Source organism: Lineus longissimus, chromosome 14, assembly GCF_910592395.1.
Source record: "Lineus longissimus chromosome 14, tnLinLong1.2, whole genome shotgun sequence".
NCBI classification, from domain to species: Eukaryota; Metazoa; Nemertea; class Pilidiophora; order Heteronemertea; family Lineidae; genus Lineus; species Lineus longissimus.
This window is the reverse complement of record NC_088321.1, coordinates 5,744,763-5,806,033: the sequence shown is the minus strand read 5'-3', so window position 1 is coordinate 5,806,033 and position 61,271 is coordinate 5,744,763. Positions and strand designations below refer to the sequence as shown.

At 42.6% G+C, this 61,271-nt stretch overlaps 4 protein-coding genes across 8 annotated transcripts; 3 read left to right on the top strand and 1 right to left on the bottom strand.

The window, feature by feature from the left end:
* Nucleotides 1-7,158: 7,158 nt before the first annotated feature.
* LOC135498839 (transcription initiation factor IIE subunit beta-like) lies at nucleotides 7,159-25,758 on the bottom strand. 5 transcript variants are annotated; one of them, XM_064789317.1, is made up of 8 exons: nucleotides 25,739-25,758; nucleotides 21,913-22,054; nucleotides 20,503-20,582; nucleotides 19,031-19,138; nucleotides 15,252-15,437; nucleotides 10,587-10,683; nucleotides 9,113-9,228; nucleotides 7,159-8,336 (listed from the first exon to the last, which is right to left on the bottom strand). In XM_064789317.1, exons 2-8 carry the CDS (start codon nucleotides 22,052-22,054, stop codon nucleotides 8,226-8,228), a joined length of 840 nt encoding a protein of 279 aa, XP_064645387.1. In that variant the 5' UTR covers nucleotides 25,739-25,758; the 3' UTR covers nucleotides 7,159-8,225. The 5 variants fall into 5 exon arrangements, with proteins under 5 accessions (XP_064645387.1, XP_064645384.1, XP_064645385.1 ...); XM_064789314.1 differs by lacking the exon at nucleotides 25,739-25,758 and adding an exon at nucleotides 24,489-24,633; XM_064789315.1 differs by lacking the exon at nucleotides 25,739-25,758 and adding an exon at nucleotides 24,531-24,633.
* LOC135499172 (uncharacterized) lies at nucleotides 24,705-43,722 on the top strand. Its single transcript, XM_064789839.1, has 10 exons — nucleotides 24,705-24,736; nucleotides 26,872-27,854; nucleotides 29,123-29,223; nucleotides 31,889-32,068; nucleotides 33,581-33,645; nucleotides 33,952-34,055; nucleotides 36,572-36,687; nucleotides 37,763-37,866; nucleotides 42,016-42,135; nucleotides 43,575-43,722. The coding sequence occupies exons 2-10, from the start codon at nucleotides 26,981-26,983 to the stop codon at nucleotides 43,720-43,722; spliced, it is 1,812 nt and encodes a 603-aa protein (XP_064645909.1). The 5' UTR covers nucleotides 24,705-24,736; nucleotides 26,872-26,980.
* Nucleotides 43,723-43,768: 46 nt separating this feature from the next.
* LOC135499171 (uncharacterized) lies at nucleotides 43,769-47,987 on the top strand. The gene is made up of 9 exons (XM_064789838.1): nucleotides 43,769-43,774; nucleotides 44,012-44,292; nucleotides 44,609-44,665; nucleotides 45,241-45,351; nucleotides 45,874-45,952; nucleotides 46,145-46,306; nucleotides 47,018-47,086; nucleotides 47,522-47,779; nucleotides 47,979-47,987. Exons 1-9 carry the CDS (start codon nucleotides 43,769-43,771, stop codon nucleotides 47,985-47,987), a joined length of 1,032 nt encoding a protein of 343 aa, XP_064645908.1.
* A 20-nt stretch (nucleotides 47,988-48,007) lies between these two features.
* LOC135498993 (uncharacterized) lies at nucleotides 48,008-54,351 on the top strand. Its single transcript, XM_064789584.1, has 5 exons — nucleotides 48,008-48,057; nucleotides 50,481-50,611; nucleotides 50,985-51,146; nucleotides 51,681-51,768; nucleotides 52,023-54,351. Exons 2-5 carry the CDS (start codon nucleotides 50,579-50,581, stop codon nucleotides 52,577-52,579), a joined length of 840 nt encoding a protein of 279 aa, XP_064645654.1. The 5' UTR covers nucleotides 48,008-48,057; nucleotides 50,481-50,578; the 3' UTR covers nucleotides 52,580-54,351.
* Nucleotides 54,352-61,271: the final 6,920 nt, after the last annotated feature.

Below are 61,271 nucleotides of genomic sequence, written 5' to 3'. Positions count from 1 at the left end.
AAAGTATATAATTTTTACGAAGTTTTCTCACCCAGGCAAAAAAGGTTCCTTCACTTTTTTCATTTTTATAATTACTTCGCCGGATGGTCGGTGTTCTAGCCAACATCTTCCGGTATTAGCCCACAGCTGGCAGAAAGCATGATTGATTGATCAAAACTCACCCCGTACCCAATGCAGCCAGCGGCAAGTTTTTTGGGCGCAGCTATAATTGACCTCCCATACAATAAGGCGATGTGAGGACTGTATCTATAAAGTACTAAAATGTCACAAACTTACCACAGCCTGGTTTCTTTAATTCTCTATGAGTCCATTTACTGTCGATCCTGGCTTGGCGAGCTCCACATTTACAATACGATTGAATATATCCTTCCAGAATCCATTCACATTCACGTGGTTTAGAATAATACGAATATACACGATTCCGAATACGACAACATATGTACACGAACAAAGTTCACAAAGATCTCATCGGCCTATCCGAATCCAAATAAATCATTGAATAAAATGTTACTCACGTTCTCCGTATACTACAATCAAGATGTACAGACCGGGGGAGCTGGCTGTACGTACCCATAAGTCTTTGCGGTAGTCTCGCGCGTACCGGATATAACCCATCAAGCTTTTCTCCTTCAGAGAAATACTGCGTTGCGCTCAAGTGCCTTATAAGGCTGTGAACAAAATTAACGTTCGATCAATGAGAAAGCCACATTACCCTGCATACGAGGTTGGACGCGTGATCACTAAATGACAAGTAAAAATAGAATCAGACCACATGTTTCTATATGTCAGAATGCTGCCGTTTGCGCTGTAGTACACGTGTGTTGTCCAAATTTTCGATTTCAAGCAAGTTTAAGGCCAACCTCGTGTCCACCAGACTAATGCATAATTGGCAGTTGAGCGCAACGCAGTATTTCTCTGAAGGAGAAAAGCTTGATAAGCCCCCCTTTAGGAGGGGCTCTTAAGATACACGTGTGTGCGGGAGTAGATAATGTAAATGAATGATGAGAAATAAAGAGTAACTATTGATTGTATATCCTACAAACAATTTTTTTTGGTATTTTTCTGAATTAACTCCGTTGAGTTTACCGATTTCTCCGCGATCTTCCGGTGGTGGTTGCTATCCCATTGGTTGAAATTAATTTAAATTAATTTAAATCTTCATGGGAATTCGCTACATCATATGCCTAAGAAATTGGCCAATTATATTAACATTTTTATCAGAGAAATATCCGTCCTAAATAATGACAGAAAAGGGTGGTTTATTTCAATTTTGTGTAGACATGATCGAGGTCACGTGACATAATGAAATGGCCAGGGCCATTGTGCTCACCTCATGTGGAGGAAAGATGGATAAAGAGCATGGTATTGTGTCATGTAGTGTTAGGTTTGATGTAGGTCCAAGCAATTACAATTTCCCCAAAATGGCCAATTTACAGTACATTCGACCTCTGTGACCTTGAAAAGTAGGTCAAATCAAAGAAGACCCGGGTGACACATTGAATGGTTGTTAGAATTAGATGTACCTATGATATAAAATTGGTGCCAATCGGGCAAGTCATTACTAGGAATAATGGCATTTTGAAGAATTTAGGATTTGGCCCCCTCCCTGGAGGCCAAACGGCAAATCAGATCGCACCAAACTTCGGTACCTGAGATCACCTGACCAAGGGGTACATGTGTACTTAATTTGTGATCAATAGTCATTGCAGTTAAGAAACGTGCCATAGTTACGGCCTGACAGCGAATTTACGCCATTTGACCGCTGTGACCTTGACAAGAAGGTCAAATTAAAAACCTGTGTGACATATACTGTATGGTGGTTAGATGTACCCATGATATCAAATTGGTGGCAATCGGGCAAGAAGTTAAGGAATAATCACATTTTTAAGGTTTTTGGATTTTGCCCCCTGGTGGTCAAGTGGTGAATCATATTGGACCAAACTTTGGTCCCTGAGATCACCTGACTAAGGGGTAAATGTGTACCAAATTTGGTATCAATAGTCATTGCAGTTTAGAAACGTGCCATCGTTACATCCTAACGGCCAATTTACACCATTTGACCTCTGTGACCTTGAAAAGGAGGTCAAATCAAAAACCCGGAGGATATATGATGCACCTTTGCTAGAAGTACCTACCATATTTTTTTCAAAATTTCCCGACTACTATTAAGGGAGATATTACATATTTTCACTTTTAACATTTGGCCCCCTGGTGGCCAAACCATGAAACGAATCGGACCGAAACTTGGTCTCCAAGGTGTCATTACATAAGGGTACATGTCTACCAAGTTTCAACTCAATAGCTCTAACAGTTACGAAACGTGCCCTGCTAACGGACGACGGACGACGGACGACGACGACGACGACGACGACGACGACGACGACGACGACGACGACGACGACGACGACGACGACGGACGACGGACGCCACGGTATGGGATAAGCTCACCTCTGCTAAGAGGTGAGCTAAAAACAAAACAATCGCACACACCCGTCCAAAAAAGGCACTTTAAGAAAAACAAGTACGTTTTTCCAGCTTAAAACCACACTGACGACTAAGTTATATTGGTCTACTGCCCAAATCTGAAGTATCAAATTGAATCACAAACTAGAACTAGCTCTATTTAGCTATAGTTGCGTGAAAAATTCGGGTGAGCGATGTACATTCTGTACCCTAGCGGCCAATAATTAAACTGCTTTCAGCCGTCTGCTCCGGTCTCGTTAGGGAGTTTTTCCCAAATGTACGCGATGATGACGTGTCCCATTAACAATAACATGACGTAACATCTATTTTAAAATGCGTTTCGAAAGGGAATGCATGAGGACAACCCATTTGTGTCGTATATCACTGGAAACGCCCGATTCCCGTGAATAAGGTCAATCACAATGTATTACATTACCAAAACAAAAATGTGTCGGAAGGAACTATATCATGAGTGGTCCCATCCATCGCACCCCCCCTCCAGCAGTATGACACAGAAGGGCTAGTTGACTGTCCACCGGGGGGGGGGGGTTTGGGGGGAGCTTCCCCCCAACGCACAGGTAAAAACCTATGTCGACGGAGGGGGGTTTGGGGGGTGTCCCCCCATTGTAACAGCTGTAGTTGTTAGAGCTTGCACTTAACATATGCTCGTAGGGGGGTTCGGGGGAGCTCCCCCGACCTAAAGGGGGGCTCACTAAGTTCTTGACTTTACATATTAAGCCCCCCTTTAGGAGGGGCTCTTAAGATACACGTGTGTGCGGGAGTAGATAATGTAAATGAATGATGAGAAATAAAGAGAGATTGTATATCCTACAAACAATTTTTTTTGGTATTTTTCTGAATTAACTCCGTTGAGTTTACCGATTTCTCCGCGATCTTCCGGTGGTGGTTGCTATCCCATTGCTTGAAATTAATTTAAATTAATTTAAATCTTCATGGGAATTCGCTACATCATATGCCTAAGAAATTGGCCAATTATATTAATATTTTTATCAGAGAAATATCCGTCCTAAATAATGACAGAAAAGGGTGGTTTATTTCAATTTTGTGTCGACATGATCGAGGTCACGTGACATAAAAACAAAACAATCGCACACACCCGTCCAAAAAAGGCACTTTAAGAAAAACAAATACGTTTTTCCAGCTTAAAACCAAACTGACGACTAAGTTATATTGGTCTACTGCCCAAATCTGAAGTATCAAATTGAATCACAAACTAGAACTAGCTCTATTTAGCTATAGTTGCGTGAAAAATTCGGGTGAGCGACGTACATTCTGTACCCTAGCGGCCAATAATTAAACTACTTTCAGCCGTCTGCTCCGGTCTCGTTAGGGAGTTTTTCCCAAATGTACGCGATGATGACGTGCCCCATTAACAGGACGTAACATCTATTTTAAAATGCGTTTCGAAAGTGAATGCATGAGGACAACCCATTTGTGTCGTATATCACTGGAAACACCCGATTCCCGTGAATAAGGTCAATCACAATGTATTACATTACCAAAACAAAAATGTGTCGGAAGGAACTATATGGATGGTCCCATCGCACCCCCCCCTCCAGCAGTATGACACAGAAGGGCTAGTTGACTGTCCACCGGGGGGGTTTGGGGGGAGCTTCCCCCCAACGCACTGGTAAAAACCTATGTCGACGGAGGGGGGTTTGGGGGGTGTCCCCCCCCCCCATCGTAACAGCTGTAGTTGTTAGAGCTTGCACTTAACATATGCTCGTAGGGGGGTTCGGGGGAGCTCCCCCGACCTAAAGGGGGGCTCACTAAGTTCTTGACTTTACATATTAGGTTATATCCGGTACGCGCGAGACTACCGCAAAGACTTATGGGTACGTACAGCCAGCTCCCCCGGTCTGTACATCTTGATTGTCGTATTGGAATAGAACGATCTGAATAATCGCGGGCGGGAGGCCTCCCTTCATGAGCCACGGCGGGAGAAAATAGTGACGGCAAACACTGCACAAAAACGTCCGTTTATGCTCCCTACAAAACGATGTCTCTACCCGACGTCAATATCTCCAGAATATACGATATCCACTCTTTCCGCTCATCCAATACTAGCCTCCTCCCTATCCACAACGATCTGCCAAAATGCCAGATTTAAAAGTCCGAAAAAAAGTAGAAATTAGAGAAATCCATCCTCGTCGTTATCGTCTCTCCTCCTAAATTATGTGACCTTTTCCCCGTCAGCCGCAACCGGCTGATCGGTCTTCGCGGCGGGGTCCTGCGCCCCAACAGCCAGAGCCGAGAGGTCCGACTTCAATCTGCATTGGTGGGCATGTACTAGGCCTATAATATGTAAAGAGCAAGCTCTAGTCAACTCCCACAACTGTTTGACATGGGGGAGCCCCCCAAACCCCCGTCCTTCTGACATATTTAGCCAGTACATTGGGGGATGAGACCCCCAAAGCCCCAACCCCGTTCTCTGAAAGTGACAGGTTTTAGTCAGTACATTGGGGGGAAGGCCCCCCCAACCCCCCCCCCCATTGGACTCTAAAAATAGAATTCCTTGGAGACGCTGAACAAGGCCCCATAAGAAATAGTCCCCGCCCCGGTAGCTGTCTCATATCTGCGGACAGAAGCAGCTCTTTGTGGTGAAATAATAATTGAATTTTCCACCTGCTAGCCTAGATATTTGTGTATGTTTCTTCAGCAGTTAGTTAATAACGAATTTTTGTAGCTGATATTATTCTTAATTGTTTTAACGCGTTTTTTTTATTCGTTTGGCGCCAAAATCAAGAATGGCAAATTCATTATCTTGACACTGGAGGCGCTGATGTCGTTCCGGAACGGTAGATGCTAAATCGGATAGCCAGGCGGTACGGGAACTCCTGCACTCTGACCACGTGACCTACATCATTACTTCACAGTTCTGGCACTGGGTCGAGTTTGGCAGTTACTAGAAATCACGTGACTGGATCTGGATTTAGTAGTGATAAAACTGACTTTTTTGAAGTTACGTAAATCGAGAAGAAGAGGACGTTTTCTTTGTCTGCAATGAAATGTCACAACTGTCTCCGCCGACGTTGTCCTGTATGTCCTAGCAGACGATTTTGAAATACATGATGTCCCACACCCGCACTTCAGTGGCGCCGGTGTGAATAAATCTACTTGCGTGAATGGTCAATGGCTCGTCATGACGTCATGAAATAATTGCGTCACGAGGAAGGAAACAATGGGAATCATGGTAACTGGGGTTGCGGTGCGTCGTGAAAGCAGGATCGGCAAGCGCGGCCCGTATGGAATGCGACAAACTGTACCGGAACCAGAATTGTCATGGGTCTGCACAAATTTTTTCAGATTCGATGGACATGATGGATATATGAAATTTGTTTACACTTTATACATACGTAACCATTACACTCACTACGTTGTGCGAGTTACTATAGAAATGCACCCAAAAACACTTCTCGTTACAAGCGTCAGGCGACCAAACACATTGATATAAAGACTACTAGGTCTACAGGGAATCTCATACGCCCTAGTGAGTCGATCGGGAACCAATCTATCAATGGTCTGCCCGTGGCTTCTAATGCGCATGCGTGAACCGAGTAAGCCGAGTTATCCGAGTTAACTGTTTTATATGAGAATGCCAACACTTGGATTGAACTCGGGATCAAGTGATGTCATCGAATCGAACTCGTGTTACGTGACGTCACCAGATTCGCTAAGGAGATTTTCAAACAAATCAGAAAATCGGAGCATAAAAACGCTTCAAAGTCATCGAAATGATCCGAAAAGTCTTTTGCGACGTACACTAGATGGGATTGTGTTTGGTGGTATAGGGGTGATAGATTTGGTTTATTTAGCTGTTTTGGAGAACACTCGCAATACTGTTTGTAAAATGTGAACAGAAAGAAAGAAACCAGAACATGAGTGATATCAATATGGTCACCAGACTGTGAGTCTGGTGACCATAATTAGAGGGGATACTGGGGATGGCGCGGTAGGGGACAGCTTAAAGTTGGGAGTGGAAAAAAGCATTGATCATCTCAAGAGTTGAACCCATAAGCTCCTGAATACGATCCCAATGCTCGAACCTCTGATCTCCCCTCCGGTGTCCCCAACCCTCCCCTACTGCACTCACATGACAAACCACTAAAGTCAATATTCTCTTTGATATCAGAAGATCAGTGGCAAAGTGGTTAATCCAAATGGCTCACAATCAGGAAACCATGGGTTTGACTCTCTAACGGATCACCGCAGTTATGTCTTTGTGTCCTTGAGCGAGACACTCAACCCTCGTCGTTCAAATGGAACCAAGGCTCTGTCTACCTTTTACCTTTGCCAGAGCCAGCATAAGACTCCACCAAGTGAGAAACATTCATTTCAATAAACCAAACTGGCACCAAACCGTAGTGGCATGTAAAAATACTTATCCTGGGTTGGAGGAGAATACTCCCTGGAGAAGAAGGCCTTAAAGTCCCCTGCTAAAGGAGAGTTGTATTCCGAGCTGTCCCTGGAGGACCACACCTCCAAATGCAAACACCTGACAAAGTAGAATTTTCTCGAAGAAAGATGCTCACCCTGCCTTTGAGGAAAATACTCCCTGGAGGAGAATACTAGGCAGCCGGCAGTGAAAGGGTTACCAATAAAGCAATGATGAACGCCAACAAGACTTTCAACAAAATAGAAACCAGACAGAAAACCAACCAACAGAAAACAGACTTCGAACAAAAAAACGTTTTATTTGATTCATTTCTAAAAACATCCCCATCCACATCTTTTTAACTAAGTATCTTTCAAACTTTTACTGAGGCAGGTTTGCGCAACACTCAGTCTAATTCAACACGTTTTATTTTCGTTCCCTCCGGGTGCACTGGTTTCCTCCTACAAAACAAATTGCCCAAATACCGTTTCAGTGTGGGTTTAAATAAACAAATGCAACGATTCCAGTCTATTCAGACATTTCGTACAATTGGTACTTTTTCAATGAATGACTTTACAAATTTGGTCAACCAGGTTAAATACTATTGCGAACAGAGAATGTAGTTTACGCTACGTCTTAACAAAAGTCAGCCGCGATACCCCAACGTGTTCAGGTTTGTTGTTGTTTTTATGCGATTTCATTGGTTGAGGTTTGTGGGGGGCGTGGCTTCCTAGAAATTTAGTGCCAAATACCGTTTCAGAGCAAATGAAAATTAGGAACCAATTAAGAGCGGCCGTGCCCCGAGCTCAATCTTATTAAAGGGACAACCTGGAAATTACCTGGCCAGTAGGAAAATGTGCCAGCTTGACACCATGCGTCACCACTGGTAGTATTACACTGATGCCGTTCTCTGATAACGATTTTCACCTGTGTTGGAAGGCAGTTCTGGGCATGGCTTGCGAATTTCAGGCAGGCCTAAATTTACACCCCGTTCTTGTGCATTTGTTATTGCAGTTCAATGACTTTTCAATTATCCTGTTTGGAGAAATCACGCTCCTGCTGGAAGCCATTTTTGTAATGAAAAAACCAACATATCTCATGCCCAAGTTGTCCCATTAACATGTTTAAGGACATGGTTTGTCAGCGACCGTGTTCTCCATTTAACTTTGAACATCGATGGCAATTAAGTGATGCATGCAACCGGACAGTCATAACGATTTCCACCTTTTTGGCAACGCATATAGTCACGCCAGACACTTTTCTCCATAAAACTCTTCAGCAGAATTCCAACCAATCAGACCCGACCTAACTCATTTCTGAATAACTTCAGCCAATCACACAAGTCGTTACAAAATTGATAACTGTCTCACTTGTCCACGTTTGAATAGTCTTCTAACAAGTTTCCTAAATGGTCGTTGTGTGATTTGAATGTCTTTTTTCGATTGCCACCTTTTCGTTTTCGTTTCTGTACTGGAGCCTGAAACAGAGGAAGACATTATCAGTAATGGAAGGGGTGTGTTAAAGAGACGACTTGGGCCTGGTAATCACCTGGCCAGGAGGATAATACCTCTGTCAGCCACCATGTGCCGCCACTGGTAGTATCGTACTGAAGCTGATCTCTTATAATGATTTTTGCGGACGGACACCACCTGGTTAGACTGTGCTCTCCAACTAAGTGATGGTAGCGAGCACGAGAGAAGGACACTCAAATCATAACACCAGCTTTGGCGGTGGATCTATAGGAGGCAGCCCCTCCCACTGGCCGGCTGTGGAAAGGCTTACTACCTCCCACAGCGCATAGAAACCAGTGACATCACCTACAAAATAGAACAGTGAGCAGTGACGGACACTCTGACCATAACACCAGCTTTGGCTGTGGATCAATAGGAGGCAGCCCCTCCCACTGGCCGGCTGTGGAAAGGCTAACTACCTCCCACAGCGCATAGAAACCAGTGAGATCAACTACAAAATAGAACTGTCAAGTTGCGAGAGTGAGCAGTGAGTGTGGGTGTACATTTTCATCAATGACTGTGGGTGACACAAATTTCTCGGAACAGCCTTGCGGCATACACATCATTACATAACAATACATTAGGGCTGTTCCATCAGTTATACACCACCCATTGAAGCTACCGCAACCTTTGCCACAGGATGCAGTTCATACCTTGGAACAGCCTTGCGGCATACACATACCATTACATAACAATACATCAGGGCTGTTCCATCAGTTATGCACCACCCATTGGAACTTACTGCAGTTTTTGCTCCGACGTCTTGCATGGTAGTGATTCCCCGCTGGTCCAGGTACTCATCTATCTTATTTTCATCTACCCCATCTACGGACACGCCTCGCCATAATTTTATAAATTCTGAATAAAAAGCAGAACATTTTGAAAGGGCATTGTAGTCTTGTAGTGAAAGGCCTACACTGTTGTCTTCATTGTATTTTATAGTGCCACAAGTAAAACTTCTCAAATGAAACGGCCAGGGGCCATTGTGCTCACCGTAAGTATTTTTAGTAGACAGTTACAGAAAGTGCTACAGTATGACAATGGTGAATATATTTTTAACTTTGACCTCAGTGACCCCGACAGGTAGGTCATATGCAAACCAGGGTGATATGTGATGTAGACACATCCACCTGACCATAACAATTTCATCACTCGTTACACTACAGCAATCGGCAAAAAACGATTTCCAAGATGGCCGCCTGATTAAATCTATGGCACCAAATAAATCAAAAAATGAAGAAAATGTAAGATAGAACTCAGAAAAGAAAAAAGGAAAAGATGAAAAATAAAAATATTTTTGGCTGTCCTTGACCGGGGTTTGAACTCACGACCTTTGGATTGCCACAATACGAGGAAAAACCCACAAAACATGCAATTTCGGCCATATTTGAGTTCCGATCTGGCTGAAACTTGGCATACAAATAGTGGCTTCTTAGATGCATCATTACACAAAATTAAAACTCTTTACATTGAACAACGACAAAACGTACCAAGAACGGTAAAGTTTTCAACTTTGACCTCTGTGAACTTGAAAGGTGGGTCAAATCAAAAACCCGTAAGATATGTGATGTATCCTTGCTCGGAGTACCTACCATGAAACTTTTATCAAAAACAAATCAGTAATAAGCGAGAAATCACACTTTTTGAGTTTTGAGTTTGGGCCCCCTGGTGGCCAAGTCAATAATCAGACCGAACCAAAATTCAGTGTAAAAGGTCAACTGACCTAGGGGGTCATTTGTTCAAAGTTTCAAGTTCATTACTGTTGCGGTTGAGAAACGTGCCATAGTTACACTCAAACGACAAATTTACGCCATTTGACCTCTGCGACCTTAAAAAGTAGGTCAAATCCAAAAAATTGTGCAACATCTGAGGTAACCTTGCTAGGGGTCCCTGCCATAAAAATTTCATCAAAAACAATTTGCTAATAAGCAGGCTATTGCACTTCTTACTTTTTCTGTTTTGGCCCCCTGGTGGCAAAGTCAAGAATCAGATCAGGCTGAAATTCAGCACCAGAGGTTATATGATATAGGGGGTTATATGTACCAAGTTTCAAGCTCATAGCTTTGGTGGTTGAGAAACGAAACTAGATGACAACCTCTACTGTAGTTGGAAAAAACAAGCAAACAAACTGTACTTGATATCAGACTCATAGTACTTTGAAAACCCAAAGCTTTCCTATGCAAATGAGAACCACTGAGCAATTAGAGTGTCCTTACCCTCGTCAACTGTGAAGTCAAAGCTCTTATCGTTGTAGAAGAGGATTTCTTTTTTATCGGCGGGTCGCATGATTTTGGTGATTTGGCTGCCCAATTGCTGTAGAAAGTAAGATTGAACAGGCTTTCAATTCATGAGAAATTGTGATAGAAAGTAAGACTGAACAGGCTTTCAATTCATTAGAAATTGTGATAGAAAGTAAGACTGAACAGGCTTTCAATTCATGACAAATTGTGGTAGAAAGTAAGATTGAACAGGCTTTCAATTCATGAGTAATTGTGGAAAAAAGTAAGATTGAACAGGCTTTCAATTCATGAGCAATTGGGGTAGAAAGTAAGATTGAACAGGCTTTCAATTCATGAGAAATTGTGGTAGAAAGTAATATTATGACAAATTGTGGTAGAAAGTAAGATTGAACAGGCTTTCAATTCATGAGTAATTGTGGTAGAAAGTAAGATTGAACAGGCTTTCAATTCATGAGAAATTGTGGTAGAAAGTAAGACTGAACAGAATTCAGACAGATTTATCGAAGCGCAAGATCAAGTGAAGTTTAGACAATCCAAAGTAGAACCTCTCTATTAAGGACACCCTCAGGACTGACAAGTAGAGAAGTGTCAAGATTAGAGAGGTCAAATTGAATGGAAACTCCCAATTTGGCACCAAAGCTAGTGTCCTTGATAGAGAGGTGTCCTGATTAGAGAGGTCAAATTGAATGGAAACAACCAATTTGGGACCAAAGCTAGTGTCCTTAATAGAGAGTTCTTCAGATTAGAGAGGTCAAATGGAATGGAAACAACCAATTTGGGACCAAAGCTAGTGTCCTTAATAGAGAGTTCTTCAGATTAGAGGTCAAATTGAATGGAAACAACCAATTTAGGACCAAAGTGTGCTGAGCCAGGAATGTTAGTTCTGTTGGAGAATCTTCTAGTATCCCTCTAAATTATTTGCATTGTAGTTGTGCTGCATAAAGTTAGATGGCAGCACAATCTAGTTCTTCTCATTCTCTCCTTTATTCCAACTTACGTAATTCAAGGCCTTCTCAGGGCTTGACCCCTATCGCTCAATGCCAGTCCATTTATACCTTATGCCAAGAGCTGCTATCATACATTTCAAACCACTATATTTGCAGTTCTTCCTTCCTTTACCCCACCACGGCCACACATGACCAGTCCCATCGGTCACAGTTCCTTGAGAAGGGGATGAAACCCAGGCCTTATTGCGGGGTAGGAAGCAGTGTTGACCACACCGTTCCTTGAGAAGGGGATCAAACCCGGGCCTTATTGCAGGGTAGGAAGCAGTGTTGACCACACAGTTCCTTGAGAAGGGGATCAAACCCGGGCCTTATTGCAGGGTAGAAAGCAGTGTTGACCACACAGTTTCTTGAGAAGGGGATCAAACCCGGGCCTTATTGCAGGGTAGGAAGCAGTGTTGACCACACAGTTCCTTGAGAAGGGGATCAAACCCGGGCCTTATTGCAGGGTAGGAAGCAGTGTTGACCACAAAGTTCCTTGAGAAGGGGATCAAACCCGGGCCTTATTGCAGAGTAGGAAGCAGTGTTGACAACACAGTTCCTTGAGAAGGGGATCAAACCCGGGCCTTATTGCAGGGTAGGAAGCAGTGTTGACCACACAGTTCCTTGAGAAGGGGATCAAACCCGGACCTTATTGCAGGGTAGGAAGCAGTGTTGACCACACAGTTCCTTGAGAAGGGGATCAAACCCGGGCCTTATTGCAGGGTAGGAAGCAGTGTTGACCACACAGTTCCTTGAGAAGGGGATCAAACCCGGGCCTTATTGCGGGGTAGGAAGCAGTGTTGACCACACAGTTCCTTGAGAAGGGGATCAAACCCGGGCCTTATTGCGGGGTAGGAAGCAGTGTTGACCACACAGTTCCTTGAGAAGGGGATCAAACCCAGGCCTTATTGCGGGGTAGGAAGCAGTGTTGACCACACAGTTCCTTGAGAAGGGGATCAAACCCAGGCCTTATTGCGGGGTAGGAAGCAGTGTTGACCACACAGTTCCTTGAGAAGGGGATCAAACCCAGGCCTTATTGCAGGGTAGGAAGCAGTGTTGACCACAAAGTTCCTTGAGAAGGGGATCAAACCCGGGCCTTATTGCAGAGTAGGAAGCAGTGTTGACCACACAGTTCCTTGAGAAGGGGATCAAACCCAGGCCTTATTGGAGGGTAGGAAGCAGTGTTGACCACACAGTTTCTTGAGATGGGGATCAAACCCGGGCCTTATAGCAGGGTAGGAAGCAGTGTTGACCACACAGTTCCTTCAGAAGGGGATCAAACCCGGGCCTTATTGCAGGGTAGGAAGCAGTGTTGACCACACAGTTTCTTGAGATGGGGATCAAACCCGGGCCTTATTGCAGGGTAGGAAGCAGTGTTGACCACACAGTTCCTTGAGAAGGGGATCAAACCCGGGCCTTATTGCAGGGTAGGAAGCAGTGTTGACCACACAGTTTCTTGAGATGGGGATCAAACCCGGGCCTTATAGCAGGGTACGAAGCAGTGTTGACCACACAGTTCCTTAAGAAGGGGATCAAACCCGGATCTATTGCAGGGTAGTAAGCAGTGTTGACCACACAGTTCCTTGAGAAGGGGATCAAACCCGGGCCTTATTGCAGGGTAGGAAGCAGTGTTGACCACACAGTTCCTTGAGAAGGGGATCAAACCCGGGCCTTATTGCGGGGTAGGAAGCAGTGTTGACCACACAGTTCCTTGAGAAGGGGATCAAACCCGGGCCTTATTGCGGGGTAGGAAGCAGTGTTGACCACACAGTTCCTTGAGAAGGGGATTAAACCCAGGCCTTATTGCGGGGTAGGAAGCAGTGTTGACCACACAGTTCCTTGAGAAGGGGATCAAACCCGGGCCTTATTGCGGGGTAGGAAGCAGTGTTGACCACACAGTTCCTTGAGAAGGGGATCAAACCCGGGCCTTATTGCAGGGTAGGAAGCAGTGTTGACCACACAGTTTCTTGAGATGGGGATCAAACCCGGGCCTTATAGCAGGGTAGGAAGCAGTGTTGACCACAAAGTTCCTTCAGAAGGGGATCAAACCCGGATCTATTGCAGGGTAGTAAGCAGTGTTGACCACACAGTTCCTTGAGAAGGGGATCAAACCCGGGCCTTATTGCAGGGTAGGAAGCAGTGTTGACCACACAGTTCCTTGAGAAGGGGATCAAACCCGGATCTATTGCAGGGTAGGAAGCAGTGTTGACCACACAGTTCCTTGAGAAGGGGATCAAACCCGGGCCTTATTCCAGGGTAGGAAGCAGTGTTGACCACACAGTTCCTTGAGAAGGGGATCAAACCAGGGCCTTATTGCGGAGTAGGAAGCAGTGTTGACCACACAGTTCCTTGAGAAGGGGATCAAACCTGGGCCTTATTGCAGGGTAGGAAGCAGTGTTGACCACACAGTTCCTTGAGAAGGGGATCAAACCAGGGCCTTATTGCGGAGTAGGAAGCAGTGTTGACCACACTGTTCCTTGAGAAGGGGATCAAACCCGGGCCTTATTGCAGGGTAGGAAGCAGTGTTGACCACACAGTTCCTTGATAAGGGGATCAAACCCGGGCCTTATTGCAGGGTAGGAAGCCGTGTTGACCACACAGTTCCTTGAGAAGGGGATCAAACCCGGGCCTTATTGCAGGGTAGGAAACAGTGTTGACCACACAGTTCCTTGAGAAGGGGATCAAACCCGGGCCTTATTGCAGGGTAGGAAGCCGTGTTGACCACACTGTTCCTTGAGAAGGGGATCAAACCCGGGCCTTATTGCAGGGTAGGAAGCAGTGTTGACCACACAGTTCCTTGAGAAGGGGATCAAACCCGGGCCTTATTGCAGGGTAGGAAGCAGTGTTGACCACACAGTTCCTTGAGAAGGGGATCAAACCCGGGCCTTATTGCAGGGTAGGAAGCCGTGTTGACCACACTTTTCCTTGAGAAGGGGATCAAACCCGGGCCTTATTGCAGGGTAGGAAGCAGTGTTGACCACACAGTTCCTTGAGAAGAGGATCAAACCCGGGCCTTATTGCAGGGTAGGAAGCAGTGTTGACCACACAGTTCCTTGAGAAGGGGATCAAACCCGGGCCTTATTGCAGGGTAGGAAGCAGTGTTGACCACACTGTTCCTTGAGAAGGGGATCAAACCTGGGCCTTATTTCAGGGGCTCCACCAATTATTGCCTCCTTCATATTCAGGATGAACAAACATACATTTTAACTTGTTGGTGTATAGCGATACAAAAACATACCCGAGTGTTATGAAGTACTCTGAATAACTGAGAACATGATCAATGGAATCTTCACTTGGGTGTATAGCACGGTATGCTTGAACTCCGTGATTTAATAGAGCATTCGAATTAAGGTTGGTGGCATTCGGGTGCAGCATGAGCCTGTAGAGAAGTTTGCAAAAAAAAACTGAATTTGTAATATTGCAATGGACATCAATGGAAGATGCTAGGTTGGTGTCTATTGCAGCATAAACTTGTTAGAGAGTTTCTTAACCCTATAACACCTGGAGGCGCCCGGTGACAACCGCCGTCGATCTCACTGGAGAAAAAAACATGATTTCCAGGTAAAATAAAGTCGGGGCCAAGGGGAATAAGCCCTTGCGCTGGCTCTAGGTGTTATAGCGTTAAAGAGGACACTCGTGTCAGCTCGGCGCCTACCTGAATAACTCGCCCACATTTCGGCACAGCCTCTTCGACGTCGTCCATCAAAACACCGCCCAATCCTTTCAGGTCATTTCGCTCCAGCAATCGCATTAACCCCCTCCGGTCTCGGATGTTATACTTCGGGCGGAAGACAAACTTATTGTCATCCACGACGTTGATCTTGGGATTGTTGACGAGGGCCTACAAGGGTTATGAGACATTAGAGAGGTTCAGATTTTGATCAGCAAACAAGGTGGCACTTTATATTCCAGGTCCCTGTCTGACTTTATCAAGACTTCGAAGTACAGTAGAACCTCTCTATTAAGGACACTAACGGAACTGACAAGTGATGTCCTTAATAGAGAGGTATCCTGATTGTTGACGAGGGCCTACAAGGGTTACGAGACATTAGAGAGGTTCAGATTTTGATAAGCAAACAAGGTGGCACTTTCTATTCCAGGTCCCTGTCTGACTTTTTCAAGACTACGAAGTACAGTAGAACCTCTCTATTAAGGACACCAACGGGACTGACAAGTGATGTCCTAAATAGAGAGGTGTCCTGATTGTTGACGAGGGCCTACAAGGGTTACGAGACATTCGAGAGGTTCATATTTTGATCAGCAAACGAGGTGGCACTTTACATTCCAGGTCCCTATCTGACCTTTTCACGACACCGATGTACAGTAGAACCTCTCTATTAAGGACACCAACGGGACTGACAAGTGATGTCCTTAATAGAGAGGTGTCCTGATTAGAGAGGTCAATTTGAATGGAAACAACCAATTTGGGACCAAAACTAGTGTCCTTAATACTAATAGAGAGGTTGTCCTTAATAGAGAGGTTATCCTTAATAGAGAGGTTATCTTTAATAGAGAGGTGTCCGCTAAGGGAGGTTCCACTGTAATAGCTTCAGTTTTTTCCTGGTGAAAAGAGATTCACCATGCGCATGCACAGTGGTAAGTGGAGCCAAAACTCTTCCATTATGTTGCTGAAAATTTTGGAACGTAATGATGATAGATACATAATCTGATTGATGCTAAGTGAGATATCGATATCAACGCTAATTAACCATTTATTCTTCCAAATATTGCAAAATGACAACTTGGACATGTTCTCAAAATATCAACATTTTTTGAAAATTTTCTTGATGACATGGAAGACAATGTCAGTCTGAGTACTGAACCAAGATTTGGGGTGAAAACATCAAAGTCTAGTTGATTGAGAGGAAATATCGTTTTCGTGGTGTTTTGAAGAATTACTGCCAAACCAGTATTGATATAAACATTTCGCTTTAACATCTATCAGATCATGTATCTATCATCAATATCCCGCATTTTCAGCGTTATATCACGCACAGTTTGCGGATGCAGACCACTTTAAAAATACCTTGTACCCAGGTCTTACAGGCTTTTCAGTCCTATACTACATTCATGCTCATGGATGGTCATCTGGCCCAGAATCATATTTTGGGTGCTGGATTCGAAAGGCTCTTGATACCAGTATGGGGCCATCCATTAAGTACAGTAGAACCTCTCTATTAAGGACACCTTCGGGACTGGCAAGTGCTGGCCTTAATAGAGAGGTGTCCTGATCAGAGAGGTCAAATTGAATAGAAACTACCAAATTGGGACCAAAACTAGTGTCCTTAATAGAGAGGTGTCCGCTAAGGGAGGTTCCACTGTATGTACGCATCAAACTTGGGATTTTGAGACCCCTCCCCTTGTACACACAATTTGGACAAAATTTACAGCTGTACGCATTTTCCCCAAAATTCCTAAACCGTCTCCCCGCTCAGTACGTACATACTCAATGGATGGCCCGTATCCTCATGAGATGCAGAAGATGACCCAAGGGAGGGGTGGTGTGCAGGGTGAGGGTGACCTTACATTGGTTGGTCTCAACAAGAATTTCATCAAATATCAGTATATTGGTCTTGCCCTGATGGTACCAGGGATAAAGTGAGTTTGGAGGAGGGTGAACAGTGGGAGGAAACAACCTACCTCGGTCAATAGCCATATTTCATCAAATATCAGTATATTGGTCTTGTCCTGATGGTACCGGAGATAAAGTGAGTTTTGAGGAGGGTGAACAGTGGGAGGAAATAACCTACCTCGGTTGATAGCCATATTTCATCAAATATCAGTATATTGGTCTTACCCTGATGGTACCAGGGATAAAGTGAGTTTGGAGGAGGGTGAAGAGTGGGAGGAAACCTACCTCGGTCGATAGCCATATTTCATCAAATATCAGTATAATGGTCTTGCCCTGATGGTACCAGGGATAAAGTGAGTTTTGAGGAGGGTGAACAGTGGGAGGAAATAACCTACCTCGGTTGATAGCCATATTTCATCAAATATCAGTATATTGGTCTTACCCTGATGGTACCAGGGATAAAGTGAGTTTGGAGGAGGGTGAAGAGTGGGAGGAAACCTACCTCGGTCGATAGCCATATTTCATCAAATATCAGTATAATGGTCTTACCCTGATGGTACCAGGGATAAAGTGAGTTTGGAGGAGGGTGAACAGTGGGAGGAAACAACCTACCTCGGTCCATAGCCATATTTCATCAAATATCAGTATAATGGTCTTGCCCTGATGGTACCAGGGATAAAGTGAGTTTGGAGGAGGTTGAACAGTGGGAGGAAACAACCTACCTCGGTCCATAGCCATATTTCATCAAATATCAGTATAATGGTCTTGCCCTGATGGTACCAGGGATAAAGTGAGTTTGGAGGAGGGTGAACAGTGGGAGGAAACAACCTACCTCGGTCCATAGCCATATTTCATCAAATATCAGTATATTGGTCTTGTCCTGATGGTACCAGGGATAAAGTGAGTTTGGAGGAGGGTGAACAGTGGGAGGAAACTTACCTCGGTCGATAGCCATATTTCATCAAATATCAGTATATTGGTCTTGTCCTGATGGTACCAGGGATAAAGTGAGTTTGGAGGAGGGTGAACAGTGGGAGGAAACTTACCTCGGTCGATAGCCATATTTCATCAAATATCAGTATATTGGTCTTGCCCTGATGGTACCAGGGATAAAGTGAGTTTGGAGGAGGGTGAACAGTGGGAGGAAACTTACCTCGGTCGATAGCCATATTTCATCAAATATCAGTATATTGGTCTTGTCCTGATGGTACCAGGGATAAATCAATCAACAATCAACAATGTCTTATAGAGCGCCAAACTCCAGGTAAACCTGCTCAAGGCGCTACCTCCCCACCAAGAAATGCTTCCTCGAACAGCCAGGATTTTAGGAGTCGTTTAAAAGCAAGCAGCGCGTCCGCCCCCCTGATGTGCTCCGATAAAGTGAGTTTGGAGGAGGGTGAACAGTGGGAGGAAACAACCTACCTCGGTCGATAGCCATATTTTATCAAATATCAGTATATTGGTCTTGCCCTGATGGTACCAGGGATAAAGTGAGTTTGGAGGAGGGTGAACAGTGGGAGGAAACAACCTACCTCGGTCGATAGCCATATTTCATCAAATATCAGTATATTGGTCTTGCCCTGATGGTACCGGGGATAAAGTGAGTTTGGAGGAGGGTGAACAGTGGGAGGAAACGACCTACCTCGGTCCATAGCCATATTTCATCAAATATCAGTATATTGGTCTTGCCCTGATGGTACCGGGGATAAAGTGAGTTTGGAGGAGGGTGAACAGTGGGAGGAAACAACCTACCTCGGTCAATAGCCATATTTCATCAAATATCAGTATATTGGTCTTGCCCTGATGGTACCAGGGATAAAGTGAGTTTGGAGGAGGGTGAACAGTGGGAGGAAACAACCTACCTCGGTCGATAGCCATTGTTTATGCCGTGCTCCGACATCAAGTTGATTTGTTTCGTCAAGAATGTCATCAATTGATAATGGATAAGTGTCTCCCTGTTGATGCCGTTGCTGAAATATTAAAAGCGGACGATACACGAGTTTGACAATGCAATCTCTAGGAACGTTTCAATAAGTTAGGAATGAATCACTGAGAAAAACAACTCATATCGGGTAGGCCTATGTTTCATCAGTGTCGACGCTGGCGTCATCAGGGCAAACTCTGCTGATTCAAAATCCTGAATTCCCGGCATTGAGTGCCAAGTCAGGTTCCAAGTCGTCTGGTATTCCTGAATTCCGATAATTCTGGTAATGTTTGACACAGCACTATAACATTCCTCGCACAAGCGTGAATAGTTTTGATGTACGATGAGATTGGAGGGACACCTATTAAGGACTTTGTGTAGCTTTTTCTAACCTACCTAGCTGCTGCTGATTGATTTCTTTAAAGGACAACTTCTATTTTCCGATGGAGAGGAAAATGAGATATTCTTCAAAAATCGAGTTAATTTTATGATTGAAGAAGTCACCTGAAGTTCTATTGGCCTATATGAGCCTATCAGATGGGGATTTCTTTTTCATTGTGAGCAAATTCGAACATGAGAGGGGCAGAAACAGGGTGAGTGCAGCCCAAAATCGCATCACAATATCCAATTTGATGGAATCCAATATCCCTTCTTCTATCCTTCCCCTTCCAGGGCGTTTGCTCTGCACTTGGAGGTGATTTTCTCCACGGAGTATTCCTCCTCCAAGGCAGGATAAGCGTTTATGCGTGCCAGTATGGTTAGGTGCCAGTTGGGTTTATTGGTCTAGTGACTACGACTTCGGCAAGGCCTAGTGACTCCAGACTTCGGCCGGAGGGAGTGTCACAACTGCCTTCGTCCAGCAATGTGTAAAACTAAAACCCTCGGTGAAAAAGTGTAAATCAGCAAGGGAAATGTCATTGTTGGGTCTTCTGATGATTTCGGCACAATTTTAAAGACATTTTCTGGAGTCAAAGTGTAAAATGGCCCTAACTAAGTGTAAACAGGCCTGTGTGTGAGATTTCCCCCAAATGTGTAAGGTTAGGCAGCCCTGTAGAGTCCACGCAAGCTACTCATGTTTCTCACTTGGTGGAGTCTGTAACCTGCCCTGGCATAGACACCAGATTCAAGGAACCTCGGTTTTACATCTCATTCAAAGGACTGTGGAGAGCCGGTAATTTTCGTTCCTTGAAAGCCACACCGGTTCATCCAGAAATACACTCCTGGGTTCTCGCCGGGATCGACCGGGGCCTTTTGAGTGGTAGTCGGAGTTCACCACTCAGCTATAAGGCTCCTTTATTCAAATTTGCACATACTTGATTATTTTACTTAAGCGGCAAAACACTTTTCGGTACTTTTGTCCTGGTGGAAAAAACAGTCAACGAAACCAAGTGATTAGTATTCTTATCTTACCTTCATATATTTAACTATTTTTGCCAATATTCCAAACTTAAACTGTGAACTTCCTTGCATTGCCTTGTAGTTAAAATCGGCTGAAATGAATAAAACAGTAAACTCACTGAAAGGCTCAACTCATAAACATTTTTAGCTGCAATTAGACCAAAACTAAAACAGCCACTCAAAAACTTTTCTGTTTTCGGCCAACGAGCAAAGCTATGAAAATCATTAGGCTTAAACTTTCATGCAAACTTGGCCTTCAAAATTCTTTCACAGCCTTCGAGTCTGTTTGAATCTTGATGTTCTGGTTGAACTGGTTAACACTTGGACGCGGCCATCATACTGACCATTATGCCCTCGGTCTTTTGGCCAAAGGAGGGAAGTCCACGCCAGCTACTCATGTTTCTCACTTGGTGGGGACTTTTACTTGCCCTGGCGTAAATACCAGATACTAGGAGCTTTGGCTTCAAGGAATTGATACTGAACTGGAGGTATTGGTTGTCTCACCGAAACCGCGAGGGTGGAGCTAAAATGTAGACCAAAACCATAGCCAATATTTAAGCTCCATCCGAGCGGTTTTTGTGAAACAATCAATACCGACAGTGAGGTATCAATTTCTATTCTAAAACATATCAAATGAAATATCAAATGATAAAGGCTACATTATCCATTATGATAACGAAATATTCTCACTCGGGTGTTTTGTCAAGTCTTATTCGAATGACTGTGAAGAGTCAGGAATATTAGTTCCTTAAATCTACAACGGTTCATCGAGAACACAAATCCTGGGTTCCGAATCTGGGCCGAATTTCGTGGTAACCCGCAGTACTTTTATCAACCACTAGGCTATGAGGCTTTCAAACAGGTGTCTGCGATGGATCTGCCAAGTGTTCTGGCCAAGGATAATCTCTAATGAAGCTCTCCGATCCGTCAGCTGACGCAGATCTAGAGTTCTAACGTTGCCGACGTAATCGGATGCTGCAGACTTTGATGGCTTAGACATGTCCTCTGGATGAATCCAAGCAGCATACCAAAGACTGCCCTGCATTTGAGCCCCCCAGGGAAAGAACAAACGAGGCTGGCCCAAAGTCAAATGGAGTAGGACTATGTCAGTGGAGCTGAAACTGATGGGGCTGACCTGGGACGAGGCACAACGGGCAGCAAGAGACTGAAAAGGCTGGAGGTTGTCTTGTGGCCTTATGTGCCACGAGGGACGAAGAGCCTCAAGTAAGTATGAGGCTGTCAAGGGTAGGTGCTTACCAGGAGGACTATGTCAAAGGAGCTGAAACTGATGGGGCTGACATGGGACGAGGCACAACGGGCAGCAAGAGACTGAAAAGGCTGGAGGTTGTGTTGTGGCCTTATGTGCCAATAGGGACGAAGAGCCCTAAGTAAGTATGAGGCTGTCAAGGGTAGGGTGCTTACCTTTAGGTTTTGGCGCTGGCCGTGCCTTCTTCGTGCTGCGATCATTTTCAGTTCTTTTCTGGGCCTTTCTCTTTTCGACTGATGGTTGTGCTAGCGCCCTCTTTTTGAAAGCTTCTCTCTCCTTCAGCAATGCTGGATCCATCTAGAAAAAGAATGTGGTGAAATCAAAAGATAAGACGAACATTGGGTTGACAGTTGTGGCCAGGAACCCCAACTTGCCCAAAATTATTATCGAGATCTGAATACGCTTCAGATCGGATGACATATCAAAAACAACAGATTACAACTGAGATGTTTCAATACCAGTTCCCATGCCAAAGACTCAATAAACGGTTTGCGCAAATAAATTTCTGTGAAAAGTGCTTTTCAAAATGGCAGAAATTTATTATTTATTATTTTTCAAACTTACACTGTCTGTGAATCACAGGCAGTGTAAGTTTACCATGTGTTTTACAGTTTATCTAGTACTGACGTACCGGTGCAAGAAATAGCCGCCGGCTTCATTTGACATTTCATTGTTTTAATGCAGCTATCAAGTTTATGCCCGGACCCCCCTCCTCAGGCACTCGACGTTAACTCGCCAGTCCAGCAAATCCCTGAGGTTGGGAACCAGTCATAGATTCACCTGTCTCATGGAAATCACCAGGAGCGGATTCACCTCCTGTCATAACAATTCACCTTTGGGACTCACTTTTCTCTGAAAAGCGAGTGGAGACTCACCCCAAACTAGTCAAGCCTATACTTTTCCTAAGACAATGTAAACAGGGTCGAAAACGTCAATATAATGGCCGAATATTGTAATTTGATGCAAATTAAAAAGTGCTGAAACAATATAAGATTAAGAATGCAAAGCTTAATATCATCAAGTTTAAGGCCAAAATAGTTTGACCTCTCAGTCTCAGGTGAAAATAGGTGGATTTTGTTGACAATTAATATTGATCATCAAGTTTTAGGCCAAAAAAGTTTGACCTCTCTCAGGTGAAAATAGTTGGATTTTGTTGACAATTAATATTGATCATCAAGTTTTAGGCCAAAATAGTTTGACCTCTCTCAGGTGAAAATAGTTGGATTTTGTTGACAGTTAATATCATCAAGTTTTAGGCCAAAATAGTTGAACCTCTCTCACGTGAAAATAGTTGGATTTTGTTGACAATTAGGCCTTATATCATCAAGTTTTAGGCCAAAATTGTTTGACATCTCTCGGGTGAAAATAGTTGGATTTTGTTGACAATTAATATTGATCATCAACCAGATGGTCATTATCGTGATGATGTTGCAGATGATTTGTTGCTTGGTGAAAACGAATTGTCAGACTCCGATAATGATGATGATAACTTAAATTTTGACGACAACTTGGAATTGTAAAACAGTTGTAGTGCAAAGTAGTGAATAAGTAAATGTTGTTAATGGCATCGGTTATGTAAGTGTTAGTTACTTTACCCCCCAAGTTAAACTTTTGGGCAAAAATCTCACATCCCCTCCCTGATTCAAATGCCACTTTTTTTAGGGTTTACCCTGTAAAAAGCTTGTAACGACATTCATTTTCCATGAAAAGCACGGGTCCACCTAATGTGCGTCCAGAACTCTGTTTGCGCGTCCGGAGCGCGTCCGGAAGAGAAAGTGCGCGTCCGGAACAATTTCCTATGTAAATATGAACCTATTGTTGCATTCGATGGCTTAAATAGCATTTTAATTCCATGTAGAGAAAATAAAATTGAAAAAAATCTTTTTGGTGACTTGTATTTTACAATTTTCAGCGAGGTGGTTAATTACTAATGCCATACTCATATCCTAACTTCCTTACGCGCCTTCTCCTGTTGTGGTCGTCTAAGTCGGTATGAGTTTGTCTTTGCGTGCCGTGGGATAAGGGGCAATAGCAATTATTGTGAAGCCAATTTGCGCTTTTAGGGGGGAGGGGAGGGGATCGAGGGGGCGGGGGAAGGGGGTCAACAAAATTCATTCCATGTGCTGAGACACCAGATACCAGTCTAATCCATTACAACACGGCTACTATCGAAATTCTGCAACTGCAACAACAATTTGTTGAGGAGAAACGTCAGTAAACTGGGATTTGATGGCTGTGTAACACCCAAATCACCCCGCTGAAAATTGTAAAATACAAAGTCACCAAGGAGATTTTTTCCAATTTTATTTTCTCTACATGGAATTAAAATGCTATTTAAGCCATCTAATGCAACATTAGGTTCATATTTACATAGGAAATTGTTCCGGACGCGCACTTTCTCTTCCGGACGCGCTCCGGACGCACAAATTGTTCCGGACGCGCATTAGGTAGACCGAAAAGCACTGGCCAGTGATGGTGTGTCTTGGATGGACTTTCTGCATGTCGGATTTCAAGCTATTAAAACTTTCTGAGTACTTGATGAAAGTGATCATAGTCAATAGGTATCAATGCCGACATGTGCAGTAGGCTCAAGTTGTCATTATTAGCCCATTCATGCTTCTCAAAAGGAATGTAGGCCCTGCACAACCCATCTGGGCCTAAAATGCATATTATAATGACCTATTATGGACTTAGAAAATTTTAGACCAGCACCAGTTAACTAAGTACTCACTGTATATTCGGCATAAGTCATTAGTAGTGTATACCTTTATACCTTTATGAATACAATTAAACAATTTTCAGTAGAATCTGACCAATAATAACGACAAAACTAGCGGAAGTGCGGAGGAAATTTTATAAACAAATCCAAACTCCGAAAAAACCGGATGCACTTGTGCACCATCTGTCGGCTTTCACTGCGAGCGCCTCCCAGAATTTTTTTATGAACTAAAAAACAAGATGGAAGCCAAACTTTGACAGGTACAAATTTTTCGGTTTCTTTTGTAATATTTTACCTTCTAGAGAACGAAATTTTGGAGAATAACCATATGAAGAGAAAGAGTATATGTTTTTTCATCAAAAGATTTCGCCAGAAATTAAATGTTTTGGGCGTATCTAAGGAAAATACTTGACTTGCCAAACTCAGAAATGCAGCGCCACTCGCGGACAAAGATAGAACAACTCGACATTTTTTTCACCGGTTTTCGCTGCGCATGCGTACCAGCCATCCGGAAACTAATAATGGCGGCAATCTGAACTTGTTTTGTGTAAGTTTTTGAGAGTTCAAAAAGTTCTTTAAGGCTCATGATTTAAGATAATTTAGCAATCTGATAACTATTACGTGTTAAGAAACAGACGTACCACAGTTATAACCAGTTTACCTGTGTGAATTTGCTTTCACTGCGTGTAGAACAGTTGTTTTTCTCGTCCGTCGCCGCGAAAGATGACGGCTGGTAAGCATGCGCAGCGAAAACCGGTGAAAAAAATGTCGAGTTGTTCTATCTTTGTCCGCGAGTGGCGCTGCATTTCTGAGTTTGGCAAGTCAAGTATTGAGATGGCATTCAAAGAAAAACAAAAAAAGTTACAAAAAAGTCATTTCGCATTCATTTACAGTTAAATCACACACCAGTCATCATGTCAAACTCCCAATCACACAGAGTTATTGATTAAGTTTGAAAAAATGTCGAAGCCTAGATGTCTCAATTAGTCAATAAGTGAATGTAGGCCTATCGGGGCCTATGGCCTAACTACAGAATAGCGATAGCCGGGACAGTAGCTCTGACAGTACATTATGACGATGTAGGCCTACACTCTGATCCTCTGTACATTATGTACACCATTCCTATCATTTAGCACAGAGTGTCCCGGCTATTCTGCAGTTGCTCCGGGCCTATCCCTGTTTTATTTTTTAATCGACTGAAATTAAGGCCTAGCTAGGCTACGCCGGTTGTTAAAAATTCTGAATTTGTAATTAAATTTAACCTGTTAACTGCGTAATTAAGACACCATATGACGTCTTGGCCTAAAGAAGGTGCATTGCGTAAGACGTTATATGGCGTCCTATGTTTTTGATTCACCTAAGCCCAAGCAACACTCAGAAATTCGATGGGGAATCCCCTTAGAACGTCAGCGCAGTGTAGTTTGGTTTCAGAACACTACTGGCACCAGTTTTTGAGCTGAATCATGGTTTTTGAGCTTTTGAGCTGAATCATGGTTTTTGAGCTTTTGAGCTGAATCATGGGTTTTGAGCTGAATCATGGCTACAGCATGCAAGAGGAAGCGGCTGTTAGATGAGGATGTGTAATCTAATCAATTACACGATATGACGCGGTTAACAAATAAAAAACTACGCTGCTTACAGGTTAAAATTTTAAAATGTCTAATTCCGGAAATACGTACTAAATATAAATTTCGACATTGCCGTTGTGAAGACTGATATACAGATATTATGAATACCAAGTTTAAACAAATTTGTACTCATAATACTAGGGCAGAGACGTGTATTCATCCACAAACGGAAGTGTGCACAGTTACATAGAGCTTATTAAAATGTCAAGTTGTGGTAAACACATGGCTGGGATGGACCAAAGTGGAATTAATTCTCAATCTGTGGTTGATTCTTAATCTACAGCGTCAGGCCATCACAGAAATATGCTTTTTGATAATATATTTAAGAAAATGTGGTCTCACTGGTCAGGTTAAAACTTGTATTTTGACAGCGCCATATCAATGCGTCAGTGACGTTTTGATGGATATGGTGTACGGAAATCATTTTTTCGCAGGCAATCGGTATTGGATTGTTTTGAAACTTTATTATACTATAGCAAAGGGTTCTTCTTGACACATATAAAATTTTGTGCAGATTGATTGGTCCAAGGTGTACTTTTTTTACCAAAACTTATGAACAAACAATGTACACGTAATGTACACAGTTTTTAATAGAGGGCTCTGGCAATAACTGCACCACAGCATTGTGTGATTAGTGAATTTCTATTTAACTGGACCACGAGTAATTACGAGTGGCGTAACCTTTTAAAATTATAGTTGATGGCGATGTGATTAACATGATTGATTGTACATAATTGTAGGCTAATTGAATATGATTGTTCCTTCAGAATCTCTAGGACACTGCTGACGTGAGCATGCAACTGTGATGACCTGACACTTGTGCCGTCCTTAACAAACAAAGCAAAAGCCAAGTCCTGGAACGCCGTTGTCATCAACATGGCAGACTCCAGGGATGTTACAGGTGGGCCTGGACCACCAGAGCAATCCCAGAATAGATCAAAAGAGAAGAAGCGAAGACATGGGCATTCCAGTGGTTCCAGAGTTAACGTCAAAGATGGTGAAAGTGGGTATTCGGAAAATCGAGGGAAAACGGAGCGGGTGAAATCAAAGGAGGCGGGGAGTGAGCCGATTTCAAAGTGCGAGAAAGCGGTGGATTCAGTCGGTAGTGGTGAGAAGAAAGGTCGGACTCGGAGGAATCCTGAGGAGGAGGTGCCAAGGAATGGGGCGGGTGACTGCACGAGTGGTGATCAGGATGTGGACAATGCTCGCGACGAAACGACTCAGGAACGCGAGAGACTCGGTCGGGAAGCGGAGGCGGACCGACGCACGAATATATCCGCGCAGGGAGAGATTGAACAGCAGAACAGCGCGGATCGTAAGGGTGGCAATAATCAGACGAATACGGAACACAGGAAAAATAAGTCTGAGCCGGACTCGGAAAATATTGGCAAAGAGCGTCCTGTAAGCGGACAGACTGCGGCGAGAAATCAGAAAGAAAAGTTAGTCAAGGAACACACGAGGAGTTATTCTGATGGCGGGGCGGTGTTTGTGAGCCCGCGTCGTCAGCGCAGCGATTCCAACGGACAGCATAGCGATCAGGGCATTTATGATAATGAGCATGCCGAGGTTGTGTTATCGCGATCGCGGTCGCTGAAGTACGATCGTCAGGGAAGCCGCGCCGATTTTCCACCGCGGTTACTGGTGGTTTCGAGTAAGATAAAGAACATTATGTCCCTACAGAATGCCCTACTGCCTCAAGTGACGTTTTTGCAATATAAGTTCGAGACATCGACTTTTGATGGTTTGATAGGTAGGTTAGGCACCAAAAACTCATGACAGTAGAACCTCACTACTAAGGACACCCTCGGGACTGACAAGTGCTGTCCTTAATAGAAGTGTCCTGATTAGAGAGGTCAAATTGAATGGAAACAACCAATTTGGGACCAAAACTAGTGTCCTTAATAGAGAGGTTGTCCTTAATAGGGAGGTGTCCGCTAAGGGAGGTTCTACTGTAATTTGAAGTAAAATCAAGAACATTATGTCTCTACAGAATGCCCTACTGCCTCAAGTGACGTTTTTGCAATATAAGTTCGAGACATCGTCATGGTTAGAGATAGCTCTAGCATGTATGACTATGAGAGGGAAGTGTCATGGTTGGAATTAGCAATAGCATGAAAAGGAAGGGTAATGATGGTTGAGAATAGCGCACCACTATAAGGTGTCAGAAGGACTCGAGATGGTTCCACTCCATCGCCTCGAGATAACAGTCTCAGAAGGACTTATTGAGAGTCAGAAGGACGAGGATTTGGGGGGGAGGGGGCTAAATTGGTCTATCTTCACCAATTCACCTGACTCGAAATACCCACTTCCTGGGGACGAGATTGAACTGAATCCTTCCGAGAACACTTCCGAAGACATGGCGGGAGGTTTAAATCAACATAGAATCAATAGTTTGGTTTACTTTTTGATGAGTAGATGGAAACACTGAGATAACGTTCTGAAACGTTATTGGCAATTTAGTGACATATTTTCAGTAACGTTTTAAAACGTTATTGGCAGTGAAAGAGTAAACATTCTTGATTTATTATGATAAAAACACGTTCTGCAAAAACAAATATACAGACATGAGGCAATGAAATAAATATGGTATTGCAGATGAACATTACCAACAAATCAAAGAGAAATTGAAAGGAAAGTACAGTGGACACCTCTCTATTAAGGACACTAGTTTTGGTCCCAAATTGGTTGTTTCCATTCAATTTGACCTCTCTAATCAGGACACCTCTTTATTAAGGACAGTACTTTGCAGTCCCAAGGGTGTTCTTAATAGAGAGGTTCTACTGTAATCATACCTAAGAGTGCGATTTTCATGTTATAAAGGAAAACAGGACTGACGTCTGCGAATGATTCTAAAAATGGCGTTAACCCAACCAAAATACGTAACGGAGATAACCACAAAGACGGCGACATGATGATGTATCAAAGGAAATGACGTCATACAAAACAGCAGGAAAAAGAATCCCCAAAATGTACAAAGTATTCAAAACACATGTTAACCTCAGCTCTCTTCTCTTTCAGGTTTAATAGGCCAATTCCTGCTCAATAAGAAGTTTCACAGTGTTGCCTTAGTTCTCCATGGCCCGGTGGGCGTGATACAGTTGTGTGGGAAAGAGGAAAAGGTAGGTCATTCGGGACTTTCCTGCTACTTACTATGAGCAGGTCATGAGGCACCAGGCTGAACCAGGGGTCAGACAACCGCGCTGGGGTTAGCGGCCTGTGGCAAAAACCCATAAAATTTCTCTTTTTGTTTTTTAACCCTTTAGCTCCTGCGTCTCCCTGAAGTCTCGAGGGTGTCCTTAATAGAGAGGTTCTACTGTAAGTCCATTTCAGCCGCTGATTCCTCCTTTAGGGCTAACTAATGCATATTGTCAATTCCAAAAGGTAGCGCGTTTCTTTTGGGCAATATTTTGACATCAGAAACCTTCAGCAAAGACCCTGCCAGTGATAACCAGTCCACTGGGTAGCCAGCTTGGTCTGACAACATTGAAAATGATGCAGCTAAAAAAGGTTCAGCAATGACCCTGCACTGACCTGACCTTAACAATGAACTGGCTCAGTGGCTACCACCGCCAGTGATAACCAGTCCACTGGGTAGCCAGCTTGGTCTGACAACATTGAAAATGATGTGGCTAAAAAAGGTTCAGCAACGACCCTGCACTGACCTGACCTTACCAGTGAACTGGTTCAGAGGCTACCACTGCCAGTGATAACCAGTCCACTGGGTAGCCAGCTTGGTCTGACAACATTGAAAATGATGTGGCTAAAAAAGGTTCAGCGACGACTCTGCACTGACCTGACCTTAACAATGAACTGGTTCAGAGGCTACCACCGCCAGTGATAACCAGTCCACTGGGTAGCCAGCTTGGTCTGACAACATTGAAAATGATGTGGCTAAAAAAGGTTCAGCAACAACCCTGCACTGACCTGACCTTAACATTGAACTGGTTCAGAGACTACCATCGCCAGTGATAACCAGTCCACTGGGTAGCCAGCTTGGTCTGACAACATTGAAAATGATGTGGCTAAAAAAGGTTCAGCAATGACCCTGCACTGACCTGACCTTAACAATGAACTGGCTCAGTGGCTACCACCGCCAGTGATTACCAGTCCACTGGGTAGCCAGCTAGGCCTGACAACATTGAAAATGATGTGGCTAAAAAAGGTTCAGCAATGACCCTGCACTGACCTGACCTTAACAATGAACTGGCTCAGTGGCTACCACCGCCAGTGATAACCAGTCCACTGGGTAGCCAGCTTGGTCTGACAACATTGAAAATGATGTGGCTAAAAAAGGTTCAGCAACGACCCTGCACTGACCTGACCTTAACAGTGAACTGGTTCAGAGGCTACCATCGCCAGTGATAACCAGTCCACTGGGTAGCCAGCTTGGTCTGACAACATTGAAAATGATGTGGCTAAAAAAGGTTCGGCAACGACTCTGCACTGACCTGACCTTAACAATGAACTGGTTCAGAGGCTACCACCGCCAGTGATAACCAGTCCACTGGGTAGCCAGCTTGGTCTGACAACATTGAAAATGTTGTGGCTAAAAAAGGTTCAGCAACAACCCTGCACTGACCTGACCTTAACATTGAATTGGTTCAGAGACTACCATCGCCAGTGATAACCAGTCCACTGGGTAGCCAGCTTGGTCTGACAACAGTGAAAATGATGTGGCTAAAAAAGGTTCAGCAATGACCCTGCACTGACCTGACCTTAACAATGAACTGGCTCAGTGGCTACCATCGCCAGTGATTACCAGTCCACTGGGTAGCCAGCTAGGCCTGACAACATTGAAAATGATGTGGCTAAAAAAGGTTCAGCAATGACCCTGCACTGACCTGACCTTAACAATGAACTGGCTCAGTGGCTACCACCGCCAGTGATTACCAGTCCACTGGGTAGCCAGCTAGGCCTGACAACATTGAAAATGATGTGGCTAAAAAAGGTTCAGCAATGACCCTGCACTGACCTGACCTTAACAATGAACTGGCTCAGTGGCTACCACCGCCAGTGATAACCAGTCCACTGGGTAGCCAGCTTGGTCTGACAACATTGAAAATGATGTGGCTAAAAAAGGTTCAGCAACGACCCTGCACTGACCTGACCTTACCAGTGAACTGGTTCAGAGGCTACCATCGCCAGTGATAACCAGTCCACTGGGTAGCCAGCTTGGTCTGACAACATTGAAAAGGATGTGGCTAAAAAAGGTTCAGCAACGACCCTGCACTGACCTGACCTTAACGGTAAACTGGTTCAGTGGCTACCATCGCCAGTGATAACCAGTCCACTCGGTAGCCAGCTTGGTCTGACAACATTGAAAATGATGTGGCTAAAAAAGGTTCAGCAACAACCCTGCACTGACCTGACCTTAACGGTGAACTGGTTCAGTGGCTACCACCGCCAGTGATAACTAGTCCACTCGGTAGCCAGCTTGGTCTGACAACATTGAAAATGATGCGGCTAAAAAAGGTTCTGTAACGACCCTGCACTGACCTAACCTTAAAAGTGAACTGGCTCAGAGGCTACCACCGCCAGTGATAACCAGTCCACTGGGTAGCCAGCTTGGCCTGACAACATTGAAAATGATGTGGCTAAAAAAGGTTCAGCAACAACCCTGCACTGACGTGACCTTAACAATGAACTGGTTCATTGGCTACCACCGCCAGTGATAACCAGTCCACTGGGTAGCCAGCTTGGCCTGACAACATTGAAAATGATGCGGCTAAAAAAAGTTCTACACTTCCGTCTTCCATGTACAATTTTGAATCTCTAAATTTACAGCCACTCAATAAAGATACCGTCCTTGACCACGCAGGTATTCGTGGCTTCTTCTCCAAACTCTTCAGTCTCCATGGCAATAAGGAGGCAGCGAACCTCCGCCTCGACTTCTTGGCATGTAACGCCGCTCAGGGACAAGATGGCGGACAGGGCATCGTCAAGGAGCTGGAGGCTCTGCTGGGGGTAAGTAACCATGCAGGTACTTAAGAACCGCTCTATTAACCTCTTGAATCCAAGAACTTGAAAATCCCGGGGTCCCAGGGTGGTCACGTGGTTGCGAAATTGGGTCTGACTTTCACGATGTATAGCGCCCGCATACAACCGCCAAAGTCCGATACCGAGGCGCCATCTACCCAGGCATGCTCTAACTGACCCTACTGTACATCAAACACGCTGAAACAAGCAATAAGCTAGCGTCCCAGCTCAAGGGCATAAAATATAACTGAGACCGACCTGTCGGTCGTTTGGAAAAAACGTTATTTCAAAATGAGCGACTGGTCGGTCACCGGGATTCAAGAGGTTAAGGACACCCTTGGGACTGAGAGTCGATGTGCTTTATAGTGAGGTGAAGGCCTTATGCCCCAGCACTAGGGACGAAGATGACTGAGGAAGTATAGAGAGGTGACCTGATCACAGAGGTGAAATTGAGTGAAAATGACCAATTTGGGACCAAAATCAGTGTCTTAGAGAGGGTGTCCTAATTACAGAGGTGTCCGCTTAGAGATGTTCCATTGTGTTTCAATTACTTGAAGTTCACTACTGTAAACGGGGCAATGAACATCCCCTACCCCCAAATAAGGGGGTGAGGGTCCCCATATACCTTTATTTGCATTTTCGTGTTTAAGCGTATCAACCTCCATGAAAGCTGTTTCTTGGGGGTCCATGTGATCATGATTTGTCCTTTAAACCCTTTGATAAGTCAGTAGAACAATGGGAATTTAGGCCAAGGTCCAAACGGACTTTGTTTAAAGACAATAGACCATGTATTGGGCTAGGCCTGAATTCCGGTCATCCTAAACAGCGTCCACCAGGTTTAAAGTCGGGTATCAAATCATCAAAATAAAATTTAGAAGCCATAAATGGAATAAGTACACCATAGAACACATTTCCTGACAATTTCATGACATTTGGGTGTAGAATAAGGGAGATGTTGTCTAAAATCACAAAGCCCCTGTAGTATAGGGAAGCCCTATCATTTCCTCCAAGTCAAATCCAACAAGGCCACCGACTGGGTGACCAGTGAACGCTGGTACATTTTAGACAACAACTCGTTAATCCAGCACACAAATGTCATGAAATGATCAGAAAATGTGGAAAATGTCCTGCTCATTTCGTTAATGAATATTAGATTTTATCTTGATGGCTTTAAATATGTGACCTGTTCTAGCAAAACTAGTCGCATGTCGCACATAAGATGAGCCTAGATGACACCAGGAGATAATAGAAGAAATTGATGGCGTCAGATTTCACAAAAGGCAGACAATCGTGAGATGAACAAACAGTCTGTTTCAACCTGCCAAGCTCAGAGCGACTGGTTTTGCTGGAACGGGTCACATATGCTTTTAAACCTGGTGGACGCTGTTTAGTATGACCCCTGAATTCTATTATTAACTGCGAGGTCAGGGGCTGAATAACGTAATGTCTGAAAAAAATGTCGGGTTTTTCAGGTCTTCATTGTCGACTTTTCTTCCTCAGGTGTCGGTTGGTTTGTCTCGAGACATTGTCGGAGCAGAGCTGGTCAAAGACCCGTCCTCAAAAAGGTGAGAACATGAATGGTAAATTTAAGCATATAGTAGAACCTCCCTTAGTGATACCTCTCTATTAAGGACAACCTCTCTATTAAGGACACTAGTTTTGGTCCCAAATTGGTTGTTGCCATTCAATTTGACCTCTCTAACCAGGACACCTCTCTATTAAGATCAGCACTTGTCAGTCCTTAGGGTGTCCTTAATAGAGAGATTCTACTGCAGTAGAACCTCTCTTAGTGGACACCTCTCTATTACGGACAACCTGCTTGGTGTAATTCTAAAAATCCACGGAACTAAATCTTATGGACTTTTTTCCAGTACGGTTGGGGAGCTCTACTTCCGTCTTGAGTGTCTCCGTGGATGGAGCGGACATTACCAGCAGTCAATGGCCGGCTTTGAGAAGATCAGAACCGTTGGGAAAGGTGGGTAAATCAGGCTCTTAATACGCCGGTCACTCACTGCACAACTGGATACTTCAAAACTGAAAGTATATTAATTGGTCACAGAGTTGCAATATCATTTGTTGGGTGTGTATTTGTGAAGATTCTAGCTCCCCGAGTTCAATCAAGCATCTTTGAGTTTTGGAAGCCATGGCTTTCAATTACCCATTACTTGACTTACCATACTTTCAACCACATTGTGACCTAGGTCATCATCAGTGCGACCACCATACATTCTGCCACATTGCGACCGAGATCATCATCAGTGCGATCACCAAACATTCTGCCACATCGCAACCTAGGTCGTCATCAGTGCGATCACCATACATTCTGCCACATCGCAACCTAGGTCGTCATGAGTGCGATCACTATACATTCTGCCACATTGCGACCTAGGTCGTCATCAGTGTGATCACCATACATTCTGCCACATTGCGGTCATCAGTGCGATCACCATACATTCTGCCACATTGCGACATAACTCTTTTAATAATTATTCATTCCCTGAATGAATGGCAGTGCCAGTGGAATAATTTCTGTTGCAATTTGTTTCCGGTTAAGGTCCAAAATGAGCTAGCTCGACTAGACTACTGTATGCTACTGTCCACCTACATGTATGTGGGATCTTTTACTTGTCCTGGCTAAGACACTCAGGTACAACTTTTTGTCTCATCCGACAGACCCTCATTAATTAGTAATAAAAACATCGGCCTTGTTAGGAAATTCTTAACACCTGCCTCAACAAAAACTACGCAGTTTTCCCACCTACTGATAGATGGCGTGCAGGTGATCGTGTCGATGGCGGTTTCGAGGAATGGAACTCTTCTCCGTTTCAAGCTGCAGTCTTTTCAAAACAGGTCATTGGAAAGTTTGAAAATTATGAAAAATATATTCGGCAGTTAAAGGGTTAAGGTGCTTTTGCTTGTTTTCGAGTGTCTCAACAACTCTGGCCCTGATTATTTTAGCTCCTTCATTGATTTTTTTTTTATCAGCCGAGGCGGCAACTTCGTTCTGCAAGTGGCCTACTGCTGTCGCGACCAAGAAGCAGGTCGGTTAATTTTGGAGCCGGGCTTTTTCTTGCACTGCTCCAAAACTTTGGAATGGCCTCCCGCGTCCTATACGGGAAAATGACAGCATCCCGGTCTTCAAGAACAGCCTTAAAGGGAAGCTATGGGAATAAATTGATGCAGCAAAATAATATTTTTTTAACAAATACATACCAAGTTACATGACAAACAAATACTCTACACCAAGGATGTGATGAATATTCCTAGATAGTGCAGAAAATTGCATTTAATAAGCAGTTTGCGGGGGTTGCCATGTTTGTTCAAATCTCCCGGGCGAATGACGTCATGGATGCAGTGGGGTTTTTTCATCAAGGCGAGTACTACTCGTTTCCACTAAGTTTCCAGACCTTTTTCTACCCCGGTACCTTGGCTCAAACGCATAGGGAACTAGACCTGCTCGTTCTTCTGCTGATGCACGGTTGTAATCGAAGGATTCATCACCGGACGTCGACGAAGAACCCGAAGAAATCGAAGAACTGTCATCTGTCATTCCAAGCATTCGCCATTGTTCGAACAGCTGATTGTCACAATGGCTGCATCAATGACGTCATTGGCTCTCGGTTTGGAGGAGAGAGCAGATTAAAATCCACCAAGATGGCGGCATACTTGATTCAAAAATAAGCAATTAAGATCATCCATTTCACTCATTAATGTTTGTTTATTTATAAAACCAAGAGCCACAGTTGTTTTTAAGAATACGCAGTTTACGTAGATGTTAAGGTTGTAGCTGTTGGCCGAATGGGGAATCATTCCCATAGCTTCCCTTTAAAACCTTCCTCTTTCATGTAACTGTTGGTCGAATGGGGAATCATTCCCATAGCTTCCCTTTAAAACCTTCCTCTTTCATGTAACTGTTGGTCGAATAGGGAATCATTCCCATAGCTTCCCTTTAAAACCTTCCTCTTTCATGTAACTGTTGGTCGAATGGGGAATCATTCCCATATCTTCCCTTTAAAACCTTCCATAGCTTCCCTTTAAAACCTTCCTCTTTCATGTAACTGTTGGTCGAATGGGGAATCATTCCCATAGCTTCCCTTTAAAACCTTCCATAGCTTCCCTTTAAAACCTTCCTCTTTCATGTAACTGTTGGTCGAATGGGGAATCATTCCCATAGCTTCCCTTTAAAACCTTCCATAGCTTCCCTTTAAAACCTTCCTCTTTCATGTAACTGTTGGTCGAATGGGGAATCATTCGCATAGCTTCCCTTTAAAACCTTCCTCTTTCATGTAACTGTTGGTCGAATGGGGAATCATTCCCATAGCTTCCCTTCAAAACCTTCCTCTTTCATCGCTACAGGCATTAGACTTATTCTATTAACTTATTGTACAAAAAAGTAAGTAAGTAAGTAATTGTAAAGTGTCATTGATCACTTCAGGTAGATTTTGGCACTATAAATACGTTTAGTTATTATTAATTGTTAATTTCTTCTAGGGGCATATGGTGCGGCCGTCCTCTACCGGAAACGTGACGACGACTCCCTGGTCATACTCAAAGAAATCAACATGCACGACTTGAATGCAGCAGAGAGACAACTTGCTCTTAACGAGGTGAGAGTCGTAAAGAAATGTACAGTGATATCCCCGGCGTTGTTGTCTTCTGTCTATTTCATGAAAAAAATGGCGCTGGAGATTTCATGCGGAAAATTGTGCAATTGAACATGTTGAACAAAATGTTAATATTAAAGGCCTAGGTTCGTAAAAAAAGTGAAATGTGAATATGAATTTGAAAATTTCCAGTTGCGTCAATGTGGGCTTATTGAAAATGTCTGCATTGCCGTTGTGTAGACAGATATACAAGTACTATAAATACCAAGTTTCAACAAATTTGCATGCATAATAACTCACTCCGGCATTGTGTATCACTGCATTTCTATTTTCTTAGACCCCCAGTAATTACGAACGGCGTACACCTTTAAGTCAAAAATATCTAAAACTACTCACTTTGCTGCGGCCGTCAGAGTGGCGCAGTGGAATCAACAGCGCCTGTCACCTCTGACGTCCCAGGTTCAATTCCCATTCTGTACGGGTACACTCAGAAACAGAGAGGGTGACTCTCTTCAATAGCGTAGGTTTCCTCCTACTTGCATGAAAACATTGCCCAATATTGTTTATGATAGATCTGATAGAGTCCTAGTTTACGCTTGGCTCTCACCTCAATATTTTACTTACTTTGTGAGAATTGGACAAAGTGTGAAAAAGACCCATTTTCAGCCAAATATTGAAAAATGTCAAATTTGTGCTTATTTCATTTTAACCATTTTGTTACTTATTTTCACATACAGTGGAACCTCGCTTAGCAGACACCTCTCTATTAAGGACAACCTCTCTTATAGGACACTACTTTTGGTCGAGAATTGGTTGTAAGCATTCAATTTGACCAAGCATTCAATTTGACCTCTCTAATCAGGACACCTCTCTAAAAAGGACAGCACTTGTCAGTCCCGAGGGTGTCCTCAATAGCGAAGTTCTACTGTACTTTAGGCAAGGTGTGCAATTTCTGATATAATAGAGAGGGTGTCCTTTATAGAGAGGTGTCCGCTAAGGGAGGTTCTACTGTACTTACATGTATTTTCAGATACTTCAGGCAAGTCGTCTGATTTTTGACACGATCTCGTCTTTTCAGGTGAAAGTTCTTGCCGTCTTAGACCATCCGAACATCATCAGTTATTACGATAGTTTTGAAGAAGACGGCGTCCTGATGATTGAAATGGAGTATGCAAATGGAGGGTAAGTTACAGTAGAACCACCCTATTGAGGACACCCATGGGACTGACAAGAGCTGTCCTTAATAAAGAGGTGTCCTGATTAGAGAGGTCAAATTCAATGGAAACAACCAATTTGGGACCAAAACTAGTGTCCTTAATAGAGAGGTTGTCCTTAATAGAAGACGGCGTCCTGATGATTGAAATGGAGTATGCAAATGGGGGGTAAGTTACAGTAGAACCTCTCTATTCAGGACACCTATGGAACTGACAAGAGCTGTCCTTAATAAAGAGGTGTCCTGATTAGAGAGGTCAAATTGAATGGAAACAACCAATTTGGGACCAAAACTAGTGTCCTTAATAGAGAGGTTGTCCTTAATAGAAGACGGCGTCCTGATGATTGAAATGGAGTATGCAAATGGGGAGTAAGTTACAGTAGAACCACTCTATTGAGGACACCCATGGGACTGACAAGTGCTGTCCTATGGTAATGGCAATATTACCAAGCTGTCGGCTGCCCAGTCACTTTTCACTTTTCACTTTAGAGTAGCACAGTAAAACCTCCCAATTTTAAAGGACATCATTGGGACTGACAAATGTTATCCTTAATAGAGAGGTGTCCCGATTAGAGAGGTCAAATTTAATCGAAACAACCAATTTGGAACCAGAACTAGTGTCCTTAATAGAGAGGTTGTCCTTAATAGAGAGGTTGTCCTTAATAGAGAGGTTGTCCTTAATAGAGAGGTGTCCACTATGGGAGGTTCCACTGTATTTGTACATCAGTCTACACAACGGCAGTGTTGAAATTTATATTCAGTTTGTATTTACGCAATTAAAGGTTTCAAATTCAATTACAAATTCAAATTCTTTTACGAACCGCGTAGGCCTTTAATCATCGACAAAGTCAACTCGCATCTCGTTCCAAAATTGTTTACAGATTGACTTGTCATGAAAACCCTGAACTTTTCTGAAGATTATCTTTCGCCTTTGTGTCCTTGAGCAAGGCACTTTACCTCACTTGCTTCTCTTCACCCAGGAGTAGATGGGTACCTAGCTGACAGTGATGACAAACTGAATGTTAGTCTAGAGTGCTGTAAAGCTGCAGCTTGGACCTGTGATACTTCCAGAGAGTCGAGCTTGAACTACGAATGTTCAGGCCAATAGCTAGGGGTAATGTGAAGCGCTTTGAGCGACTGAAACCAGATAATATAAAGTGCTTTGAGGCTGTTCTGCATTATAAAGCGCTATGCACATGTAAAAAGTTGCAATTTTTTAATTTCCTAGATTCCTTTTTCCAGGACGCTAGCTCAATACCTCTCTCATAGGGACGCTCCACTGGACAAGAAGAAAATCCTATGCTCATGTAAAAAGTTGCAATTTTTTATTTTCCTCGATTCCTTTTTCCAGGACGCTAGCTCAATACCTCTCTCATAGGGACGCTCCACTGGACGAGAAGGAAATCCTATGCTCATGTAAAAAGTTGCAATTTTTTAATTTCCTAGATTCCTTTTTCCAGGACGCTAGCTCAATAACTCTCTCATAGGGACGCTCCACTGGACGAGAAGGAAATCCTATGCTCATGTAAAAAGTTGCAATTTTTTATTTTCCTTGATTCCTTTTTCCAGGACGCTAGCTCAATACCTCTCTCATAGGGACGCTCCACTGGACGAGAAGGAAATCCTATGCACATGTAAAAAGTTGCAATTTTTTATTTTCCTCGATTCCTTTTTCCAGGACGCTAGCTCAATACCTCTCTCATAGGGACGCTCCACTGGACGAGAAGGAAATCCTATGCACATGTAAAAAGTTGCAATTTTTTATTTTCCTCGATTCCTTTTTCCAGGACGCTAGCTCAATACCTCTCTCATAAAATTTTCTCTTGTAGTGTGTGGCAAATTCTAACACTTATTTTGGTTTGAACAATTGAAGAATAAAATTTTCTCTTGTAGTGTGTGGCAAATTCTAATGACATTATGACCAGATATATGTGCCAAGGTGCTATCGCCTTTCAGAGTTGCTGTAAACAAATACATAGATATAAACAAACTGTCGAATTAGTGCTGATTCAAGTCTGAAGATCTGACGCAAACAATTTGGTGTGAAAGTATTAGCTTTACACTTTGATTTGAAGTGCAATAGTACTACTTAGGCTTAGGTGTCTCTAACCTTGGTCTCTAACAAAACATTCAGGGGCTACATTCAGAATCAGCAACTCAAAATGGCATCAGAGGCAGATAGGTGGGCACTGACAGAGCTGTGCATGCACGCCCGACTTTGAGAGTTGGAAACAACTTCTCATAGCGGGCAGTCCTTACTCTTGTTTGGACAAAATGCACTTTAATTCCAGCTTGTGCCAGGAATTTGTTGCGGTTAAAGTTTTTCTGAATTTCTCCGAACTGGGGGAATACTTCCAGAAGAATTTTTAATCGCAACAATTAATTGAATGAGATGCAGGCACAAAGTTTCAAGGTGCCACTTGCTTGAGAAGAGAATAAAGGAATTTTTGGAAACGGTGCTTGAAGTTGAAGGGTGCCAGTGCCAAAATGAAGAAGTGGTTCATGTATTTTACCAAACTGATTGAAGTTCGTTTCAAACTTTTTAATCGTTGAATGAAAATGTGTCATGCTGAATTTGATCACATAAAAAATTGGCAAAGTGAAAATGAAAATTTGAATAAAAAATGCACCCTATTGTAAACAAGTCACTGCACTTGCTGGAAAATGTGAAAATTGATGGCACAAAATCTGCTCCACTGGACGAGAAGGAAATCCTATGCTCATGTAAAAAGTTGCAATTTTTTATTTTCCTCGATTCCTTTTTAGCTCACCTCTTAGCAGAGGTGAGCTTATCCCATACCGTGGGTCCGTCGTCCGTCGTCGTCGTCGTCGTCGTCGTCGCCGTCCGTCGTCGTCCGTCGTCCGTTAGCAGGGCACGTTTCGTAACTGTTAGAGCTATTGAGTTGAAACTTGGTACACATGTACCCTTATGTAATGACACCTTGGAGACCAAGTTTCGGTCCGATTCGTTTCATGGTTTGGCCACCAGGGGGCCAAACGTTAAAAGTGAAAATATGCAATATCTCCCTTAATAGTAGTCGAGAAATTTTGAAAAAAATATGGTAGGTACTTCTAGCAAAGGTGCATCATACATCCTCCGGGTTTTTGATTTGACCTCCTTTTCAAGGTCACAGAGGTCAAATGGTGTAAATTGGCCGTTAGGATGTAACGATGGCACGTTTCTAAACTGCAATGACTATTGATACCAAATTTGGTACACATTTACCCCTTAGTCAGGTGATCTCAGGGACTGAAGTTTGGTCCAATATGATTCACCACTTGACCACCAGGGGGCAAAATCCAAAAACCTTAAAAATGTGATTATTCCTTAACTTCTTGCCCGATTGCCACCAATTTGATATCATGGGTACATCTAACCACCATACAGTATATGTCACACAGGTTTTTAATTTGACCTTCTTGTCAAGGTCACAGAGGTCAAATGGCGTAAATTCGCTGTCAGACCGTAACTATGGCACGTTTCTTAACTGCAATGACTATTGATCACAAATTAAGTACACATGTACCCCTTGGTCAGGTGATCTCAGGTACCGAAGTTTGGTGCGATCTGATTTGCCATTTGGCCTCCAGGGAGGGGGCCAAATCCTAAATTCTTCAAAATGCCATTATTCCTAGTAATGACTTGCCCGATTGGCACCAATTTTATATCATAGGTACATCTAATTCTAACAACCATTCAATGTGTCACCCGGGTCTTCTTTGATTTGACCTACTTTTCAAGGTCACAGAGGTCGAATGTACTGTAAATTGGCCATTTTGGGGAAATTGTAATTGCTTGGACCTACATCAAACCTAACACTACATGACACAATACCATGCTCTTTATCCATCTTTCCTCCACATGAGGTGAGCACAATGGCCCTGGCCATTTCATATCAGGACGCTATCTCAATACCTCTCTCATAGGGACGCTCCACTGGACGAAAAGGAAATCCTATGCTCATGTAAAAAGTTGCAATTTTTTAATTTCCTAGATTCCTTTTTCCAGGACGCTAGCTCAATACCTCTCTCATAGGGACGCTCCACTGGACGAGAAGGAAATCCTCTGCACATGTGAAAAGTTGCAATTTTTTATTTTCCTCGATTCCTTTTTCCAGGACGCTAGCTCAATACCTCTCTCATAGGGACGCTCCACTGGACGAGAAAGAAATACTAGAAATCTTCCAACAGATGGTGGCAGCCATTCGTCACATTCACGAACATAACATACTACACAGGTTAGTCTCTGCAAAGTTTTCTATATATCAAATTTAGAGAAGTCGAATTTTATATAAAATTTATATGAATTTTACTTGCCAAATTTTGCCAGTGTATCTGTGATCTATTTTAGTATTTGTGACCCACCACAGCAAAATGAGTCGCATGTCGCTTCAAGCTTGACAGGTTGAGACTGACTGGTTGTTCATTTCACTATTGTCTGCCTAATGTGAAATCGATTTCTTCTATAATAGTAGTACGTCCACTACATGGAAAATCCCGGCATTTTTAAACCCCGGGGATACTCCGAACCAGAAAAAGCCCGGAGAAGACACGGCGAGGACTTCCACTACATGGAAGCAGTTATTGAACACGGCGACAGATGGCGTGGTCTATATGAAATTCCTGTAGAACTCTCCGATTTTTTGTTATTGTTGGAGTCGCGATTGACCGACACAAAATGCGCAGTGGTAACCACGCCGCCTGCCGAGTGTAGAAACTTACTAACGCCGGCGTTTTTGTGATTACACTATGTATAAAACGCCGTGCTTAAATTAGCCCCCATTTAGCCCTGAATCCATCGCCGTGACAAGAAAACACCGGCGTTTTCTAGCACTGGCGTTTTCCAGGGGAAAATTAACAGGTGTAAGCGCAAAAACTCCGGACCAACACTGGCGTTTTATGTAGTGGACGTGACTCTTATGTGTCATTTTAGGCTCATCTTCTGTGAGACATGCGACCCATTTTGCCGTGGTGGGCCACATTTAGTGTCCTCCCTGACTGTTTTGAATGTGTCGGACCAACAAGGTTAAGACAGTGCCACCTTACTGGGCATTTTTGCCAGCGTAATACACCAGAAAAACACCAATCTCCCTATCGGCGGTCGAGTGTTGTCCCTTCTTCTTCTTCTTCAGCATTCACTCTGCCCTTGGAGGTGATTTTCTCCAGGGAGTATTCCTCCTCCGAGGCAGGATGAGCGTTTATGCGTGCCACTACGATTATGCACCAATTGGGTTATTGGCCTAGTGAATCCGACTTCGGCCAGAGGTAGAGTCCACGCAAGCTGCTCATGTTTCTCACTTGGTGGGGTCTTTAGCCTGCCCTACAAGGAACCTCGGTTTAACATCTCATTCGATGGACTGTGAAGAGCCAGGAATTTACGTTCCTCGAAAGCCACGCCGGTTCATCCAGAAATACAATCCTGGGTGCTCCTCGGGATCAAACCCAGGCCCTTTTGCTCTTGCGTCTCTGCTGCATGTGGGAGAATGGGTTAATGTCTTTAATAGTTGTGCATGCATGGCCAAAGCCCACACAGTTTGTATTAGATGCTTTTAGGCCCAAGGGATTGATAGACGTTATGACCTTCTTTTCAGGAAAGTTGTAGATTTCGTTAGTGTCGGTCTGCATTTTCTTGAGTAACTTCTCCTAACAAAAAAAATGATTTTGATAATTTCTCCAGGGATATGAAAACGGCCAACATCTTCCTGACAAAAGAGGGCGTTGTTAAAGTTGGCGACTTTGGAATCTCAAAGATAATGTCAACTGCTGATAAAGGAGCGAATACAGTGCTGGGAACGCCTTATTATATATCAGCCCCGAAATGGTGAGTCTCTAAATAGAAAGTGCTCATTGAGAGCTTTCCAATGAATAGTCATGTCAGTAGGTTTAGAAATGGTACCATAAGAAAGGGCTCATTAAGAGCTTTCCAGTATATGGTCATGTCAATAGGTTTACAAATGGTACCATCAGAAAGTGCTCATTGAGAACTTTCCAATGAATGGTCATGTCAATAGGTTTACAAATGGTACCATAAGAAAGTGCTCATTGAGAGCTTTCCAAAGAATGGTCATGTCAGTAGGTTTACAAATGGTACCATCAGAAAGTGCTCATTGAGAGCATTTGAATCAATGGTCATGTCAACTGGTTTACAAATGGTACTGCAAAAAAGTGATCATTGAAAGCTTTAATCATGAACTATCCATCCATGGGCTCCATGGATGGATAGCCATCAACCCTTTCTCTGAACCGTCAAAGTGGAAAGAAGTGCTTCAGAACTTTAATTTTTATTTCACCGGGGAGGGACAAGAAAAAAAGGATGCAACTGAAAGAGGCATTGTCGATCGATTTGCTGTTCTCCTCACAAAATTCAAGAAGGATGAACTTACATCTGTCAGAGTGTAAGTATTTTCAGGCATGCATTAAACTTATGCATTTCACGAATAGTTGTGCCGACTCGACTATCCCAAAAAAACAATGTTTCTTTAAGCCTATCTTAATATCTACACTGGCTGTCCAAAATGTTACTTAATCTTAGTTTGTAAAGGTCATTGATCTGTCAGTATGATTCCAATACATAAATGTCTTTCTTCTTGAGGTGGTGGTTGGCTAATGAGAACATTCGCAACATCTCTGCGTGGTGATTGGCTGATTGTCATTTAGGGCCTCTAGTGGTCTTGAAGTCTTCATAGTGTAACCAGAGATATTTTTCTTCAGGAAACTGTCGAGGAGGAGGAAGCAGGTGAAAACTTACCTGATATTAGTCATAATCAGGTAGGCTACTACTCTTCTTTTTGAAGGTGCCGCATTTGTCATTTTACTACACCTGCACTTCGAATTTGATTGAAAATTTGGTAACTAACTTGAGAGGAGAAGACTTTTTTGGGACCAGAGGAGTGATAGATTCCCCTGCATTTTGATTGAATATTTGGTAACTAACTTGAGAGGAGAAGACTTTTTTGGGACCAGAGGAGTGATAGATTCGCCTGCATTTTGGAACTTTTGTTTTCTATCCCTTGACATATTACCTACACTGTATTTTTTGAACTGTTGGGAAATATGTTATATCTGCATTGCCAAGTCTGGAATCTCTAGAATTTGGAAACAATTGTATTTGAGCCGAATTTGTACTCTTTTTAGGACTACACATTTTTCCTGAAGTGAACACTTCTGAAAATGTCTGAAGATCTAGTCAAGGTCACCGTTTCATTTTCTCCCTAAAATTTCACATCACAATATGTCCACTATCATCACTACATTTGAACATTGTAAGAGTACAATAGAATGAGGCTAGGGGTGAAACAAATTCCTGATTGAACATCTTTTGAGCAATTTCTTCGTCATTGTAGAGGCAGGCTGCATCTGAAAGACCTCGTCCCCAATCACGACCTCGCATCCGACTTCAACTTCATCGAAGTCGAAGATCAAGAAGTGATACCAGAATTGAAGCACCATTACAAGTAAGTTAAACTATGGTTATGCAATTATCAGGCCAGAAAGCTGTTCTGCCCCACCATGGCAAAAGAAGTAACTGACAATCTAGGTCAATCTAGGTCAAACTGAGCTAAGCTTACCAGGCTTATCAGGGAGGTTTGTCATTACATTCAAAAGCACAGGCTGTTTATGTTTTTCCTCATTTTCTCGAAAAGTAATAAATGTCAGTTACTAGTACTTCCTTTGGCCATGGTGGGGCAGTGTTGTTCATGACTACACTGCAGCAAGATTATCAGGAATGTCAAGTGTTGGTGTAGTGATGGTGTTACCATGGTGAAGGTAGGTGTAGCACCAACACCTTACACTTTCTCAACTCCAACACTTCACCTCACCCATTGTATACTGCTTTATGAGTTCAGTACTTATAAGATTACAACAATCCTTGCAAAATGATGATCACAGATTTTGGCGGCTTCAAACCATGAACTTCATTGTTGATTTCCAATAATTTGTTGATTTTAACAATAACTTTGTTTTTGTATTTTAAGGACACGTAGTGGGCCTGAATTACCGGTAGACGATTTCCTTCCTGATCTTGGTGGAGATGTTGATGCACCTGATTCTGAGGTAAGTGGGATGAGCACACCTGGTTAGAAAAACTGAGTGAAGATTTTGAAGTCAAATGAGTACTCACTGTATGCAGTAGCACTGCTGGAATTTCTATACCCTCATGTGCCACATTTCCTTGGCCTATCAGCATTGAGCAGTACTTGTAACAATGCTTTTTGCTGATTATTCTTTCTTTTAAACATATTTCAGGTGTCCACTCGGGCATCTAGTCGCCAGGAAAGCTCTATCCCCACTGCTACGACTTCTGGTCAGACATCTAGATCTAGACGTCAAGCAAGCTCCCTCTTCACTGATACTAATAGTTCAACCATGGACCTTGCTGCTAGCACGCCAGCTGGAGGCGAAGTAGTGGTGAGTATAAGTGTACTGAATATGATCTGAAGTAGCACCACATGTGCAGCGGGGGTTTTCTTCAGCACCAGTACTATGTATCACTATCAGTCCCCAACCTGGTTACAGGCGTAAATCTCAGTTCTATTGACCATGACTCACCAGGTTGTTTCTGATGCATAGTATTACATACAATGGATGTGCTGATGTACTTCATGTATGAGAACCTCACCTTTGCTAGTTGAGATGGCTATGGTAGGCAATAATAATATATGAGTCAATATTAACACTGTCTGTTGGTCTTGTTCTCTTCATTTAGTTGGTCCACAGGTAAGCCCATGATCTATGGACCATTTCAATTTAAATCATTTTGAAATAGATTTTAGGATGTCCTTAGGTCACATTACCAACATACTGTGTCCGTGGGTTTTAGGCGGTGCTCGGTATGTCACTTTACATAGGCCTATTACAGGTAAAACAGGTCTTTTGTACCGGCGACCCGAAACCGGCTAAAACCCGCAGACACAGTATCTATGTATCATTGTATGATACATGTATTGTGTATATCCTGATTACTGATGATAATCTCTGAAGCATGCAGTATCTTCAACATGTTCAAGTTAAATAATTCTATCCGATCATTCTATGACACTGACAGGATGCTATGATTCATTTTCTTCCTGGCAGACTTTGCACAGTAGCAAATAAATTTGGCATAAATCTCTGTTTCAGCCGGAGATGAGAGATTTTGCCGGTGGCCCAGACATAGAGATGGATGACACTGTTGTGATAGCTGAACAGGTATGGAATTGAGAATACCTCATTTTTTGGCCCACCTGTGAGCCTTTACAATGACACACTATAAATAATGTCGTCCGTCAACGTTAGGCATGGGTGGCATGTTTCATTTCCGCTGAAGCAATTGACGTGAAACTTGGTACACATACACATTCCTTGGTGACCGCTACTCAGACACGGAAAATGACCTCATATGATTCACCTTCTGGCCACCAGGGGCCAAAGGTCAAGGAAGTACCTGTTGGTGTTTTTATTCTGGCCAATTTGTCACTGAGAAAGCATGCAGGTCAGCTTTAAAGGATGTGCTTGAGGTGATCTTGATGAGACAATTTGTAAGATGACTGTTATTGTTTCGTTTACTCAGACAGAGTGAACTGAACACTAACACTTGAATAATGTTTAACATTTCTCTGATGAGACGTGTTTCTTGCCTTGCAGCACCATCCAAGAACAGCAACAGAAAACATTCGTGTTATTCAAGATATGGAATATATGGAAAGTATGATTGTAGATGGTGAAAAGATAAGATGCAAATCCATGATTATCAGCTATTACCCCTCTATACCCAAAATGCTCTACCAGCTATTGTTGTCGGAGCGTTGTGGCATTGTTAATGAGGAAGGTTCCTTTAAAAGTGGCATTGGTCTGATATTCAGTATGGTGACAAATCAGAAAATTGTTTCTAAGGAACTTCAGGCAAGCAATGTACTCTGCAGAGATTCAGCCCGTAGAGAGGGGGGGGGGGTCTCTCTGCCTCCAATATCTGCATTAGACAAGAACGTTGGCGATTGGACCTAATTGAATTGGTCGAAATATGCGAGCGATTATTTTCCAGTGTTGTTTCATTTCTATTATTCCACACAGTTTCTTGACCCTATGAAATGTTCAATTTCAGGCCAATTGAAGAAGGATTGCTCGCCTAAACCTCCAGATTGCACACACTGAAAGGAGGGCAAGGAGAAGAACTAAGTCAGGTTAGTAATGCTGTATGAATTTGCCACCAGCCACAGAGGAGGAGGTCAGAAGGATTGTGATGAAATCCCCCTCGAAATCCTGTGAACTGGATCCAGTTGCAACATGGCTTCTTAAACTCTGCATTGATGAACTGCTTCCAATACTGACTGCCATAATAAATGCATCGCTAAAAGCTAGCTGTGTTCCCCGCGCTTTTAAATCTGCGCTCATTCGGCCTCTACTAAAGAAGCCAAGTCTGGACTCTGACATTCTCAAAAACTACCGCCCTGTGTCAAACCTACCCTTAGTGTCGAAGGTTGTGGAGAAGGTCGTTGATGTCCGCCTCGAACATCACCTCCTGTCCAACTCGCTGCATGAAGAAATGCAGTCCGCCTACCGAAGATGTCACTCAACAGAGACCGCTCTACTAAGGGTTCAGAGCGACATCCTTGGTAGTTTGGACAGGGGTGATGTGACAGTGCTTGTCATGATCGACCTCTCTGCAGCCTTCGATACCATTGACCATAAGATCCTTCTAAAAAAGGTTTGAACAGTTATTTGGCATCACTGGCTCTGCTCTTGCCTGGATTGCATCATATCTTGATGACAGGTATCAGACTGTCGTTATTGATCGTCAAAGATCTACGTCCGTTCTCTTAAAATATGGTGTTCCGCAGGGGTCGGTGTTGGGCCCAAAAATGTACTTCATGTACACAAAACCACTCGGCAACATAACAAGAAACCATGGCCCAGGTCATCTTTTTTATGCAGACGATGCACAGCTTTATCACTCTTTTAATCCGGGGATCCCACAAGCACAGGAAGTTACACTTGACTGTCTTGACTTATGCATTACTGACAATGGTTCCTGGTTGAAGGAGAACATGCTGAAAAAGAACGACAACAAGACGGAGGTGGCACTCTTTGCATCCACTCATTGTTCCAAGACCCTGGATCACGTTTCGGTGAATGTTGGTGACTCTATCATGGACTCTGTGGCATGCGTAAGAAATTTGGGGGTGATGTTTGACAAGAAAATGAACATGGAAGCACAGGTGAATGCTGTCTGTAGGTCGGCCTACGCCCAACTAAGGAATATTGGACTGATTCGTCAGTATCTCAACACTTCTGCAACCCGTTCACTAGTGTGCGGCCTAGTCACATCAAGGCTGGATTACTGCAATTCACTGCTCTATGGCATTTCAAAAGACCTTATGAACAAGTTGCAGAGGGTGCAGAACGTGGCGGCCCGCATCATCACGTGCACCAAGCGTCGAGACCACATCTCCCCTGTACTACGTGAGCTCCACTGGTTGCCGGTTGAGCAGAGGGTGAACTATAAAATCCTCATGCACGTTTTCAAATGTGTGCATGGAATAGCGCCTGGCTACTTGTCAAGCCTGGTCAATATCTATAGGCCAGGAAGAGACCTTCGGTCGGCTGATGACAATAGACTAGTACTTCCAAGGGCCCGGAGCAAATATGGGGAGTGCTGCTTCTCATTCTCCGCAGCTGTTTTGTGGAATGGGCTCCCTTTTGAGGTCCGGCAGGCAAAGAGCCTTGCATCATTTAAAACGATGCTCAAGACCCATCTTTTTTCGATTGTAATTTTGTTATAAATATTGTAAAAGCGCCTTTGAACGGATTTAATCTGAAAAGGGCGCTTAAATTTAAATGTGGTAAAAACATACATACATACGCACATACGCACATACATTCTGCCTAACTCCTCACATAATTCTACGTTTGCTTACTCCTCACTACGTTCTGACAGGACCAATCGCTGAGCCCGTCCAATCTTTGCGCTGAATTGTTTGCGACCAATCAGAAGACGCTGACTGAGACTTCAAAAGCACGATAATAACAATCAAAGAGAAAACGGGGTCAGACTTCAAAAGAATTTTGCCGCCGCTCGGTTTGATCATGGTTTGATTGGCAGGTCATGGTACATTGTAACAGATATCGTGATATGATTGGCTGGTCTAGTGTGACTCCTCAGAATCTGAACCAACGCTCCTCCAAATGTGTACACGTTGAAAATGCTATCGACCGCTTGCTTATGTGAAGGTTAGAAGAGGACGCGACCAATGCAAGCCTGAAATCAGTAAAGATGGAATCTGGAAATCAGTAATCAATTATTTAGAATTTCACAGACACTAGAACTTAAAACTGGTGTACTTCACACCGATTGATAGGTATCGACAGCTAGTTCGGCCAAGTTTAACCCCCTGTTTGATCCAGTTGACTGGCTTGGTAAAGTCCTTGTTGGAGAACGACATGGATTTGTCAATGAGAAACCATTTTTTGGGGTCATTCAGATATTGCATTATATTCAGAGAAGTGATTAACCAACTTTTCATTTGAACTCTTGTCCTCACTCCACAGTTAGCACCTGGATCAGAAAGAGTATTGTTTGATTTAAATCTCAAGAGTTGTTTTCTAGTGCTTCAGCTGACAGAAAAGAGGCTTGCAGAACTGGGCCCAGAACCAGATGAGGAGGGATGTATCCAGGTGAAATTTGTGTGCCCTGAAACGAATTTAATGAGGCGATTCCGGGAAACGGATACTGTCCTGGTATGTGACAACTTTCTCTCTCGTCTCTCAGAACCCAGCCATGTTGCTTCTTGATAGTGGATAAAAAAGAGGTGGAACTTACCACGAGTGTCATTCAATAACTTTGTTGCCAAAAACTTCATTTGTGTGTGTTTGTGGTGTGCACAGCCCTGAATGAATGAATTGATATCCTGAATGAGAAAATGGATGAGATATTTCAATTTGTATTTCCTCACCAGAAGGCCTGACTATCTCAGCGTCAACCATATTGGTAAAATCATGTTTGAAACGGGAACTTTCACCTGGGTCTACAGAAATGCACAGTCATCATCACTTGCAGCACTGTGTGTTCTGCGTCTGCCTCGCCATTTATGGGTACATTTTCTCTTTTCAGAGCTTGTTCTATTTTGTTGAGGGAACGAGCAAGGTTCAGGGCTGTGAACTTATGTTAGCTGGCGAAAAGCTGAAGCGGGATCAACTCTCCCTGAAGGAGGTTGGGAGAACATCAAACACCACACTGCACATAAAAGATGATGATGATCGCCAATTGTCTTCAGTAAGTTTATTTCATTTGTTGATCTCAGTCTCTTTATGTATGATGTCTATAAAAAAGCCCTCTGTATGCATTCTTGGCACAGATGTTGATTTAGGGTAAGTCGGGATTGGCAGAGAACTACCCTTGGCCTAGTGAATAAAAGCCTAAGCCTAAGCTTACCTACACTCCTTTAAGCAGTGGCTACATTCAAACGCCAGTCTTTTCTTATTCCGCCACTGCTAGTTTTCATTGATTTCCCGGTCGCTGGACCAGTCTCAGCCTGGTTCCACTGGCCACCGTCAGATGCAACCACTATATGGTAGTATCTTTGTGACAGTTGCCTCAACCATGATCAATGTTGAACCAGGTTGTGGAGGATTGAAAGAACAGAATCACTTGCATACTTCTTTCCTAAAGAGCCACCTGGCAATGCACTCATTGAAAGCAGCATACTCACCTGATGAGTAATAGAGCCCTATATAAATACCCCGTGTTAGTAATCTATTTTTAAAGCTGATCCATTCTTCTACTTCTAGCATGTCATTGTTATTCTAGGATGTGGAATCTTTGGATGAGGAGGAAATGGACAAAAATGAAGAGGAGAATGAATCTACTGCTACTGGTTCAGTTTGCACAAAAACCTGTAAGTTTTCTTTCAATTTAATTTCAACAATTTCAGTTGCTACTGGTGTGTAGAGAATGCCGATTCTATCCCGAGTTACATGGCCATTGTAAGTCATTGACAGTCCATTTAGCTTAATGGCATATCACAGAATCCCCAATCTTATTCAGGTCTTGTTGAGGCCACTGAAAAACCCTGATCTCTTTAAGGATATCCTTGTCTATTGACAATTTAGAGTTGGCAATTTCTTTGATTAACTTACTCTATCACTTCAGGTCTTGGAGATCTACAAAGTGCAGCTATGGAGATAAAAACCTTCATTCGAGTTGGTGTGGAGAAGAACATGTTCATCAGCCGTGAGTCGATCTTAAACCTGATGGACTATTATAGGAGTGATGACCAACTGACTTTCCATCGAATCAATGTGACGTTCGAAGGAGAAAACATTGCAGAGGATATGGATGGCTTGTCCCGAGAGATGTTGACGTGTTTTCTCAAGGCTGCCCTCTCAAAGTATTTTGAGGGGAGTGATGCTAAGGTCCCAAAAGTGGACCATGATGTGATAGACACTGATGTTTTCTCCATCATTGGGAAAATCATCAGCCACGCTTACGTGTTGTTGGGGTACTTCCCAATGAGCCTATGCAAGGCATCATTGTGTGCCCTGTTTGACGCGAATGTGGACTCGGAGATGATCACAAGTTCTTTCTTAAAGCTCTTGCCTCCTCTTGAGAGAGACTTTATGAATGCAACACTCAAAGATCCGATCACACTCAAGGTGAATGCAAACAGATTGCGATGCACGTCAATATTTCCCATCGGCACTAAATAATATTTTGTTCTTTTGCCGAAAGGAAGAGTAAATGATTTTCACCAAAATGTGTTGCAACAATGGTAAGATAATAGGAGATGACATGGTGTTTAACTCCAATATTCCCTTCATAATATGGCTAAAAGTCAAATATGAGAGTAAAGCACCTTGTATAATCTGCTTATATCTAATTACTCTTGTAAATCATTTTGGTTATGATCATTTACTTTTCCTTTTGACCATGTGGACAAACAAACAAAGTGATTTTTTAGTGCAAATGACACATTTAAACATGTTAAATGAGTAAAAATGGGAAGATTAACTTAAGAGAAATGCATGTATACAATGTATGGGAAAATGTACATGAAATGGAAAAATGCAGTTTTCTCAAAATGTTACCAACAGATTTTTTTAATTCTTTCTGTTTTTGAAACTATATGATATTGGCTACAATGTGGTACAGGTTTCATCTCAATGCAATTTAAAAAACATCTTACTGAAAGTTCAGGAACACTGTGTCACTAGACTCAATAATTCATATGGGAGGGGCAGCACTACCCACTAGTCCACCCGACTGAACAACCTCGCGATTTTACTGGCTGTGAGTGGCCTTGGCTCGCTGCCAATCTGTTGTTGGCGTCACGAGACCAAACGCAGGAATACTGGTGCGGTTGTTCAGTTGGGTGGACAAGTGGTTACCCCCCCCCCCCTCCTGACCTAATGCAATATTCTTGTTAAACATTTTCAGAAACGTGATAGGATGTTTCAATTTGATATTGATTTATTCATGCAAAACTTGTATGGTTTAATACCTACTTTAAAGTCAATGGACTGGTTGTGTAATCATATCATGAACATTGTGATACAGTAGAACTCGCGTAAGTCGCCACCCTTGGCACTTAGATGTTAATGATGACTTACAGGTAGGACCAGTAAAATAACTCATCATTTTTATGGCTTACATAACTCGTCACAATGACGGCTTACATAACTCGTCACAATGATGGCTTACATAACTCGTCACAATGACGGCTTACATAACTCGTCACAATGACGGCTTACATAACTCGTCACAATGACGGCTTACATAACTCGTCACAATGACGGCTTACATAACTCGTCACAATGATGGCTTACATAACTCGTCCCAATGACGGCTTACATAACACGTCACAATGATGGCTTACATAACTCGTCACAATGATGGCTTACATAACTCGTCACAATGACGGCTTACATAACTCGTCACAATGACGGCTTACATAACTCGTCACAATGATGGCTTACATAACTCGTCACAATGATGGCTTACATAACTCGTCACAATGATGGCTTACATAACTCATCATTTTGATGGCTTACATAACTCGTCACAATGACGGCTTACATAACTCGTCACAATGACGGCTTACATAACTCGTCACAATGATGGCTTACATAACTCGTCACAATGATGGCTTACATAACTCGTCACAATGACGGCGTACATAACTCGTCACAATGATGGCTTACATAACTCGTCACAATGACGGCTTACATAACTTGTCACAATGATGGCTTACATAACTCGTCAGTGACGACTTGTAACTGTATCCGTACATTTTTAATACACGTGGATCGTCATTTGATCTATGGGCTGAACAAAGACGCACGCCCCGCGGTGACGAGTTACCGGTGTAATTGTACATTCATTTCTATTACAAGGGACTGTAAGATTGGTGCCGACTTGTATTAAGGGTTGGCTCTACGACAGTTCTTTACTACACCATTTTGGCATGATTTTTTGGCAAAAACACTAGCATTACTTGTTCAAAAATGAGTTTTATCAAATTTCAAGGAGCGCACACTGTTCTCTGTGATTTAATGAACAAACTGCCACCATCAAAATCAACATTGACTTCGTTTTGAAGCTGCTCCAATTGCTTTTGTGCACATTTGGAAATTTTTCCAGGAAACTGAAATTCGAAAGCAATTAGAACTCCCTCAAAAGGAAGTTAATTTGCAGTATGTCCAGTAATGCACAAAGAACAGTGTGCGCTACCTGAAATTTGATGAAACTCACTTTTGAAGGAGTAATGCTGGTGTTTTTAACAAAAAAATCATGGCAGAATGGTGTTGCAAAGAATTGACGTAGAGCCAAACCTTAAATGACGACTTATGAATGACGAGTTGTACGCATATCTTTTAATGAAATTAACGTTAGTCGGATGAAATTGGGACTTTCTGGTGGGTGCCGACTTATGCACAGTGACTGGTTATACGATGTCGACTTACGCGAGTTCTACTGTATACCCATTTCTTATGACTGTGTGGATTAACTGGTCAATGATAGGAATGTAGGTAAAAAAGGTACAGGTAAAAAAGGTACGGTAAAAAAGTACAGGAAAAAAAGGTACAAGTAAAAAAGGTATCGGTAAAAAAGGTACAAGTAAAAAAGGTATCGGTAAAAAAGGTACAGGAAAAAAAGGTACAGGTAAAAAAGGTACAAGAAAAATGGGGACTAGGTAAAAAAGGTACAGGTATGGTGTCTTTGCTGTCAAATGTTATAAATTGCATGTCTTGTTTATTGTAAATGAAGTCAAATTTTGGGGTTATTATGATTATTATGTAGATGTTGTGTGGTGGAGTTAACTTATACTGAGATAGGCAAAGTTTATATATGTTTTCAATCAGTCAGTCAAATGGAAACCATGTTATGTGTTGGTTATTTGTTTTTTGCGTATCCAAACTAATTACTTCCTTGCTAGAGTAAAGTTGATTAACTTCTAATTGCCAAAGCATAATTATGACTACTGTAATTAATCCAATTAACAATCAATCAGAAAATCCCTTGTCCAAGGTGGATTGTTCCAGGTCTGGTATTAATTAGGAGGGTCTTCCCAAGCTGATACCACCTGGAATATTTATTTTACTGATACCAACGGTTTTTAATACATTCAGGGTTTCTTTCGCACTTTTGTAACTATGAAACTAAGGGCTTCTAACTGTAAATGAGTAATCAAAGAGGACATTGGCCATCAGTACCCATTCAGTCACCAGCCACGATGGAGGTTATTAATAATAAAGGGGGTCAGAAGATATGTCTCAACGGTTACATGTTCAATCGACACCGGTCTACTGCTGATCACACTTACTGGCGATGTAGTTGTCACAACACTGGCTGCAAGGGTAGATTACGAACCACGCTTAACATTGAAAATCCAGCTCCTCTCTCCAAACACAATCATGATCCAGAGCAACGCAATGTTGATGTTACGAAGGCGAGGGCTTCGATGAAACGACTTGCTGCCGAATCACTGGATAGTAAACCAAGTCAGATCCTCGCTCGTGTTACTGCTACAGTCCCGAACAATGCCCAAGGATTCATCCCCGCACCAGATGTATGTAAACGGACAATTCGAAACGAAAAAAACAGGAATATGCCTGTAGAACCAGCTGATGTTAATGAACTGTTGATTGAAAATGGATACACTCTGACGTTAAGCAAGAATGGGGAGGCACCAAGACAGTTCCTTTTGTTTGACAACGAAGACCGTGAAGGAAACAGGATCATCTGCTTTTCATCAGTGGAACAACTTGAAAAACTGGCTGAGGCGGAGAAGTGGTTTATAGACGGAAACTTTGGAGCATCGCCCAGAAACTTCTTGCAAGTCTATTTCATACGGGTACCACTTGGAGAACTGAACATTTTAACTGCAACAGCGTTTCTGCAGAGGAAGACTACCGAGACCTATAATGAACTGTTCACAAAGATTGTAGAAAGCTGCGAAAACACGTTTGGTTACGCACCAAGTCCTACCATTGTGATGATAGACTTTGAAATCGCAGCGCTCAATGCTTTAAGAGACATCCTTGGGGATGACTCCGACATCAAGGGCTGCTTTTATCATCTTACTCAGTCGACTTGGAGAAAGGTTCAGGAACTTGGTCTGGTGCCCGTGTACAAACAAAACGAGGACTTCAGACATTTTTGTGGAATGCTAGATGGTGTGGCATTCTTGCCTCTGCAGGATGTAGCTGCTGGAATGGACTATGTACGACAGGTTGCTCCCCCAGAAGCAGCCGACCTTATCAACTACTTCGATGCCACATATGTCAACGGCGTCTATCGTAATGTTCACGCAGCTGATGGTCGTGTCCGTCTCCGCAGAAACCCACCCTCTTTTCCACCAGAATTATGGAATGTGCACAATACCACGTTAAATGGCGATCCGCGAACCAACAATGTGAGCGAAGCTGGCAACAATCGCTTCAACCACTTGACCGGACAAGCTCATCCATCTATATGGAAATGCATCCAAACGTTGCAGCTCGAAGAACAGTCGGTCCGTGCCATGGTCGCTCAACATGCCGTTGGTAACCTCCCCCATAAAAGGATTCGTCGGGAAACGCAGCACCAGCAACGTCGCCTGCAAACTCTGTGCCAAGACTACAATCGTGGTGATAAAGACATTGGACAATTTCTGCGTGGGGTGGGACACTGCATCAGGATTGCCAACCTTTGAACTTTTGTGAATGATTAGAATTTTGGTCAGACTTTATTGGACTGTAATACCAAAGACTAGAGAGACTCTGGTAATACGTTGTAATTGTGCTCTTCCTGTCAGACTATAGGACACTCCGTCGGATTTAATTGAATTCATTTCAGCCTGGTGTTCTGCATCGGCTATTTGTCGAAGAAATGCAGAAGAGAGTCAATACCTAAAAAAGTAACCAAATGTTACAACAAGACAATTTAACGGTTGTGTCAAAAGGTGATTAGAAAACATTCAAACTCTTTATTTGCCCTTTCAAAGTTTTCAGAATGTATTTAAATAATTTTATTTCAGATTTGATATTTGGACAAAAGTGGTGGTATATGAATACCTCATGGCACGGTTGCTGGTTGATCTACTGAACAGTGTTATACTTTCTTCATGACTGTTGGTCCCTCTGAGTCACTGTCAGCATTCTGTTTCTATAGTGTGCATCTTAATTAAATGATTTGATGTCAATATTCTTACTCATATTGCACCTCATTGAATTTTACTCAGTATGGTACAATAAACTTTATTTTGCTATATAAATGTTACTTTGTTCTTATCACCAGTCGAAGTCCGTGTTGGGCATGGCACCCAGGTAATCAGGAAGTACATAGGACGATCATATACTCGTGTTTAGGACAACCGGACAATAGGAAAGGCACATTAAAATTATGTTTTTCGGGACGGCTGGAGGCATTAGCCACTACCCCCCCCCCCCCAGATTGCTTTGCCTCTGCCTTGAGTCCCACGAATCTCGCTTAGAATGTCTTCTCGCCAATGAGTAGAGACCCCAGACTAACAAACAAATCAATTAGCAATAAACATCCATTCTAAAAACCTTCAATCAAGTTAAATAAATCCCATTTCCTTACAATGTAATTCCTGGTTTCTATATACACATAACCTTTAGGTCAATTTAACTGGCTAGGCCAGTTATACCAATAAGTGGGCCTATTCTGGAGGAGGCCTTTAGAAGCCACACCTTCTATCTCATAATGTACCATGGACAAATAACATGGATGTCATTGGGAGACGCCTACGGCCGACTGCTGTCATCAGAGGGAAGATGTCATCAGTTAACAAGTCACTTTTCAAATAAAACCCTTCACAACCCTCGAGTCTCAAGTGTGCATCACCTGCGGTATCCGCGCCCAGCCAGTAATTCACAATAGCTGATACTATTATACTAGCTATAAATACCGAAATGAACATCTTTAGAGAAATAACTAGAAGTTGAGAATCAACGAATTTCATACAATAACTTTTTAAAAAGTGTCTGTACCTTTTTTACCTAGTCCCCATTTTTCTTGTACCTTTTTTTACCGATACCTTTTTTACCTTTTTTTTTACTGGATACCCAATGATAGAACTGGTGGTATTTGTTACATTTTACTTGTACAGTAAAACATTGTGATCTACCCATTTCTTATGTGTGGATTAACTGGTCAATGATAGAACTGCTGGTATTTGTTACATTTTACTTGTACAGTAAAACATTGTGATCTACCCATTTCTAATGTGTGGATTAACTGGTCAATGATAGAACTGCTGATATTTGTTACATTTTACTTGTACAGTAAAACATTGTGATCTACCCATTTCTTATGTGTGGATTAACTGGTCAATGATAGAACTGCTGGTATTTGTTACATTTTACTTGAACAGTAAAACGGGCCTACTTTGTCACTGTATTATGCCATTGCCAGGATGAGTTGGGTGTTCCTTTTATACATGTGTCGGAGATTTCTGACCTGAAATCTATAAATTTTATCAATGAATTTGATTAATTGATTTTTCCATCTATGGTAACCCCTATTCATTTGTAGGAAATTAAAGATTTCAGGGCAAATTTCATTCAACCAAGTACAGTTTGTCTGATGTGAGATTCTCTATGCGACCCATCACAGCAAAACCAGACGCCTGTCGTAAAATTTAGAAATAGGGTTAAATAAATACAATGCATATTCTGTAAAGCTATGGTATGCCTACATGCGCCTGGTTTTGGTGTGTCTGATCGGTCACATAGGCTTATAGAATGTGTTCTTGTACTGTGCAGCTGTGATTTGATACTGTATATGTCTGCATACCAAAGTTATACCCATTTTTGCAGGTTTTTTTGGGCATGGATCTTAGATTCACATTCTAGGCGTTTACATGTAATGAAAAAGTAGCTTTTTCATGATACATGTATTTTGATATTGCGATATTTGATGAGATTTTGAAGAAAAACACTGATTCTGATTTTTGCTCAATAGACCTCTGTTGCGGTGTCGTCCGTAATAGACCTTACTACCAATTTTATCATTAATTTGTTTTGTGTGTGATTAACTCTCAAAAAAGATATGCATTGCACCTATAGCAACACTCTATTATGTCTAGGAGACTGGCATAAACGTCTCAGGGGTCTAACTATCAGTGGAGACTGGTGTGATTATACGGGTGGATACTGGTAGATCAATTTTTCATACATAGTACATGTATATTTGTTGTACACATTAGTAGTTCTGTACCTGATTCAATAAATGTACTTTTGTGTAACCTGCCGTTCCTTTGCCTATTTGTTTGAATACAGTACTACATATGTACACTCAGAGCCAAAGACAATAGAATAGTTAAGTGGCTTTATACATGTAGACAAGTCATCATCATCATCATCATCATAGCATCGTATCACTTTTGTGATTTTGCCGGTGCATAGAAGAGTACCTTTTGTCCTACAAAATGGCATGGACAGCCCATGCATCCCGGTTCCGTGCTAGTTCTGTTGGGATGAGCTGCGAATGTCAATAATCACAGCAGTCACCAACAACATTTCTCTCCGAAAGTCCATCCCAATCCTCTCAATAATAAGAAATGAAATAAGTGCTTAGTAACACAGACATCTTTATTGACCAGAAAAGAAATCAACATTCCTAGGTCATACAGCTGATAGCCGTATAACTAACTCTACAAATGGAAGACTACAAAACTAAGACCTACAATGTAAGAAAGTGTATATTGCGGTGCTAGGAACTAGGTTATGTTTTAGGCCCTTTTGACCAAAGACCTTACAGGTCTTTTGCCCCAAATAAGCCTACAACCCCCAAAGAACCATCCACCGCAATATACACTTTCTATCATTCATGAGATTCCCAGTGAAGCGTTGCAATGAAATGGTCAATGAAATGGTGAGGGAATACTAGAGTTCAATGGGTTATTCCATTAAAATAAATGGCCTTTTTACTGTCTTCATTATCCAAAACTGAAGTTAAAACCAAACATAATTATTCATCAGCTTCTGGAGTAATAAAGTATTATCCAATAGCAAATCAACATAAAAGTAAATTCACCTATGACTGTAGTTGAGACAAGACCACTAATGAATATTCATAGGTTGGAGGGTCCAGGCCTATCTATTAGACGAGTGCATGTTTTTTACTCTCAAGTACATATTTGGAGAGGTATTGAAAAAATATTTGTTGTGGCAAGTCTACAGATATTAAGAAATTATTTGATGAAAAAATTAATTTCGAATTTTGCTAATTGGGTAATAGGGGGCGTGTTTTGAGTTTTTTCTGCCAGTTGGCTGAAAAGAGTGGAAATATCAAAGTCTGTCTAATTTGTCGATTAAAAAAAAATTTCCGTGGTCAATCACCATTTTATTTTTCACCATTTACTTGCCCGACTGTCCGGAATAACATAATCTAAATTTCAGATTCACAACACCACGCGTTCGTTGATGCGTCGCGGTCAAACATTGACAATTTAACTGCTAAAAGGCTTAAAAAATCAATTGTGGTCTTGTCTCTATTTACACTACATTTTGGGTCAATATAGTGAAAAATTTGAATGTGCTCAAATCACTCTAATTCATTTAGAATATTGTATTGCTGATGATTTAAGGTCAAAACAAGCTAAAATAATGAGAAAAAAACTTAATTTGACCCAAATAAGAGTCAACCTAACCCCGGTCTAAGTTCGGTTTCATTTTTACAAGTCTTGTTGTGTTGCCATTCATTTTGTAATTTCTTTGAAACTACTTAGGCCTTGATTCTGAAAGTTGTGCCCTAAGCAGCAAAGATATTCCTAAATCACATCCTAAAGTTTCAGCTCCATAGCTTGCTTATTCTGGCCAGGGCAGGTATTTGAATTTGGTGCTGTTGGGTGCAAAATCATGACTTTTTGTCGATTTTGTCCTCTTTCGTCGCTTT

What these genes read in the sequence shown, in the direction of transcription:
- LOC135499171 (XM_064789838.1), top strand. An exon ending in GAACTTACATCTGTCAGAGT is followed by an intron (nt 44,293 to 44,608) that starts GTAAGTATTTTC and finishes ATTTTTCTTCAG; the next exon opens with GAAACTGTCGAGGAGGAGGA. An exon ending in TTGATGCACCTGATTCTGAG is followed by an intron (nt 45,953 to 46,144) that starts GTAAGTGGGATG and finishes AACATATTTCAG; the next exon opens with GTGTCCACTCGGGCATCTAG.
- LOC135498993 (XM_064789584.1), top strand. Translation starts at nt 50,579, where the DNA reads ATGAGGCGATTCCGGGAAACGGATACTGTCCTG. An exon ending in GGGAAACGGATACTGTCCTG is followed by an intron (nt 50,612 to 50,984) that starts GTATGTGACAAC and finishes TTCTCTTTTCAG; the next exon opens with AGCTTGTTCTATTTTGTTGA. An exon ending in TTCAGTTTGCACAAAAACCT is followed by an intron (nt 51,769 to 52,022) that starts GTAAGTTTTCTT and finishes CTATCACTTCAG; the next exon opens with GTCTTGGAGATCTACAAAGT.
- LOC135499172 (XM_064789839.1), top strand. Translation starts at nt 26,981, where the DNA reads ATGGCAGACTCCAGGGATGTTACAGGTGGGCCTGGACCACCAGAGCAA. An exon ending in AAAGACCCGTCCTCAAAAAG is followed by an intron (nt 33,646 to 33,951) that starts GTGAGAACATGA and finishes ACTTTTTTCCAG; the next exon opens with TACGGTTGGGGAGCTCTACT. An exon ending in GATCAGAACCGTTGGGAAAG is followed by an intron (nt 34,056 to 36,571) that starts GTGGGTAAATCA and finishes AATTTCTTCTAG; the next exon opens with GGGCATATGGTGCGGCCGTC.
- LOC135498839 (XM_064789314.1), bottom strand. Translation starts at nt 24,509, where the DNA reads ATGACTTATGCCGAATATACA. An exon ending in AATGTGGGCGAGTTATTCAG is followed by an intron (nt 10,684 to 15,251) that starts GTAGGCGCCGAG and finishes TACTTTCTACAG; the next exon opens with CAATTGGGCAGCCAAATCAC. An exon ending in TGACTTCACAGTTGACGAGG is followed by an intron (nt 9,229 to 10,586) that starts GTAAGGACACTC and finishes CTTTTTATTCAG; the next exon opens with AATTTATAAAATTATGGCGA.